This window comes from Drosophila yakuba, chromosome 3R (genome assembly GCF_016746365.2).
Source record: "Drosophila yakuba strain Tai18E2 chromosome 3R, Prin_Dyak_Tai18E2_2.1, whole genome shotgun sequence".
Taxonomy (NCBI): domain Eukaryota; kingdom Metazoa; phylum Arthropoda; class Insecta; order Diptera; family Drosophilidae; genus Drosophila; species Drosophila yakuba.
The window spans coordinates 24,183,010-24,243,957 of record NC_052530.2 but is presented as its reverse complement, the minus strand read 5'-3'; the positions used below and the strand labels follow the sequence as shown (position 1 = coordinate 24,243,957).

Genomic DNA, 60,948 nt, shown 5'->3' with positions numbered 1-60,948 from the left:
CGGTCATGAATTCGCCGGCGTGGCCAATGCCGCTGCATCTGCTGGCGAATGGCTGATGTCCATCCGGCGGTGCGACAAAATGGCCGCTGTGCGCAACGGAAGTGCACTAAACTAAACTAAGCCAAATTAATTGCCAGCTGTGGTTTAATGTGCCAAACAAAACTTTGATTGTGCCCCCAGATACGGACCATCCGAGCCGGATCATTTGCATATTGAACGTACTCCCGCTGCGACGAGAAAATGTCCAGTTCCCCAGTCCAACACATTGCCATCTCCTTACGCCATAAAAACATGAAGGATTCGGGACTTGAAAAGCTATTAATTCCTTTCCAGAGACTTTATTAAAGAACAAGCGGGCACAGCCTGCTTAAAACTGCAATAAAAGCGACCGAAAAACTTAACCCAACAACCGGCAAAACATCTAAAACCCGAATAAAAAGAACAAAACCAGTCGGTGCATAAAAACCAGGACGAGGCGAATGAAGCGACTGCACAGTGCGGGAAAATTAATGGTTCTGACATGGAATTTTAATAAAAATGCTTGCATCCGGATAGCGAGAGGTGAAAAACTGGCCAGATGCAGGCTGCTAATGCTCCGGCCACCGACAAGAAGAGAATTCAACTTAACTGCATTGCACTGCCACGGAAGCAGCTTCTGCTTTTGCTTCTACTTCTGCCTCAGCCTCAGCCTGTGACTCTGCTTTTGCTTCTGCTGGCGCTGTCATAATGCTGCAATTGTTCATTATCCACTAATGAACAAAAAGTGTGTGAAAATCGCACAGACAAAAACCTAAATGAAGAAAATGCCGCACAGCACTCGCTGAGCGATGAAAAAGGAGCAGCGGACGGATGACACACGGGCGGTGGACTAAAATGGAGTGGAGTACAGTAGAGTCAACTGAAGGCAAAGGCAAAGGCAAGGGAAGTCCTGGAACACGTTGCTCTGTCAGCAGGTAAGGAATCACTTCACGGCGAGAAATTGAGCTTTTAATTCCCCGGGATTCAAAATAAATGAAGTGTAATTAGACAATAGTTATATGCTCAATCCAACTGTATAGCTTTATTTGTTTATAGATAAAAGGATATCACATGAAGACCATTCTATAAAAAGTAAGAGTATTGTGATATTAGATATTGATGATACTAGATAGATTTTGAAATATGTATTAAATTACTCTCTTTGGCTATAACAACTATTTTTTAAAGCAAAAATTTACATTTGATTGCAATGACATTGTTCCATGTATAATTGCACATATTTCCAGCTAATTAAATGGATGTGAGAAGGACATTACATAGTACCGCCATGTTTGGCTCAGTGCATGGGAGAATCCAACCGGCAATGGCTTTAATTTGCGCTGCTCCTCGCACGTTTTCTTATTTGCCATCTGTAGTATTGGGGCCAGGACGCGAGGGACTCGGAATGGGGACAGATCTGGGGGCCTGGTTCTCTCTGAGGGTCGGCAGACGTTGCTTTGAGTGCATTACGTGGAATTTTTGAAGCACTTAAGCTGCGCCATAAAATGCTGCTGCCGTTTGCTTTGCAGCAGCATAGCCCGCTTTCACATGTGACAGTTGCAGTTGCTACCTCGGCGAGTCCATGCCTTTGGTCCTTGGATCCTGCACAGTTCTCAGTGCTCAGTGTTTGGTCCTTGGTGTGTCGACCGACGACCAACGACCGTCGACGGCGCTTTTGTCTGCGGCGTTTTTGTTCGTGCGGCATTTTCTAATGACAATTGTTTTGCAATATAAATTGCACAAGTGCGCAATATTTGCCTTTGTTTATGCGAAAACTTCAGCATTGCCTAGACTCATGCGCCTGACACCTGCCACCTGCCCACCGAAACAAAAAAGGACCAAAGAGGATGACTGTGACTGCGACTGCGACTGCAAGGCACCCGGAGATCTAGGCGAAATCCAACCATTTGTCTCGCTTTGCACGTCGCTCGTCGCCCGTCCTCCTTTTGGCCTTTATCTCGGCCAGTTTCTTGCTGCTTCTTGTTTCATTACGCCGACTCTTGGATTCCCGAAAGCCAAAGCCAAAGAAGCAGCAGTAGCAGCAGTTGCATTCAATGGCTTTTGTTGGGGTCGTGATATTTGCTAAATTAAATGACGTGAGTTATGAGATACTATTTCCTGACCGGGTTCTCAGTCCCAATGCGCAGACATGTTGCAGGCAGCACAAAGGAGCATACTATGAACTGAATTTAATTTGCTAAATGTTTTCACCAGAAAATTAAGTTGAAACCTTTTGAGTATATATTAGAAGATATTTAAAATTGGATATATGACATGAATAAGAAGCATATATGAAATGAGTTTAATTTTAATTATGGCTTCATTAGAAAATTAAGTTAAATTCATCTGCAAACTTTTGTATATATTAGTATTAAGTAAGTTTAAGCAAATAGATGATATAGGCTAGGAGAAGAAATATTCTTTTATTTTGCAATTGAGAGTTTCATGTAATTGACTGACGATCGAACTCAAGTTTATGGCTTTCGAGAAATGCAGAAATGCACTAACTTGCGTGCCAGAAATATTTTCCTACTTAGAGTGGCAATAAAGTAAAATTGCAGTCCACTGACATTAAGCTTAGTTGATTTGCTGGCAGGCGGGGCGAAGGACGTACAACGGGTGACGAATTTATCCCTATTTGCATATCATTTCGCAAGTTAACGGTGAGTGCACTCACCACAAACACACATGCACACACACGCACACATACGTACACACATACACGGCGAAAGGACACGGCTCAGTTAGTGGTGCGTGCATGTTTCTGCGGTGTTGGCAGTTGGATGTTGGCAGGCTGTCCGAGGCGGCTTTTAAAATGCGCTCCGAGCACTGCAAATATGTAACATTCTGCTAATGTAAATTTATTGTTAAGCAAAAAGTGGGCGGCCGGAAAGGGGCTGGCCGCGGACCACGTTCGCTGGGCAGGTCAACGCGGTAACCGCAGCGGCACCGCGGCATTGGACCTCAGAATACCACCGCCTGAACCACCCACAGCTACACTTGAATTATTTATCAACCATAATTATACATCTTATCTTATCTTATTTATTTGGCTTATTTATCTTATTTAAAATCATCATTGGCATTGGCATACTTAAGCAACTACTTAAACAGCTATGAACTAAATTAATTAAGGAATTTCAGATTTCTGCTTATACCTCTACGCAATTTCTCTAGGTGTACCTCGGCAGTCACCTGGCAAGTGCAGTGGCGTACAATAAATCTAATTTGCGTCGCATTTAATGACTTTGTCCAGGCCCCGGCTTCAGCTTTGGCCACGGCCTCAGTTGCCAGCATCAGCGTGAAAATGGAGGGCGCCTCGAATGCTGGCCCCTAACGAGGCACTCGGCGGATGCCTGGCTATTTGGCCAGGTGGCCAGGAGATGGAGCTGGAGCTGGAACTGAAGCTGAGGGAGCAGATGGAGGTGGAGCTGAATGTGGAGCAGCGATGACATTTAAGCCGTTGTTGCCCGGGCAATTTGAGCCAGCCATATTTTTTAGGGTGCGGCGCAAAGTGCCTCATAAAGTAATTAAAAGCGTTAATTAGAATTATGTGACAAAGTTAATGCGCAAATTGTAAATTAAACAATGCGCGAAAAACTTGTTGGCTTTGAGAGCTGTCCTTTTTATAACCATTAAGTCATCTAACTATAATGGGATATCTGCTCTACTAACAACCCTATCATCGTCAATCTCAGCGGATTTCGAATTTCAAAGGAAATTCCGCTGACTGTGCGAAAAAGTATATATTTTCAATAAATGTTAGCTCATCTGACAAATGAATGCTAAAGTCGAGAGCCTGACAAAAGTGTCGCCTTAAAAAACTACACACACAAATGACGAGCACATCACATATCAACATTTACATTCGGAAAACAGTAACTGAAGTGGGGAGACTTTTTTTAGACTTCATGAGTCTGTGGAACATTTGTTGCATCGTGATTTGGCTGATTTATACTCTTTGATAGTCTAGAGAAAAGCGGCTTCATTGGCCCAATAAAATGCAAGAAACGGCTTCCGAGTCCTCCAGATAAATGTATGGGAATAAGTTTATGCCTATATCCATAGAATTATAATGGACACAATAAACTGAGAACTACCCACCATTGAAAGTTATATTGGCATTACAAGAATATATAGCAACTTTGATATTTATTATGTTTAGGTCAATGGTTCGTTTTCTCCAAAAAGGCTTCGCATAAACGCCGCACAAAAAAGCAAGGCAGTCCAAGAGCAATTTACATATTTGATGCCTTCCTCCTCGCTGTACTTTAATATTTTGCCAATGCTCTGGCATTTTGATTTACAACGCACCAAGCAAATACCCCCAGACATTTTTAAATATTTCCACTGAAATAAATCCCCTCCTTGGTGGGCCCAGCTAAGCGATCCTAATTTGCTTTGTATTCCGGACTGGAGGCATTTCCCCCAACCTCCTGGCAGACATTCCCACTGTAGAAGGAAGGCATTCATTCATTCGTTTCATTTGATTTCGTTCCGTTTCATTTTGGATACGCATTTCACGAGAAATGATTTATTAAAATTCCACAACGCAGCAGTTGAGAGATGAGTTCCTTTCGCAAAACCTCTCCTCAATGACATTAATAATGGAAATGCCTTTCAGCCGTCTCTGTCCGTCGGCCAGCGACTTCCATAAGTATGCAACAGTTTGGCATCTGGCTTTAAAATATTTACGGTCTCTTCGGCATGCATGCTAAACTTTGCCAGCAATTGACCTCGGTCAAACATAAACAAAAAGAGGCATGCCAAAAAACCAGAAAGGAAAATTCATTCGCTTTGCCAAATTATTCAAGTCAAACAAGACCGACAACTCACCGGTTGAGTTGCATAAAATATGCAACAACCTTTTGCGAAAGCAGCTTGAAAAGCCGAGAAATTTCTTCAGTTCGATTCTTAAGTTAGTCGCCACTAGAGCTAAAAGCATTTAAGTTCACATAAAATTATGTTGTTTCGGTTTGCTGAAGGGAATGAGACCAGCTTGATTTACGCCTCCCCAGAAACCAGACTGAATCCTTAATGAGAAGCCAACTAAACTGGTCAATGCCCAGTGCGCACATTGTACACAGGGAAAAAATAAGTATATATTCAGAAAATATATATCGGAACAGCAAATCAACAATATTCCCCATATACGTATATAAATTTAACAATTTAAATCAGAATGTTAAGACATGATACAATGATGACAGGCAATCAATCTCCTTAGTGTTTTACAGTGTGCGTCTGATGTCACTTTTGTGGCTGTACCTTTGTTGTTTTCCATTTGGTAACTGCCACACGAACCCAAAAAGTACTGAGACAGGTGGGAATGGGATATTACTGCGAAGGACTTTATTTGGTTTTGCGGCACTTGCCTTTAATTTCTTTGGGAAAGTTTGTTTGATTGTATTAATTGTTTTGTTATTCTTGGCAGCCAGTTAACCGAAAATTGTAAATTAATTGCTTGGAAACCGAAGCCGCACACACAGAAAAGACAAAAGTGTCATGTGGGATGTAATTATTATCTTTTCATTTGCATAAAACTGATTACGAGTTGGCCCGGCTTAAAAGTTTTTGCATAGCCTTTGTCGACCCAACTAACTGCCAGATGGATAATTGCCATTATCTGATTTCGTTTTATGGGCCAGCTATCGAACGAATGAAATTTATTGCTGTAATTTACATAGTTTTTATTTAATTTTCAGTTTTATTTAAACCAATTGCAAAGTACGATAACGAACAGTCGATTAAAGAAGAGTTTTTGCTTCGAACAACAAGAAAATAATGCTATTTACCTAGGGGACATCAGAAATTCATGCCACAAATTGCTGGGATAATTATATCAATAAATTTGATCAAATATAATGCAAGCCAAGGCATCCCGGCTTTGTTCGTTTTCAATTTTCATTTTGCAATTTTCATGGGGCATTTACAAATTTTTCATTTGCATACACTAAATGCGCCTAAAATAAACTTCATTTAATTTGAATTATTTCCAAATTGTAAAATGGACCATTAAACGTATGAGAAAGTGGATAATTAAACACAATGATGTTCACCTATGAGTATCTAAACAGTTTTCTAAGCTATTACTACTTGTTTGCTATTTTTAACTTTAAAGTGGTGAAAACTCACTTGAGCCTTTCGAAGCACTATCCAAAATAAACCTATAAATGACAAAAAAAAAATGTCATAATACCAATCAAAAATTGAATCGCATTTTTGGCTTACCAGCGCAACTCGCACTCGTAAAATATAGAAATATAATGCCGAATGATGCCAGCTGACGCTACAGTTTTGGTATTTCGTGTGTGGCGCTTGTACTTTATTACACTATGTAGTAGGAAAACGCCACTAATAACACCAATGCAGCAGCACAGACAAAAACAATAAATAAATAAAAAGATGGCATGGCTTTGTCATTGCCGTTGCCGTTGCCACAGTTTCAGTTTCGGCTTTTTCTGCTCCTATTTCTGATGCTGATGCTTGCAAAACCGCAATGGTCCCTCTCAAAAACACAAACACACTCATCTACACACACACACACACACACACACACATGACACACGTTGAAGTTATAAAACACACAGATACAAAAGGGGGTACATTTTTCGCCTTTATTTGTTTTCACAACATTTGTACACACGTGTGCCAGAGTGAGAGAACGAGTGTTATATTTTCATTTTTCGTTGCTTTGAATTCGTCGCCCCAGCGAAAATTCCCAGAAATTTGTCTTCACACGCCTGTCAAACCGTTGCACCGCTGTCATCCATTCGCTAGGCTAAGCCTGCTCCAGCACTCACACTGAGAAAAATAATATTCTTCAATCAATATAAGCCATGCACTCGCACAAGCATTTTTAAGTTCTACAAAAAAAGTAACAGCAATTTATCTGAGATAGTTGTTCCATAATGATATCTTACATTTTGCACCAGACAATAAAATGTTACAAATAAAAAGAATGGCCTAAGATCATGCTGCCTTATGTGCTAGCTAAGTCTAAGCATCCCTTTGTACGTATTTTCTGTCAGTGCAGCGATCTGAAGTCCACTTAGTTGGCATGCGCGACCACAGACCGAAAAGCTCGTGTACGTGGACACAACAAATTTCTGGTTCTGAATTTTTACAAAGTTTACACTTTTTTGTTGGGGTGCAGAAAGGGTTAAGGGTGCTTAAGTGGTGGGTGGGGGGATGGGGAATGGGGAATGGTTAATGGGGGGTTGCAGACCAAGGGCCATGTTTGTTGTGCCCGCTGGACATTTGGGCTGGCGTCCAGTGGAGCCTTTGTTTGCCGCTACTGCTGCACGATTAAAATGTGCTCGACAAAGGAATTATTTAATACACGTTTCACCTTTTTGCCCAAGATTTTTATTTGCACTGTGTCGCATCTGGGATCCGCATATAGCTTCGTACAAACATGCATACATACATATGTACATACACATATGAACATTTGTATCTGTGAGTTTGCCTCAAGCAAATAGCGTGTTGGTTACACATTTGTGTGCCCGTTTTTGGCTCTGCACAAATATTTGAGAGAGCAGCGAGTCGCGTTTTGCAGCAGCTGAAAATATAACGTATACGCAACATTAGCATGCATACCTGTCCCGCGTCCTGCGCCCTTCGTCCTTCGCCCTGCATTCTATTTGTTGTAGGTGTGTGAAACGCTTAATGCTTGACAGCGTGCATGACTTTGAAATAGACAAACTTTTGGGCCATTACAATAAATGCAAATGCTGAGCAAACAGGCAACACTTACTGCAAGAGTTCGCCGCCCCAACCGACCGACTGGCAAGCCATAAAAATACACACAGCCGCAGACATAAAATTTATTTATTCAGCTTGCCAAAAATCCCTCAGATAATAATTTCATTTACGCATTCCCACGAACCCGAACTCAAACTCGAAGCCCAAACCAAAACCAAAACCAAGATGCCATAAAAATCAACAGAGTTGGCAAGAGCGATAAGTCTGCCATTATTCCATTGCCAGGTGAACAGGCTTCCAAATCTTGGTTAGCAGGTGGAGAGGTGGTGGCTATTAAATTAGGTACACCAAGTAGAAACAAAATCACAACAGGCACACACTCACATCAATTCAGCTTTAACTACATAAAAAGTAATATCATAGCAATGGCGGTGATTCCACGGAAAGAAATCAACTGAGAGGCATAGAAAATTGCTGGATTATAAGGATTATCCAAGGAACTAAAGTCTTGGTGTCAAAATATACAACCTATATATTTAGTATCCCAAAGTAAATTTTGCTTCATTAACATCTAATTAAGTTCTTGTTCCTGTGATAATTTTTTCTCAGTGCCCACACACTCCCAACTTTATTTACTTCATATCATTGCTGCTCCAGCCATTTTCAGATTTTCCACTCACAATTATGCATAATGCCGCGCTTATCGCCCAGCCAATTGCCCGTGGAAGATGCCAGTTTGGAGTGGGCTCTGTTTTGTATGTTCTATATATCCCTATCCATATACAGTATGGTATCATAATCATCTATTAGCAAGGCAAATCAGTGGATGGCCGACTCGATTCGCTCCACTCTGCAGCATCATTTCCGTTACATATAAATACACTTTTCTGGTTCAATTGCGGCTGTTGGCCATGACTTGGCCGGCCGACAGCGGCGTTGGAATCGATATCAGAATCAGGAATAGCTGTGGATATGGCCATAGGGCTGTGGGGATATGGGGATATTGGGCATCGATATCGGCATCTTCCGCACGGCAGTCAACAGTCAACGAGCGCAATTTAAACTTGTTACGTGCTTCCAGCATCGTCATGTTCGGCGTAATGAAATGTGGAACACAGATAGACACACTGACTATCCCATTCCATCCTAGCCCATCCTAGTCCACGCCATCCCATCCCAACCTATCCTATCCTATCCTATCCTATCCAGTATCAGCAGCTAGTCAGACACGGCAGCATTTTTCTGCCTGATTTGAGGATGCCGTCGTCTCTGGCCATCCAGGCGTGCCCTTTTATTACTATCCCATATCTGAGCATACAGCCGAGTCATGTCCCTTCGCCAAGTATCTCGATGTGCTTATCTCAAGCTGGAAATTATGAATCCCACCTACTTCAGGCATTTTATTGCCAGGAAATTGGTTTGTCATTCACCGTCATCGGAGATTATTAGCATTGTTTTAGTTACAACTCACGGCGAACATCAAAGTCGTTTATGATTTTTAAATGATTTTTTAACTTAAACGTATAAGGTTTTGTTTCTATTTTCGAACACGGTTTACAACAATTGAAACGCAACAAAAATACTGAATGAAAATCATCGCTGTGCCCCCATTTGATGCCCCACCCATTGTTTAAACATTTCAATATGAATGCCAATAAATAACCAATTGAAGGCAAATAGTGCTGCAAAAACAGCAAACCATATAATGGAATTTTTAAACCGGATTGCAGGCACAATGGACCGACCGCCAACCGCTTCTTATGAGCATTCATTCATCAGTCCAATCAATCTGCTGGCGGATCGCTGGCAGAAGCAACCAATTTGAAATAAACTATGCACAGACACCTTGGAAGCCACGAAGCCATCAACTCGGCATTGGTTTGCCTGACTGGCCTGGTTGGTCTGGTTGGCCTGGTTTGTCCGTAAGTTAGTCTAATAAATTCCATTCACCAGTCGCCTTTCGCTAGGCCCTGATTGCCAGTCAGCCAGTCAGCCGTTCGCAGCCTTTGATGATAAATTAAACCGTGTGTCTACCGCTCGAATTTATGATGCGCCAAAACGCCAAATGGCTGTCAGGAATCTCACTCTCTCTCTATTCCACGGCCGCGAAACCTTTTAAACTTTAAATCCGCATCAATGCATCATCGGTGAAAGCCGTGCCAAAGTAACAAACTTTGCTTTTCTCTGCTATGCTCTGCTCTGCCGCGCTTTTGCTCGCGATTTTTTCTCCCTTTACCCCACTGCCATAAATTGCGAAAGTGGCTTTGCCTCGCCCAGGGAAAACTGCTAGGATCTGGCCTTTCTTCGCTGCAATCCTGTGCGGCTTGTTTATGCGCTTCACACGCCTGTCTTTACCTGGTACTCCGTATCCTGCGATTCCTGCGAGTCCTGCCTTCTGCCTGCTGGCATATTGGTTATTAATGTTTATGGCCGCACGCTGTCGTCGTTTGATCTGTGCCAGTTACTTGGCCAATGAAATTTATAATTTCATTTGGTGGCCATTACAATAATTCATAAAGCCAGACAAGCTGGCCTGGAGTGTTGTCTTCTATTTCTTCTGCACTTGCTTCTTAAAGATACTATTAAATGTCCTAATTAAGGAGCCAGGTGAGTATATAGCACAACTAATGTAAACATTGATCTTGCCAAGTACTTTAGAAGTTTTTTTAAACATTTGTTTCTGTGTAGTGGTATTCGGATTCCAAAGGCTTACGTTCGTTTTAGGCAGATTTCATATTGCTCTATTTGCATGTCGTGCTTTATTGCTTTTATATTGGCTCATATTTCGTGCTTCGTGGAGCTTGGGCATTGGACTGGGCTACCGGAGGAGAAAGGATGACTGAGTCGAATTGAGAAGGACACGGGTTGTAAATTGCGACAGGTTGCCAGCGGGGCTTTAAATTTCAATATGGGCTCTATGTCATCGAATGACCGACACGACCACGCCCTCGCCCTCCTAACGCCCCCAAGTGCGGCTGTGTGGGGCCGAAAATTTATGACGTAATTGAAACCGGAAACTGCAACGTTTTGTGGTGAATTTTAATAAAGTTTCGCCTTTGTCCGTAGTTATTTATTGACAAATAGCAGATAATTTGATTTTGTGCCAATATTAAACGAAAAAAATACAACAATGTGACACACACGAAGGTCCCCAATTGGGGAATGTAGATTTAGGACCTCCTGGCAATTTGTGTGACTCATGTTCAGCTTATTTGCCCCAATTCCATAACGATATTTTTTATTTCAAAGTCAAAGGGCTATGTGTAATTGGATAAAATGTCCATGCCCGTGTACGGAGCCAGAATTTTTTGAATTTGGAAAGAGACTATAGTATGTTATGTGGGGATGTGTGATAAAATAAATTGAGTTTTCAGCGGCAACGTTTTAACACTTTTAGAATCATCTGCGGTCAACGATAAAATGGAAATTTAATCAACATTGATTAAAATGTATCGATTTGCCATCAAATATTTTAATAGCTTGCGTTCATAGCGGTTTAAAGGTAAATAGCTTTCGGCTTTGATTATAATAATACAAGTTCAAAATAGTTATCAGTAGTTCTAATTATTATAAAACACACTAATGCTTCTATTCAACACTAATCTTACTTAAAGTTTAACCAACTAAATTTTCCATCGTAAATCATATAAAAGAAAGGCATCTACCGCCTAAGGAAACAAATATGATGAGGGGATGAACTGATAACTCATAAGCTTCAGTAACAGTCCAAATCCAAGCAACCATTCCCATGGGAATGCAAAAAACTGTCAGCACTCAGAGATGAGTATGATGGTGATTTTATAGCCCAACATTGTCCACAACACCTCACACACAAGCTTATCCACAACTGTGATGCCAGGGCGTAGCAATAAAAGGAAAAAAGGACCTGACCAGATGGGAATATCCTGGACGGACCACAGTTCAATACAGGATCGGGATTAGCCATTCCCACCGCTGGTAAGAGCTCATAGAAGCCTATTAAGTACCATCAAAAGTCTCTCTACTTTAGCGGCCAACAGCAACAGTAAGAAATTCACATTACACAGATTTCCTCTGATGAACTATATTTAAATGTATTTAAATTCAATTATCAAAATCTGGATTTGGGGCCATGAGTATATGCACATCAAGTGCGATCGGTACTATCCAATCGGCGTAGGCCATTACATCGGTATAGACGTCCTTCCTCGATTCGGAATTATGATGGCTCAGAATGCCAGATTGATAAAATATTTTTGATTTGCTGTTTTGTTTGGTGAATGGATACCCGATTGCGAAGGCCTCGGGTTCCAAATTGACCTCGGGTTCAGGATCTTGATCTATCCCCATCTTGGACAAAAACCAGTTTCCGACTTTTTTCATCCACCCCACTTTAGGTTTTTTGGGCACTTCACGCTTTTTAATTTCAATCACAAAGGTGGGAGCTTTTGGTACTTTCTCCACGTTCACATCAATGCATATCGGCATTATATTCAATTTGTACACAACACTTGTTTTCAATCGGAGCAAAGCTATATTATGCTGATAGCTCTCTGAGGAATATAGCCTATGTATAATCGCCCTCGCAACACCGATTTCTTCATAATGAAATTTACTTGTTTTGTTAAGAGCTCCGTCGATCTCTCCCAAGCGTACGATGCTGTTAGGAAAACATGATGAATAAAATATCTTTTATGTTTTATTATTACATACAGTTCAGATGCGCCGCCAATGCAACTCGCAGCGGTCAATACAAAGCCTTAAAAATCAGCAACATTGTTAAAAAATTGTATTAGATTTTATTGGATTTATTAGGTTAGAACATACGTTCGTTGATAAGCGTTCCAGCGCATGTGATATTCGAACTCAGATCAGTTCGAATTTTGACCAGCCATGGAGTGGGATCAAATACAGAACAATTCCCGCAATTTTGCTCTAAATTTAAACCTGATCCCTGGTAAAACAGCAGCAGAGAAAATATCGCGTAGTGGAGTGCCGCACTCATTGTTTCAAACTAAGAGACGTTTTTAAATAAGTACAATAAAAAGCAATCTTCCATTGAGTTGAAGCTATTCTTATCAGCGAAGAGAATAATTTATTAACTCAGAGATTTAACCTCTAACCAATAGTAAATAAATAAGACTGTGTTTTTATTTAAAGTGAATTTTTACGTTATTTTTCCCACCTTGTCCCGCTAAGTCGCGCAATGTCATATTTTATACAATTAAAAATCGAACACAGTTGTGTTAAATTAAGAAATTTTCACATTCCCATTAAATATTTGTTTGTATCGTTGTATTCGGAGTACTTATATGAATGTCTAACGCGATCCGAGATATCCAGCTAATGTGGGTCATAACATTAATATAAACGTCATTAAAAGTTGTTGTGTCACGATTCGTAAGAATTCCATATCGAACCATGCCCTTTAAAGGACCGTTTGCGATCGTATCAGTCCAAGGACTCCCAATGAGCTTGGACTGTAAATATATTTTCCTTATATCTTCGTCAAAAGAACTACCGGAATACTGAAAGATTTTACACCATATTAGGAGATTTTCATTGAATATTTCAAATGTCGGACCGACTTGAGTTTGGATATCAGAATATTTTATGATACACATGGGTCGTATGTGGATCTTGAATTTGACTTCCGTTTGCAACCGAAACATGCATAAAGTGCTCTCATGATAATCTGGGTTAGGTAGAAGGGCCCTTGAAACTCGGAAATTTTCGACACTCTTATTAGAATAACCACTTCCCAAGCGAACAGTTCTGTGGAACAAAGAAAAGTATATATTTTTTTTCTGGTTATTCTTTAAATTTAACTTACAGTTCTTTTTGCTTTTGAAAGCAGCTCGCAGCTGTTAGAACATAACCTGAGAAACAACATTCTGATTATTTGGTATCTGATAAAGCATATCGTGTGCCATACTAACGATTGTTGATAAGCGTTCCAGCGCAGATTACTGTGGAATTCGATATAATTTCTGCCAGCCAAGGAGCATAGCTGGATCGTCCTCTCCCATCATTCTGGTCTATGGCTACGCAATCGTCCTCCAGAGTCTGCGGAGATCCCAGGTCAAACACAAAAATGGTGCATAGCATTATCCATCGTGCGGCGTACATCTTTCAATGCCAAAATTTACGAAACAACTGAATTCAAAACGGAGGCTGAATTTGGGTTTATTTTATTCCTTTTAAATATACGCTTATCACTAAAGTAGCTGGCGCTTAGTCATTGTGTATTTCCGTGGTCAATTCATTACATGGAGCTTATCAGTTCACTGACGTTTTTTCTTCATGTGAATCATACAAGAATCAAAAACTAAACGCTAAAGTCAGCGGGTCTGCAATGAATTATGACTTTAATTTCAATTTCAGTCTGGGTCCAGCATATGTGTCGTCCCTTCGATATCCTGCCCTGTGTGCCAGTTTCTCTGGCAAACCACCTGCCAGTAAGCATTGGCCATAATTCTAAAGTCAGTGACGGATCATAAATTTGAAACTTTTCTACGAAACGGCAGTGGCAGAAACAACCAAAGGCAACAACAATGGTTCAAGTTGGGCGACCTAAGATGAATCCATGGGAACCATCGACGGTCAATGACGAAAGCATCAAGCTCAAAAACCGATTGCCATCATATTGAAAATATTGAGTTCAACACTCGAGAAGGTCGGCAGCTCAAGCTAAACTCGACTGCCAAATGCTCTGAATTGATTTCGGTGGAAAATGGCATATATAAACATATGTACAATTATCTTCCAAAAAACCAAAACAATAAAAAAAAAAATTAGAGACATTTTAAAGATTAGTTCAAAAAAAATAAATAAGAATACCATTATAATTACTCATGAGTTATATGGATACTCACCGAGTATTTTGGAAGCAAACTGTTCGATGCAAGGCCTTAAAAGTCTGGACTCTAGCTTTTTCGCATTTAAAAAGTTGGTTTCTAGAACGCAGGACCTTCAGTTGAATAGGGTATGGAAAAAGAGCGTTTGTCAGCAAAAGAATAACAACGACAGGCAAAGCAACTGCAAATTACACTTGAATGGAACACAGGGCAATGGGAAAATGGGAAATGTGGGGGTGACGATGGTAAGAGGAAAAGGTAAACGACAAGAATACGATTGGAAAACGATTTTCATTTCTGCAGCTAATATGAGCGACAAATCTAAGTGAAGTGGGTCGCAGGGGGCGTGGCTACAACACACTCACAGCTACCACACAGACACACACACACATGAAAGCTTCATGCAAAGGGACAATTTCGAAATCAATATTTATGACTGCCCCAGCAGATTTATTGCAACTGGGAAAGAGAGTACGAATTTCGCCTCGTTCTAGCTGAATTCTTTTCTCTATTTTCCAATTTTTTTCTTTGCTCATTGCTACTGTTGCTTTTTGCCGAGCTCACAAAATAATAATATGCCGTGTTTGATTTTCGTATGCAAGCGCATATCTATTTATTGTCTCGGTGTATTTGTGCATTGCTTCGTTTATGACACTGCAGTATTTGATGATTTATGCATTTTAAACAAAATGTCAGCAAATGGACGTATATAAAGGAGCTGGCATTTTTTTTACCCCGCATTCGTACATTTTTCGTTCCTTCTCCGGCAAAAACGATCAAAGAAAATTCCAGTTGGCAATGCATTTGGATGCTATACTGCTGCAATTGCAACTGCATTCAATTAACACACATACACGCAGTCCGCCTTTGGCGACCACGCCCCCTACTGCTGTTGCATCAGTGCACGGAAAGAAACTACCGAAGGTTTACTTAAATCCTGCAATAACTCATTTCAAATTTTTAGTATAAATCCCTACTTATTTATCAAGTCTTAAGCTAAGAACTATGTTATACCTCTTCAATATTTTGCCTGCCTTTTAGTGCTCTAAAGTAGTTTTGAAATAAAATTTAAAGTACTTTAATTATATAAACCTACTGTAGTGAAATTTTGATATAAAAGCTACAAGTGCACGCGGAATATATCAACTTTGGGTTCTGTGTATTTGTGTAATTCCATTTGTTGGTCTCGGGTTTTGTTGATGCTGCCAGCCAAGCACAACTTCAATTGAATTATGAATTTCAAATTTCAATTCTACTTCTTTGGCTGCAACGGCAACAATAACAAATGCATAAACAAACAGTAATTGCTACCTAGCCAAAGTGAGTGAAAGGCCTCAAAGCGCATTTGTTTGCACTCCCCACCGTCCGTTTGGTTCGGGTTTTGGTTTGCTTTTCGACCAACAGACGTTGAAATGTAAAACATCCCACCATCCCGCCCTGTTAGCCTAATGTCCATCAAGGTTTTAAGCTGTTTGTCAGCCACAAACACACAGAGATGGGCAGACAAACACACGGACACAGGGATTTGGCTCATAAAAAGGCCTAAACATTGCATCCATTCATTAAAGGGGAAGAGGGATGGGACCAGACTCAATCCGACATCTGTCATCGGCAGACGGGAAGAGACCCATGATCAACATAGTCGATTTCAATTAGGAGCTGAATTCTGATTCTGCCCGGTTATCGAATCATTTCTCTCTGACGTTCCGTTTAGGGTGGACTTGGAAATTTCACTTGGAATATTGATAAGTGCATGCTTAAAATATGCCTAACAGACATGATGCACCATCAAAATCTAAGCTTTATTCTAAAAGTTTGCCATCGATGTACTATTTTTCATAGCCTGCATTTAGACGTCTTTAAACCGGAAATCAACTATATGTAAATATGTATAGAGAATAGGACCACTCTAATAAACACTTCCTTTTGGCCAGATGTGTGCCAAGATTCTGATTACGCTTCTGTTTTTGTTTATTTCGAGCATAATATTTGACGTGATTGCTACTTTCGGATTTCGATATGTGCTGTACAAACAGAAAGACATCGAGAATCATATTAATTTGCTGGCTCCACATACATACATGCTGCAAGAACCTAATGCGGTTGCCTCATGCCAAGGATGAGCAGGGAGAGCTCAGCCTCTTGGCGATGCAACCGCTTGGCCTGTGAACTCTGACCGGGCCTAATGAGGCGCATTTAATGAGCCGCAAACACGATAAACATGCAACCGAAACGGCAACAGCACCAGATTGATGTACGGCATCCTGCTTACAGGTAACAACCTGCACAAGTACACCCACATCACAATTTGTCTCGCGGCGCTTTTATCAACTTTCGCGAACAAGCCGCGCCCACACACACACACATGTGAATCGGGCGGAGGGTGGGGGTAACGAGGTCCTTGCTCAGGATTCGACATTTCATTAACGGGACACAGCCTGGAACAGAAAACGCCGCAGGCCTTTCCTGGTAGTTAGCGCTAACAATGTGGCTTGATGCGGCCAACTTTGAATGTTAGTCGGCGGCGGTGGGGAGGCATGAAACGAGCCCTAAGTGCCCAGAATCCAAGTTTAAAGTGCAGATGAGTGGCGTTTATTATAATTTTCGAATGAATGTTATAAAGTTTCCGGCACAAAATGCAGGTAAATGCGGTTAGGGCTGAATACCACTAAAAGGTTTCATGTGCGGCAAGTATCATGTGTTTAATGGGTTTTCAAAATAAGAATTTAAGAAAATATAAACGAATAATTACATGGCTTCCTCAATTTCCAAAAATACCAAATAGAAAATAAAGTGGGTCTTGCCATTTTTTAAATGTTTCACTCACAGACTCCAGCAGTCCAAAACAAAGTTTAGATTGAAGCCGACACTTTACCTATTTGGAAGCCCTTTTGTGGAGAACTTTTAATTTTTCCACCACAATCAGCTTATGCATTTAACTATGCTCAATTAGGGAACCTAATCAGGACGCCAGAGCCCCGCCGAGAAGGTCAAAGGCAGCTTTTAGTCCGGTCTCGAAAGGCCCCCAAAAAAGTCAGGAGTGAAAAGCGCAGCGGCGATGAAGTATGAAGTATGGCAGGAATAATTGTTTTGTAGCCGACACAGCCAAATATTTATGCCTAATTGGGTGCCAATTAGGCACTGCTGGCCACCACTTTGTGTAGATCCCTGCATACCCTTCGTTCCCATTACACCCAATGCCGTTTTGTTTAAACTTTTTATTTTGAGCAAAAGTTTGGCGTCGGCCACGGCAAAGACAAACGAGGGACGGAAAGCGAAAACTTAATTAAACTGTCAATTGGTTTCTAATGAATGAATGCAAAGATGAATGAGTAATGAAGCTAATTATGCCCGGCAAATACGTCAAAGTAGCCATAACCGATACACACACACGTACATTGAATTATAACCAAAAAGAGAGGGGTGAAAATTTAGCAATTTTATGTGCTGGAATTTTAATTAATTCGTGCTTAAATTGCCGGCACATGGCAGGTTGCTAATTGACGGCACGGGTATACCATCTTAACTCTTTTTACAGATCAAAGTACTGGACGGCCGGACTAATTGATAGCACGGGTCTTTAATAACTAGGGCGCTCTTTGATATCAGTTTCCAGTCACAAACTCTTTTATATGCTTGAAACAATATACATCCCATTTTACAAGTATTAAAAGAACTTATTCCATGTGCTTTGCTATGAAATTGCAATAGTTTCTACCAAATATTTTGGTGGCAACAATTGACATTTGACATCTTAATCGCAGCATGTGTAGAATTAAAAAACTTTTTTCATTTCGAGAGGCAATTCCGAGTGACGTGACTTGGCGCCAGAATGCAAATGTGCAGCAGGCGAAGGAGCAGTATTCTCGGCGACGTCGGCTGGAAATTCAATGAAAAGCCAGTGGCGGCGAAGGGAAATGCTGCTGCTGGCGGAAAAGCGAGCAGGTGGTAGCAGCAGGTAAATCAGCTTGCGCCAGCATGCAAATTGATTAGCCCAGGCTCGAGCACGAACTGCAATCTGGACACCTGGCAACGGCACAGCACAAACAATGGGCCAAGAGAATCGACAGCAGAGGATTCGGCAGGATGCAGGAGGATGAAAGAGTTGCTGCTGCTGCCCCTTGTTATCCCAATGCAATTTGCAAACAAGTGCAAGGCATTAGGCCTAAGTACAACGGCAACAGCAGCCGCATCGAGAGCAGAAGGATCGGAAGGAGCAACAGCGCCCGAAGGACGAGCCCATTTGACAGGACTTGGAGCAACTTAAGCCCAGTTCGAGGCTTTCCTCCCGGGGAACGCATATCAATGGCCGGACTACAAGTTAAATCTCTGCGAACAGGTTACACGAAAAAAAATAAGAAACTCCTTAGAATTTCAAGATAAGCTACTACAAATGCAGTTACATTTTTAAATGTAAGAGTATGTAAAAACATTAATTTAAAATTAACATTAATAAGCAAAAATCAGAAGCGATTGCCTCTCAGCAAATCATTAGTACTAGTCTGTTTTTTAACGATTTACCATTAGATTTCAGTGCACAATTAAACACTATGAAAAAACCCTCTGAAAAGAGAGGGTATATGTTCCACGCCGATGCTATTATTTAGTGTGTAGGCATTTCAGCAGGGCCAGTGCTTAATTACTTACAAGCCCATAGCCACGCCCATTTCACATCTACATCCACACTGAAGCAGGACACACACACACACAAGCAGGCACACACAAACACACACGCACGACCACCACTCGGGCAAGATTAAAATGCCAGCTTAGTGAAGACTTTTGCATGTGAAATTAGTAGCTTAAACTGTGCAGCAGGCCTTAGTCAGAAGGCTTGTGCTGCTGCTGTTTCCGCTGCAGCTTGTTGTGGCAAGGACTTTACATGCCCCCAGTGTTTGTTGCTGCTGCATGCGTATGATAAAATAATTCACTCGACTGCAACTCATAAATTCTCTAAGGTAGCGCATAAATTCTCAACAAATCTCGACAAAATGCCGCAAAGCAGCCCCCAAAACCTCAGACTTGGCTATGGGATTGGCATTGGGTTTGGGATTGGGATTGGATTCTCACACTTGGTGGCGCCACATACTTAGCTGTTCTGGCTGCTGGTTTTCCTGCCTGCATACATATGTATGTACATGGCCACATATTAGTTTCTGCCAATTAGATGAATGGCGCCAATGGCCTTGTCTTCCAAAACAAATTTCAATCGAAACTTGTTTGATGTTTACATGAACTGAACTAAATAAAGAGCAAGGTATTTTACATGTAAATGCACCAAAAAATAAACAACAGCCAAAGTAAATACATTTTAATTTGTTATACTCACTAAACAAGGTACACAATGTGAATGTGTTTCTAAATTAAATGTAATAAATTAATAAGGCGCAATATTAAAAATTCTATATTATGAAAACAACGTAACCGGTTAAAATAAGTAATAATATTTACTTGTAAATGTAAATAATCATATATGTACTTTCAATCGACTTTTCGCCATAACTTGGCAAAAAATAGCCGCACAGCTAAAATAAAGACTGTTTTGTGCTGCTAATAAACATAGCTAACAATGTCCATCCCTACTTCTTCGGATTTCGAAACAAAAAATTTGACAAATTTTCGCATTTTTAATAAGGGGTACCATCATCAAAATTTGCGAAAAATGGCCAAAAATTAGCATCTCAATGTATGTACATGGATCGATAGGGAATTTTGTTACGAATTCAACAAGGTATGGCATTCCACATTTGGACAACTATTTTTACTACTATCGAAAAAAAACGGATTATTTTTATCAAAAAATCAAAAACAAATTTATTTTGTAAAAAATTGGATATTTTCAATTGGCGTTTTTGCCATAACTTGGCCAAAATTAAACGCACAACTAAAATAAAGTCTGTTTTGTGCTGCTAATTAACAAATCTAACTATGTCTAACCCAACTTTTTTGATTTTCGAAAAAAAAAAATTTGACAAATTTTCGCATTTTTGATAAGGGGTACCATCATCAAAATTTTCGAAAAATGACCAAAAATTAGCATTTTAATGTATGTACATGGATCGATAGGGAATTTTGTTACGAATTCAACGAGGTATAGCATTCCACATTTGGACAACTATTTTTACTGTTATCGAAAAAAAAACGGATAATTTTTATCAAAAAATCGGGAAAAATATTTATAGTTTTTTTCTGCTTTTTTGTTATGAAAAACCCATGTAATTAAATTGAATTGATTACATTTTTTGTTTAATTAAAAAATTAATTTGTTTTATGTTAAAACATAGTACGAACATGGCAATCATAAAATAAACAAAAACATGTTTTTTCCACCTTTCTGTTAGTGCGTCTTCCCGGTTAAAACGACGTAAAATCGTCGTTCCCTTGTAAGTCGCTATAACAGGATTTTACTGTATGTAAGAATTTGATGCACTGGCTCGTAATGTTTCACTTTATAAGAAATGCAATTAGCTGGCAGATAACCAAAAATTAAAATTCCATGGCTTACGATACCTGCCCCATTATTTAAAAACCCCATAAAAACACACAGCAAGCCCGCATTTTACAGCCTAAAAAAATGTCCGCATAACTAACTTTGTTTAACATGATGCAGCACAATGATTTTATGCCCGCGCATAAATTGCACACAAAACTAATGTAAATCGCCGGAGATATCAAAAGCCCACATCCACGAGGGCCCAAAATGGAAAAATCCGCCCACCGATGCACTTACCATATTTTATTGCCCCATGCGGCGTTCATGTCAACATTTTTGATTTTTTCACTTGATAAAATCAATGCATTTTTATGCGGACAATGGCAAAACAACAAAAAAAAACATCAGCTACAATAACGAATAATGGAAAAGCGCTTTCCATGTAATGTGCTCTGCGCGGTAGCAACAAGAGAAAAGCAGATCAGTGGGGCTGGAAATTTCGTGGAAAAGGGGGGGAAAATTGTGGGTGGGCTGTCGCACAGCAACGACGAAAAAATTACCATTTAAAAAAAAATGCCGAAAAATTGTTGCTGTTGCATTTTGTACGCATCATTGGGACCCAATGGAGTGTGCACACACTGATACAAAATGTCGGCGTGTCGTCCTGTCCTCCATGTATGTGTTTGTGTACGAGTGTGTGTGTGTGTGTGAGTGTTTGTGCTCACAGGGCCATAAAACAAAAAGTTTGCAAAAGCTCAATTCGCATCGTCTTCGATTTGTATTTTGTTTGGAAATTGCCAATTGTTCGATTCTTGGAGGAAACGTGCCGCGGCCTCTAAGTAAATCAAAAGGTTTTTCTCCCCACAACAAGGCACACACAAAGTCATACACACACACACACACTCTCACGGTCTAATAAACGGAAACGGAAATGCGCGCATGCAACTTTTGCTGTCTGCCAAAAGCGCGAAAGAAAAACTCGCTGCAACTTTTCTGCACCGCCAAACAAGTCACATAAATTGCGAGCATTCGCAGGCTGGGCATTTAAAACTCTTGCTATTGCAAGTAGACGGGGAAAAATAATCAGTTATTTTTAATATTCTAAAACCATTGAGAAATAAAACCAAATGTTCTTGAATGAATTTAAAGTGCATAAGCGACCTTTAATCTTACTTAATTTCTATTTATATATTTATTAAGATAGTTTTTAGTGCAATATAACTAGTGTATGACGATTTTTTCTCAGTGAACCCTCTTGGAATAGCAAATTCCTTGCGAAAACGAAGGCTGAAAGGGCAGCAGTATTGATTAAGTCGGCAGCGATGGCAATCCCTTAAGATTCTAATTTATATCAGCGGCAAAACTTATTTCCTATTTCCACGCGCGCGCCTCTGAAAATGTCGTACGTGATTCAATTATAAAATGCGGTCTCTCAAATCGTTGCAAAATTTATGTATTTCATTTTATTTTCCCACATCGGACATCCCGAGGCCTGCCATTGCTGACTGCCGCTGTGTTAGTGCGGGTGTAAGGGTGCCCATGTGTGTGTGTGTGCGGCAGGCACATGTGGCCCCATTTTAATGGACCTGCCTCGTAAAATGCCACAAAAAGTGTCACAAATTTATGCGCGCCCATTCATAAATGGCCGCAAAATGTTCAACAAATGTGCCTCGGGCGGCAGGTCTTCAAGAGAGCAAAAGAGGCAGACTTATATGAAGAGAAAGAGATAGATAATGAGATGCTTGAGGTGCTTTCTTACACTTAGAAACAAAGCTTTATATCAGTTCAAAAACAATAGTTCTACTATATATTCTTATAAAAATGTTTTATACCAAATCAGCGATTTTATTAGGGCTTTTTCAGTTTTATTTTGCATAATCTGATTATTTTAGTATATAATTGCAAAAAACTGGATGGTTTTCCCCTGTGCACTCTTGGTCCGACCTCGTCTCAACTGAAGTGCACCTGCCTTCAAATTGGCAAATTAATTATGCAGCATTCGATGGGATCTCGAAGGAAAGCCGCTTGTGGTATTGGCATTGTTTTAGGCCAACTGCATTGGCGGCTAATTGAGCAATTGGGCTCTGCGGTGCCGCAGCTAAGATGCCTATCAATTTGGGCCCTAAATTGCTGATTAACCTCAGAGTCCCGATGATAATGCCTTGCGGTTGATGGCATCACTCTCACGGGAGGTCCTTGACTGATCCGCAGGATATGATGGCGTGTTTTTTTATGGAAATGTTATCCTGCTGCAAGAAGTGACAGGCGGTTCGCATTTCCCTGACATTTGTTTGTACTGCCATCAGTCACGCTGGCACAAAAGTCATAAATCGCGATGCGTGGATTATGCAATTTTCATGTTTGCATTCGCCGGGAGAAAAAGTAGAGAGTCCAAAAGGATGTGGCACGCTCCGCCTCTGACAACAATGCGTTCTACAGTTAGAAGAAGCTCCGCTGCTCCAACAGGAGCAATAAAATTACACAAAAAAAAGTGAGGAATGCTAAATGCATTTCTGGGTAGTGGAAATAAGGATGCGTATGCGCTTTTGACAACAAACGGGAGCTGCCACAATGGCAAGGAATATGGCAACAGGAAGCGCTTCAGCCAAAAAGGAAGCTTAACCAGCAAGGATGCGAAGCAGCAGCGGCTGCGGCAACGGAAGCCATCAAACAATGACGCGAAAATGCAATTCCATGTGCGAATCTGCCACAAGATGTCAGGCGAAACAGACACAAAGCATTATGGTTAATGGTAAAAAATACACAAACGGAGCGGCACGCCAAAAAACCATCTCCTGGTAGTTTACATAAATGTGAAATATTGCAAGGCTAGGAATACTGCTGTTTATAAGAATATACGTCAAACTATTGAAATTAATTTTAAACAATACTCAAAGGAATTTCCACATTCAAAGTATGTATTCTGGAAAGTAAAGTATGTGGTTAGATAAATATAAATAATGCATCTAAGTTGATTCTGTGAGCTTTGTAAGACAAGCTTCGTGCTCCTGCGCTCATCCAGCCAAAATTAATAAGTTACCAAGGTGCAACTGACAAAATCCACAAAAGCCACTTGATAACCCGCCGACTCCTGCTCCATCTGCTACCCAAATGCAGCGTAAAGCCAACAAAAAGTCTTATTAAAAAACCCCAGGCATTTCCCAGAGCAGACAAAAACACCCGCATATACACACATACCTACGAGTATACCTACTCGTTCCAAACTCATCCGTGGAAAATTGCTAATCATAATGAACGCACCGTCAAAAGCTTTTGGCCGTGTGATCTCTCCACCAGGGTTGCGTTCGAGTAAACGAGTATAGGAGTATACAGGAGTATACAGGAGTATAGAAGTATATCTAAAGGGGGTTGGGAAAACCAGCAGCGCATTTTCAACGCAAATCAAGCGCTGAAAAGTGCACAGCCAAAGTTCCAGATGAAAATGGCGAATGGCGGCGGGGTTATTGTGGGCGCTTTTTCCGGGTGGGGGATGGAAAATCAAATTTCAGTGCTCGGTGCAAGCAAAGAGGTTGCCTCGCAGGCGACGACCGGCCAACCAACCAACCAACTGCCATGTGTGAAAATTTTTAATACATCAACTCAAAGGCGGGTCGCAACGCAACGCAACGCAACCCGACAGACAGCCCCATCCTTCTGGGCGCCCACTTATCGTATCGCCGACATCGCCATACCAAAAGTTGGCCCCCAGCAAGCACACCGAAATGAAATGCATAAATAAAGCTCACGCGGAGTCTGGTCAGGACACGGATAGTGTCTCGGTGGTACACTCTCGAAAAAGAGTATGTGTAGGGTCGAACGCACTTAAGATTTTAGCCGAAATATGCACAACTCAAAGTTAAGAAGTTGCTAAAGAGCTCCTGTAAAGTGATAACCTTTTCCAGTGATACTCAGTAAATTTCAAGTTATTATTATTAAATTATTGAATCAATCTTAAATGCGTCTTTTGTCTCATGCAACTCATTAGTAATATTCTGAGTGCACGACGCGCTCTCACCACTTTTTCGGCAGAGTCAAAGGCTGGCGCTGCCACATAATCATGGCCATGAAAGCCGAGGCTTCACTGTGGGAGACGGCAGTAGCCTGGTAGTGTCGGGGATCAGAGGTTACGGGACTCCATGGCTACGGGTTCTCTGTGTGCAATGTGTGCACTGTGTGCCAAATAGACATGCGAAACTCAAAGGCAACAACGAGTGCAGCAACCAAAACAATTTAAATATAAATAATTCGGTTACTCGTGTTCATGCTCATTGTGCGGCCTCTTCCTGTTGCTGCTGTCATTATTGTTGTTGCTGCAACTGCTCCTGCTGCTGCAAGTGCTGCTGCTGATTCTGATTCTGGTGCAGACTCATGCATTATAAAGTGTCTGGGGCAATCATTTGATGCCCGGCCATGTCAGTGAGTTTTTGGCCAACGCCGGACTGTAGGACTGCCGGACTGCCGTACTGCCAGACTGGCAGTGGTCGCAGTCGCGTTTCGGACTACTTGCTTCTGCTTTCCGGCCACACAACTAAATAATTTAGTTGCACAAAGGCTGGGATTGGGGCCAAAAACCAGATGCTACTGACCATCTGCGGCTGACCATTCGACCGACTGACCACCGCCCACCCGTCGACAATTCGGTGCAGGCAGCAGTCAGCAGTCTCATGTAAATGTTAAAAACAAAACGTTAATAAGCACACAGAGACCAGAACTGCACCAAATTCTCAGTAAATGAAACCAGTGAACAAGCAAATAAACGCGGATTTCATTTTTGTTAAACAAATAAGGGAGTTAACTCGGTATGGGAGCAGAATCTCTTCCAACTATTTGGCATTAAAATAACTGCTGCTAAAAATGTTAAATTGCATTATATTTCTATTAAAAATTCCTCAACTAAAACATAAGCTTGCAACAGCTAGATAAAACAACATTTTTTATGGTACAGAATATTTTAAAAAATTTTTATGATTACCTAACTATCAATGAAACTCCTACTCAGTATTCTGAGCTCATTATAAAGGGCTCATTGTAAATAGTAATTGCAATTCAATCGAATCGCTTACGGCAAGTTCCCTTGATGTCTGATGATGTTTAAGAAGGCCTGGAACGTTCCTTTCAATGGCAACCACAATCTCTTGCTTGAGAAAGTATCAAAAGGTTCTTCGATTGACTAATTTGCAGCTCCTTCTCCAGCTTGGGTTGTCCTGTGACAGCTAATTGAAATTTAATTTGATCTCATCGGCGAGAGTAAATGTCATGCCATTTTTGTTTATTATTAATTTGCATTTTGATTGAAATTCTGACACTGTCAATGGACTGACAGCTCCGCTCGACATGTGAAATAAACAAAATTACATTCGCCATCTCCTTGAGATGCCAGAAACCGACAAATGATGGACGCTCCGGGCGATTTGGTTCAGCATTATCAATTGGCAAGCCCTTTTTAAATAAAAATATTTTGCCAAGAGCTGATAGCTGATTGTCGGTTCTTGTCATAGGCATTGTTGCTTTCACCCGAATACCACGAGCAGTAAATTGTTTGCAATAATTGATTAATGAAGGCGTGGTTGTACGCCCCCATTTTCCGCACTTGCCGCACTTTCCCCCCGAACTGCTGTCCGATTTTCCTTATCATTGGCAGAGTCGACTCTTGCCACTGACAAGGGGGAAAACTTTTGCCATTTAGTTTGGTTGGCAGCAGCCTTCGCGTATATAATTAACATGGCAGCCAAGTGGAAACTGCGAGGCGGGAAAACTGGAAAACTTGGCGGCCCCCAAAAAACGCCGCAGGCGCATTGCGTTTTGTGTTGTGCCGCGCTGAGCTAATTTAAATTAATTGAATATGCTTTGATAGCATTTCAATTAACTTTTGTGCCGCACAAGGCACACGGCCTTGTGCCACATTTTTCCCCTATTTCCCATTCCCCCAATTTATTTTCCATTTCTTTTTTTTTTTTGCTGCATGAATTTCAATGCATTTCAAGTGAGCCGCCTGGCCCGTATCTATCCGTGGGTCTACGACTGCCTCTCAACCATTTCAGCCATGCAATATAAATGAGACGCGCTCCGTCATGACATGTCCAAACCATTTGGAAGCCCAACCCTTTTGGCCCCTGGTCATCATCCGTCGCTCCATGTGCGGCATTTTGCATAATAAGTGGTCGCACATGGAGAAAACATCACCTCAAATCAAGGCCTTCAAAGGAATTGGTTTACAAAATTCTACAAAATATTTAAAATGGCTGGCTACAAACGCTAAATTTCCTTTCTTCATCAGTACCTGTTTTAATTTAAGTGTACTATTAGAACATAATTTATTTTCTCTGTGCATGGAACAGCCGCCGTAGACATTCGCTACTCAGCTCATTCCATTTGGCGAGCCAACTAAATCACCAGAAATCAGTTATAAATTCGTTGGCCGTTGGGTCCTGGATCTCGTCCTGAGCACTGCATTCCACTCCTCGTCCTGCCTGACTCGTATGCGGTGTGCTGCAGGACATTAGGTTTACAGATACATATGCATAATTCCCTTAACCAGATCTTCTTGATCTGTGAGTGTGTCCGCCCTTTAATTATTCAAGTAAAACAACATTCTGGCCATGGTCAAATCGCAAGTAGGCAAAGGACTGCAAATACATCAAGTTTTGTGGACGCTGTCGTCGAAAAGGGACTAGAAGTCAAACGATATTTTGCACGTAGAAAGTAATAACAATTTAGCCTTTAAGCAAAATTAAATCATTAAATGTGTATAATGTGTATAATAGTTGCAAAAGTTTTGTATGTTGGATGGGGTCACTTATTTTAAAAAAAATAAGATTCTTTGATGCAAAGCAACTTTAAATTGCCCGCAAGGCAACTGGCTGTTCAGCTCCCAAACTTTAACAACCTAGTAATGCACACATCAAACACCAATTAAGGAACATTACTAATAATAATGCGTCCGCAGGAAATCAACGCACCACTAGTCATCTCCCGTAAGTGCTGATGGATATAGAAAAAGCCAATTTGATTGATAACACCAGAGACCAAGACCAGCAGCAGATTTACCTAGTGGTGGCTGGTGTTTTGTTGCTGTTCCTGGTGGTGATGTTGGCCACTCTGTCAAGTGCCAATTAAACTAAAGCAAGGCAGCAACAGGAGGACGCAGGACATCCAGCGTATGGGGGGGGGATGCCGATAAAAATGCCAGATATTTTTTTCACGACTTGCGGACGAACAAGTTTTTTGCAGCCACTTTTTCCCGAACTAATGACACACGGCCCGGCCGTGACCGCGTTGACGTTGATAGGCCACAACAATTTTCATTGGACAGCCATTTACAATAAACGTCAGCAGAGGCCTAGCTAGGCGAGAAAAAATCGAGAATCTGCCAGTCTGCGGTAGCCGATGCTTAGAATACCCTATCTAACCAATAATAACACAACCGGACAGTTGATTTAACAACGAAGTAATATTTTAGAAAAGTAACTGAACGGTTATGCCATTTAAAATGGTGTTAAATGTATTTTCAACTAGAATATAAGTATTTTATTGTAAGTTATGTTGATGCTCATACTTCCTGAACTTCTTGCTACCATAACTTCATGCTACCCCATGGCAGGGCATAAAAGTCGCCGTAGTTTAGGGCAAAAATCAAACAGCCATTGAGTGGCGGGACAGATCTGTCTGTGCCGTTTGATAAGCGCTAATGAATGGTTTTCTTATACGCTCCATTGGGCCGGAGCCGTAGCCGTAGCCGTAGTCGTAGCCCGTGGCCGTGGTGAAGAAAATCCGGGAAGGGTGGCTGTTAAAAGCCCGATGAAGTGGAGCTGGGATGGTTCGATTGGGGTGGTGGGGGGAAATCGCTGGACACGGCCACTTGTCGCGGTTTTGGGCAATTTAAGCGGCGGTTGCCGTTGTCATTGTCACGACGTCGAATGCGGTTGCCACTGACGCAAATGTTTGGCTTTGAGGCAATTAACGAGGCCAGAAAACGAGAGGTGGAGACAGAAAAAAAGCACAGCAGGGAACAAAAGTGAGGCGGTTCGATGCATTTTCCTTCATTTTTGTTTTGTTTTTTTTTTGTATTTGTGCAGCTCTATTTTCCGGCTTGTAATAAAATGGCAAACGTATGCCGGGGCAATCAATAAACCCCTCTCATTCGCCCGCCCCAAAAAGCATGCTGTGGGTTTTTTAAGAGAGCTCAACGCAAAAAACCACAACGTTGCAAGGACATGCTGCAAAGGGAGCGATGGAGCGGTGGAGAAGGCTTGTTGGGCGACCGACCAACAAGCGACTTAATACTGGCCAACTTGATGAAGATACAAGACAGATGGATAACGGCAGGTGAGCCGGGCATACAAATAAGACAATTTTTCCTTCATTCTCCATTCGCCTTTCTGCGAGAGATTGGGGCCAACTATCCTGGCAGCAGGACTGCAAAAGGACAAAACTTTTAAACAAGATTCGGCACTCGATACAGACACACAAACATGCACTCACTCTCACAATGGCCAAACAGACTCGGGGACTCAGCCTCTTTTATGCTTGGCCATAGTCCAATACAAATCGTTACCAATTTTCAGCCGAATCGGGGGGCGGGCGCAGCCAGCGGGGGGCGTGGTCGGTGGCAGGCCATAAGCAATGGTCAACTATATGGACAAACAGGAGGCGCACACCTTTCATTTATTGTTCGTGTCCGCTCTCCACTCTCTCGCTCTGTTCCTTTCGGAGCTGGTGGCGTATACGTAACGTGAGGCATGTTCATATGGAAGCGCGTACACGCGGAGAAATTCCTTGAAATATATTATAAAATATTTGATCAGCTAATTAACTGATAACTTAACTTACAAAAAAGATACATTTCTATCTATTCTGAATAAAGCACACATCAACCATGAAATAATAATCGATGATAAGATAACAACATAATTTTTCTCAGTGTGTGACTACCAATTGCAGGTGGCTGTGGTGGTGCTGCTGGCGGAGTGGTTCTGTTGGTGGTGCATCGGCTTTATGTTGTGTATATGTCTGGCCGAGGTCTTTACGTTGGCTTGATTGGATTTGCCGATGCAAATGAAGAATCCAATTTTTAAAGTTTGTTTTTCGTTATCGTTACGTTTCTTGTTAGTGGTGGAAAGCCTCCGACTCCGGTGTCTCCTTCTGTGTCTTCTGTGCTTTTCCGCTTTTCCGGTTTCTCATGCAGCTCACGACACACGTGCTTGGACACTCTCCTTCTCTTAACTGCCGGACATTTTTTATGCTCGTCGACCACGTTTGTTTTATACGTTTCGGGATAACAATTTCTTTTTCGTTTTTTTGCTATTTTATGCTCCTTTTCGTCTCGTCTTGTTGGCCACATCAGCGCACAGGACTCTCGGCCTGACACAAACCGTCAGGAGGAACAGCCAACAATAACCAGGGACAATTCAAACAAACCGACAAGGGAGGCACCAAAAATTTGTTTGCTGCACAAGGCAAAAAAAAATAGAAAAAAAAAAAAACAAGAATATATAAACACTGGGGAATAGGGAATGAAAATTTGAAAAAGAAAAGTTTTTGCTTTTTGGTTTGGCACGCCATTTGTTTGTGTCCTGATGCCTTGTGCCTTGCCACAAAATCGAATTTTCACTTTTAAACAATTGACGTTACCACATACGGATACACCTGCATGTGTGCCACTGGCTTCGTTTTTTTGTTTTTTGTGTATTGTGATCAACTTTTTGCGTTCGTTTATTTTACTTTTCTCATTTCATGCCTTTCAATTTGTTGTTTACTCTTTGTTTTTGCCATGGTCAGCTTAATTCAGCTCTGCCAAGTGCCTCTCATCGCTGCCATTGGCTTTTGTGTGCAGTTTATTTGGCAAATAAATTTACCAACTATTTTGCTAAACTGGCGAGGCGGCAGGCGGATATATTCACGGAATGCTGTTTCTGTTTTGGAGGTGGCGTAAAAAACCGAACTCGTTGCTCTGAAAATCGAGAGCGAAAAGCTGTATTTTAATTATCGGCGGTGGACAAATTGTGTTTGCATTAAAAACACAACACGATACGTGTCAAATCGAGTTGGATGCCGTGTTATAAGCACATCCGATCATCTGTAATAATCAATTAAGCCGCAGGCGTTGCCGAAATGCGAATGTTAGTCGAATTTAACGAAAACATGACAGTTGCAATTTGTTTATTCGCAATTATTAGAATTAACAATGCATCGATGATTGATGCGAAATTAGCGCTGTGCAAACATTAACGGCACGCAGTCATGGCAACGCGATATTCGAGTACGAGTACGCTAAACAGCAATTAGGGCGAATGAAATTTGATAGCTCGATAGTTGGCAGTCGAGCTTATTAAATAATTAAGCACCGATTGCCGGCAATTTATCACAAATGAGTTGTACACCAAACTGCGGGGAAAAAAAACGGCCACTCTCCCTTGCAACCAAGCCATCATCCCATCATTCCATCGTATAAATCTCTGGAAATACGATCCCCTGACAGGCAGCTACAATTACATCCGACAATCGCCCGAGTATCGATAAATTAATCAACATCCAGGAGGAGTGTTTTGCTCCAGCTACCAGCTGTATAGCTGCCATTAAATCGCCCGATGCTATTTTAAGAAGCATTGCGAACTTCTTTCCTGACCAGCACGGTCTGCTATTAATGTTTTACTGGCCAATGGCATGGTCAGCGGCACTGAAAATTAGCCCAAAACGCATATGCCATAAATCCCGAACCGGGCTGAGAGCCAGACAACCGCTCAAACTATGAAACGAAACTTTATTGACCCACAAATAACGTGCAGATAATTACAAAAACAAAGGCAACTGCCCCCAGGAAAACAAATGTGTCCGTTGTGGGGGATGGAAAAAATAGAGGAAATGTACAGGAAATACCATGCAAAAGAACTCGACTAAGATATATCCAATACTTCACTTGAAGGAACCTGAGTTTAAGTTAATGTATCTTATTAAGTATTTAACTATTTATTTTAAGGAATATAGGTTTGTATAGTATAAACCCTATTTTTGTGTGCTTAGCTACTAACATCTTTGCAATCAGCATGTGCAAAGGATCTTAAGAGTGACTTGAACGGATAGCCAGAAGGACGAACGCACCCTTGGTAACCCAGAGTACAGGGTGTGGAAAAAAGCAAAATACCATGGCAAAGTGGAAAAACTACTTACAAGTATGTTAACATGCGCAATTGTTGCCGTTGTCCAGCTCCAGACCTCCGGGCAAACTCGAGCCAAAGGAGGAGGAAGAGGAACAGCAGCAGAAGCAGCAACAATGCCACGGAAATCTTTTCTTTTCCGGCCACAGTTTTTTCCCGCACCACCACACAGTGGCCCCACTGTGGGTTTTGCCCAAAGATGCTCAAGTTTATTTGTTGTGGTCATGGCAGAAAGTAATCCAAAAGATAAAATACAATAAAATAAAGGGCCAAGGCGGTGAGTTATGTCCGAACTTGTTGTTGGCCTGCATTGAGCAGTGGGCAGGTCGGATAGACAATACAATACAATACCTTAAAGCAACCCATGTGTTGTCGTCCTGCGAGCGAGTGTGCATAATTTATATGGCGAGCTTCACATGTTTTTGGCTAAATTATTTCCCTGCCCCCCAAAGCACGTGCTGCTCCACAAGCTCCACAAGCCCCACGGCCCCCACGGCCTTCGGGTCAACCGTTTGGGCCATAAATTTAGACGCCTGCCCTGCGACACGCTCTATGACATTATTGAACTTGAAAGGGATGCGGCTGGGCAGCAAAACAATAAGTGGAAAACGGTAAGCGGAAGACTAGGTGCAGGATCAGGGGCCAAGACACACAAAAGCCACTGAATTGACCTTGTAAACTCCAGCTAACTGAAAAATGGTGTGCATGTGTGCTACTTAGGGGTAGACTACAACTTACCGTGGGAACACGACTTTAAAGAAAATATGTCAGTTAATCAGCCTTGGTACATAGATATTACAACATTTTATGCAGATTATTTATTTGGAATATGATTCATGGCAATTTCTCTAGAAGCAACGACACCCCTGGTCATCACAGCATTGTCGTTGTGTGGGTTATCAGAACCTACTAATCAACAAGAACTGAAGCATATCGCTCGAAAATATTATCAAATATAATATGCACGCTTTTGTTAGTGATAAGTGGCATATGTTGTACAACTAAGCAAAGCTTGCCAGTAGTTCAGTAGCTTGCGAAGCGTTTTCGGAGAATAATGAGTTTCGCAGTATGTTTAGCTTTTTTATGGTGGATGCTGGCTAATCGAGGGTCGGCACAGCTTCTCGACGTGAACTGTGCCGCAGTTTCTACTCACTCTGGAGACTTGAGTTTTAATAGTACGTGGATGGCACTAGTTGTATTGCCCAATAAAACCTGCAGTGGCGCCCTGATTCACAAACGTTTGTATACGAATGTTGCTATAACCTAATATTTTAAAACAATGTTGAATTCCATTTTAGAATTTATCATAACATCAGCCAGCTGCATTTTCAAACAGGGAAATGCGTAAGTTCATTTTAATTCTTTAATTTATCATTCATATATTTTCTTTCAATAGCATCGTCCGCTTGGGGCAGTTAAATAGCGATAAAGAGCATGGTATTAGTGACGAGTATCGCATTGAAGAATACCAGGTGCACAGTTCCTACATTCATAGTTTCTACGATGAAAACAATATGGGGCATGACATAGCTTTGCTGGAACTACAGAACGAAGTGCTCTATAAGGCCAACATTCGTTCAATTTGCATTTGGTTAAACGAAACCGAAGTCGACACACAAATGTATACAAGTTTTAATACAGCACGCTGGGTTATAGACGAAGAGAGTACGCAGCCTCGGGTCTTGACAAGCAAAATAAGACATTTTACCCGATCCCGATGCCAAAGCGCCTTCAAAATCCATCTACGGAGCTCGCATATCTGTGCTGGATACGAAAAAAACATAAAATGCCCGGGAATCGGAAGTCCCTTGTATAAATCGATACGCTATAACAAAGAACTTTATACTCTTTTTGGTATTCAGAGTTATGGAGATTTTAGAACGTGTTTATACACCGATGTCACAAGCTACATTGACTGGATATTGGGAATCGTACTTAGCGTTGATGTGATAGTGCCGAAAAATTCCCACGCACAAGATTCTTGAATAAACAAAAAGAGAATTTAATTACGTAACAAATATATTTCTGTTCTCATTTATGGTAGAGTATTTCGCAATCTGTTTGAATGGCGCAAGCAATCCACATTTTGCGAACAGTACAACTTTACTGATAAGCTGTGGACTTCTCTCTGTGAGTTTAAGCAAAAATCACATTTTGCGATAGCTTTTCAGTGTTCGTGAATCAGTTCGTTTAAGAAGATGACTGCGGGATTGTGGTGTTTTCTGTTCACTTTGTTGCTGGCACATCGAGGATCGGCCCATTTCTTGGACGCACGCTGCTCGAGCCGCAACGTGAATAATTCATGGGACACACCTTGGATGGCAGTTATTGCATCGCCCACAAGGAATTGCAGCGGAATGCTTATCTATAATCGTTTGTACAATGCGGGAGATTTGAAGAAATAAACCATAGTAAGGGTATCCTCTGTTTCAGAACATGTCATAACATCTGCTAGTTGCGTTTCGGATCCACGCGATAGGTGAGCCAAGTTAATCCCTTAAATGTAGCCATATTCAATTAAGCTGGAATACTTACTGCAGCACCGTTTGGCTGGGAAATGTTGACAATTTAATGGGACCTCAAAGGAGAGGTGTAAAGTACTCCATTCAAACCGTCTATACTCACAAACTGTACAACAAACAGTACTTCGAGTATGATATAGCAATACTTGTGTTGGATGGTCCTGTGATTTATCAAAAAAGCATACTGCCGATATGCATTTCGTTGGATAAAACAAAAAAGTTCGAAAATTTGAAAGCCATCCGATGGGGCTTATACGCAGAAAGTATTTTCCCAAGAACAAACACTGTTATAATTCTGAAGGTAAGACAGTGTCGCCAGTCATTCGGAATAACTATACAAAAATCGCAGATATGTGCTGGCTTTAAAAACAGTAGAAACTGCAGGGAGCCAGGAAGTCCTTTGGTACAGGAGATGACTGTTTCGAAACAAATTTGGAACACACTTATCGGAATTCAGAGCGGTGGCAGTATGCAGACATGTATATACAATAAAATCTCAAACTACATTGACTGGATTGTGGGAATCGTGCTGAGTGTAGATATTATAGTCCCCACCAATTCTAGCCATTTTGTAAACCTCTAAACAAATTACAATTTTTAATGTATCCTCTATATAGGTACCACCTTAATATAAGTTATATGCCTGATATTATATTGCGTATTCTTAAGCATCACCTTGGCACATTTTATGAGACAAGCGAGCACACACTTTTGGGCCAGCAGCCAATCTCATTGGCTTTAAGGCCAAAACTGCTGCTGCCTTGTTGCTATTTATGTTGTTGCGGTTGCAATTGCTCTGGGACCATTTAGCATTTTTCAAGTAACCACATGGGGCTAAGACCGACAGCGGATAGGGCACGAACCTTAATAGCTACAAAGAGGTGGGTCGGTGCTGAAGTATTACAAAACTCTAAACAGGCGCAAAAGTTTCGCCAAAGAAAATGCTCTTAATTTGATTTCTTCTACGCCCCTGGAGTGCAGTATTGCGGCCAGGCGTCTAAATGTGCGTGTATTTTATAAATATATATATCCCTACATACATATGTATATAGAAAGGTATATAAAGCAGGGCTCTGCCCGTCTTAGGGCAGACAAGGTCTCATAAAAAGGCTTGGGCACAAAAGTTTTTAATAAAGTTTTTACACCCTAGCTACGAGCATAAAGGCGGCCAGTAAACCGGGGCTTGGGTAAAATGGAAATAATTGAGGCAATTTGTTACGAAGGAAATAAAGGTAAGGGCACCGGTCTAGGCAATGCAGGCCCCATCTTTTACCCCATCTCTTCATGCTTTTGCTAGATTTAAGCCTTGAAATAACCAAATAATCGCTCTGATCCTGCCCACAATGATGTCAACTTACTACGTGGAACTTCTTGAGCCAGCAACGCAGGCGAGGCTTGAAGTTGAAGTTTCGAGGTCGCAAAAGTTCGCGCACATAGCAATATGCACCGTTTCCCAATGCAGTTTGAATTTCATTTCAAAACAATTTGTAACAGTCGCTCGCATATCTTTTATATAGACACACTCGCACGCAGGCTCGCGGCAATCGAAGTTTGGTTTGGCAGCTAAGCAAATTTGCTGCAAAGTCTGCCATTGCCACTGCCGAGTCAGCAGTGCAAGGATGCGCCTCCTGAATTCTGCATTCTGCATCCCATTCGAACAGATCCGCTTACGATGCACTGCAGAAAAAATCCAGAGCTTTCGACATGTATTACATCTCATATGTTAACCTGTTATCAATAGTTTAACAAGCTATATGCAGCAAAAATAACAACAAGTGGTTGACCATGAGAACTGCCCTCAGATGTATAGATACACTTTAAAGTAATTTGAGTTATGTTTCTAAATAGGAGGGATTTTCTTCGAGTGTGCGATGCGTGTGCATGTCAATAGTTTTGCGCGTTCGCTGATGCTTCTCGCTGCCTTTTTCTTTTTGATGAATTGACAGGCAATGCTATTTGTCAGCAGTCAATGTGTTTGTTACATTTTATTGCCAGCTGGTTGCTGCTGATGTTGCTGATGTTGTTGCTACTGTTGCTGCTGCTGATGTTGCTGCTACTGTTGCTGCTGCTGCTGCTGTTGCTGCTATTGCTGTTGCTGCTGCATTGTTAATGTCAGGCGTTGGGGCATACGCTAAACATGGGGAGCAAGTTATTTGTCTGCATTTTATATGCAATTTCTCTATGCATCTCGCCGTTCGACAGACGGCCTGACAGGACAAAAGGACGATAAGGATGAAAAGGACGACCAGGAGTGCTGGCAGCGGCAGCAGCAAATTGTGTTGTATTGTACTCGCATGCATCCGACAGTCGACAGCTGAGAGGCGATGGCTATAGCTACAGCAATAGCTTATTCGATTTGCATGGTCGCTGTTTGAAATAGATTACGCATCCGGCGTGCCAATTGCCCCTTGAACTTTTGAGCAGCAGGTCACTGCTCAAAGGGTACATCACCGCCTTTCATTGATTGAATGCAAATCAAAGCTTTATTAATATTTCTCAATTTCTGTAGCCGTGGCAAGTCTGTTGCCCCATGCAACGATTTTAATAAAATTCATTGCGAGCCAGAACATCAGGGTGGATTGGGTGGAATTCAATTAGGTAAGACCCCTGCAGAATCCGTTTCCTTGATAGAAGCCTATCTTAATTTCGTCCAAAGAATTTTCACCCCTTTCGCCGGACACTGATTTCTATTCATCTCAAAGCTTCACGATTTGCATGGAAGTTTACATCATTTGACACGACTCAACTAACGCCAGTCCTTTGTGCCGCCAATTCCCTTTTCACGTAAAAAGTTTCCAATTCTTTATATAAAACTGCGCAGAAGAAAATAATTTTCGTGTATAGGAACTCCTGAAAAGGCGCCATTAACAGGTTAAAGGTCACTGGGCGTAGTCAAGTCAACATGCACACCTAATGCATCTGCTGACGTCAGTATGACCGCCCTCGAAAAAAGCAGAGAAATCAGCGACTGTCTGGTTTCGCATATGGTTTCCGGTTAAAATGCTTCTTTTTTTGACATTACTGTTGCGTTTTATAAATAAGTGCATGTCAACATAAATTAAAATACTCCCAGTTGATTAATAATGCACAAGGAAAATGTCACAAAGAAATATGATTGTACTACGGCTCCCTCAGTGAATTCCCTCTACTCGTTCAGCAGTTCACTCAGAAAGGACCTGAACCAATCAGCATCAAGGCAAATGTAAGTCCCTAAGGAAGGCAAAGCAGAAGCTTTAATACTCTACTTATTAGCAAAAACATTGTGTAACTTATATAAGAAAATAATTTATAATCTGTATATAGCACATTCTTAGAATAAATGTAGTTAAGAATGATGTTTATATTACAAGCAAAGTACTGATTGCATACTGTTAATATATTATAATAATATATATTTAATAATATAATTTTACCCTTAAAGTTACATCCACATCACATTATACAGCCAAGTTCCAACTAATATCCTGGTATAACTCCATTTTGTAAGTGTATGGAAATATTTTATGGCGGCACAAAAATAAAGTCATTAAAATTGTAAATATGTATACAAGTGGAAGCCAAAGAGGAGTTCGCGGGGAGAGGCGGAAAGGAAAAGGGGCAGCCATCCTGTGTGCGTGCAAGAAATGGAAATGCGGTTAATTTCCGTAAAGTATGCAATAATTTCTGGCACTGAGCATAAGCAAGTGCACCCAGTGCAGTGTGTGTGTGTGTGTACGTATGCATATGTATGCGTGCGAGTGCAGCAACACAAAAGGCAAAGAGTAAAATAACTGCCACGCCCACCAACCCGCCCACTGCAAGTAAATCTCTTTGAAGACGGAACTAACGAACAAACGGACATTCATCAATATAAATCAACCGGCGGCCACAGAGCAGGCCCACTTGCAAGGATTTCCAGGGTATGGTCCGTCTGCCTCGAGATAATAGTGTCCTGAAAAATCACATTAAAAAAAAGGTTTTTGGAATATAAAAGTTATAACCGATTTTAAGCAATATTCTCTTAATATAATAAACATTTTTTTATAAAATTGTAGTGCTATAACATTTTGGACGATATCGAAAGTATCGAAAGTATGCAAAAGGATGCGGCCTCAACCAATGGAATAAATAAAAACATTTTTTTTGTGCAAAATAGGCTGCGAACTGGTTGGCAAGCGGGGTCATCGAAGGAATTGAAGGGTGAATGGTGGAGGGGGGCAAGGGGGTAAGGCGGCTGTAAAAATGTTGGGCAAAGAAATATTTTCACAATTTTATTTATTTTTACTTATTCGGCAAATGGCAAGCGCACGGCTTCGGCCAGTCCATGGATTTGGGTGCTCGGTCCTTGGTCCTGAATGTCCTTGCAGCTGCTGCTGCTGCTGTTGCCACAGTAGCATTTTCGTTTCATTATGTTCCGCGTGCCTAAAGGATTGCCATATATATTTGAATTTTATTTTTATTTTCCTTTTTTTTGCCACTGACTGAATCGTTTGCATGTTGCAAGGGAACGACGCTGCAAATGCCTTCCACTTCCCCCTTTGCTTGCACATTGGCATGCTTTACAATACACAGAATCGTTGAGGCCACGCATTTTGACTTCGGTATTTGCGGCTTTTTATGTAATTCATGGTCATTCCCCATATGCATGTGCCGGCAAATTTACTGCCTGGCTAAAAAAAAAAAGTCGACAACTTATGTACATATATGCACGGATTTGGGCAGAGACAAGCCTTCCCGAAAATTACGTAATTTATGAGATTTTTCATGCAGTGGCAACTGAGATGAAAAACTATTTAACCTGCAGCTATACATTTTAATATACTTTAACTATGTTTTTGTATGTCTCCCCAAAACTAGCTATTCATATCAAAGTACTATTATTACACATTTAAAAGCCATAAATTTGACACGAATTTTGAGAGCGTAAAATGAGTTATTATATCAAAGTGCCTTTATTTCGAACATTATTAAATCTATACCACCGAAAAAGGCTACTCCTTCTTTCTCAGTGTGTTTGAATGGCATGGCATTTTATTTGTCATTTCCGGTTTGTGCCGGAAGTTAAAATTATTGAAATCAAACGGAAATGCATCGAAGCAAATGCGTAAAAAACGGGAGCCAAAAAATTTGATTAACCCATTTTAAGTTATGGAAAATATTTGAATTGTTGCACAAACCTTATCAAAAGTGTCATGTTGTGCCATTTATAATTTAATTTTACAACTCCAATGATATGATTATATATTTTAGGATTTTGAAATAATAAATATCTAAAATAAATTAATATCATTCACATCTGTGCTTCAGCAGGTTAAGTCCCGACACCGATTGAACAACGATCCATCTGTCTTGTATATATACGCATACATATATTTTGTGCGTAGCCCATAAATAAATATATAAATTTAAATAAATGCGGCCGCAATACTCGCACTCGCCCTGTTTGTTTGTCAATAAATCAGAATACTTATCAACGTCAAAAGGCCACAAAGAATGCGAGCAAACAAGAAGAACTAGTTGTGGGAGTGTTTCAGGAGGTGCAGCGCTTTATTAGGCGCGATTAAAGTTATTTATGAATGTGAATGGAACAAACTAAACACAAACATAGTAAATGTGGCACATAATATTATTTAAAATATAAAATTTTATTGAGCTAGAAAGCTATAAACCTTTTTAAGCAATTATTCGCAGTGCATGCCTAAAATCTTCGACAACTGAAAGCTGAAACCTGCGGCTCTATCTAGGCTCCAGCAGGCATTGTGGGCGCCAATTTATGGGCAATCTGTGCTTATTTTCCCATTTCCCAGCCCAACATTGTTTCGGGCCTAGTCCCGAACTAAGTCCGCTAATTGCGCCGCCTTAGCCGGGCCATCTCGACAGGGATCCGGGGTAGCCGCCGTCCATAATTATGCGAAATGTGCGCCATTTCTTCGGACTGTTGCCTGTTATTGTTTGCATTATTAGCTGACAATTTCGGTGGCACTGTGATGCCAAGTGGCGGGTCTGTGATTAGGCCGGCTCGTTGGGCTGTGGAAATTGTGGGATTAGCAGGCGCTTTGTCTGTGGCTTGAATCTTGGTCCATCACTTTGGGACCATGGGATCATGTCGCTCGATAAGCGCTCCAGGGCTACTCGAGTCCAAGAAGTTGATGTTTTTCTTGCATAATTACGACCATAAGCCAACGGCTTGTTATTACAGGCCAAAGAAGTTGCCGTATTTCTTGGAAACGCCCGAGTCCAAATCGATTGAATCAATGTTGCTCTTAAAATTTGTTAAATTTAGACATTTATTGTATCTGAACTTCTTGGAAGAAATTTGATTTAATTTCTTAATGTATATAACCGGAATTATTAGACAGCAATTAATGCAGAAAATCAAAAACAATATAAAATATGAATTATACACTTGAAATTCCTAGAAAATAAATTTTGTAGTATTAAACGAAGTTATCTCTAATGAAGAAAATATTACAACGTCTTTTATTGCTTGTTTGAATAGCAGAATGTTTCTTATTCCGAGCACATATTGTATCGTTTGCCCCTCGCTCTTTGCATTGAAAATAGAGCAAATATTTTAGAATTCACCTGAATCGCATGCAAAAGCCTTTGTCAACATCAATGCTCGCTGTGGCCACGGTCTTTGTTGTAGTTTTTTGTGAATGTGCAATTGTTCAGTGTCGTCATGGCTGTGGCATGCACAAAGCGCCGATTGCACCGCCCACCCATGCCCCACCCACCAACTAAAGCTTTCAGGATATCCCATCCAACTACCATCTACCATTTACCATACCGACCAAACGCTTTTTCGGCGCTGACATGTCCAGGCAATGTGCAAAAACAAACCCATATATGTATATTCAATAGGCCGTTCGCTGCCAGAGTGTTTTCCAACGTTTTTCTGTAATTCGTTGTAGGTTTTTTCCAAGTTGGCTTTCGGTCGGGCCAATAAAAAAGGGCCGCCTGCCTACATAAAGGCGCTAGCATATTAAAGGCTTAAACCCACTCAACGGCAGATGCCATATTGTTGAAATATATGCAGATACGTCGCGCATACGTCATGGGGAGATGGAATCCGGTTTGCAAAATGCATTCCATTCGAGAATCGTTCTGCGATTTTTCGTTGCGGGCGGTTAAGCATTCGAATCCAGCAGATTTAAGTGGTGTAAGCATATATTTCAATTCAAAGCTCAAAGGGATTTTCACAGTATCTGCACAAACCAAAAAAAAAAACACTACACTATAGTGTGATCATAGAGCTCGGTTTTCCAAATATCGATCAAAGTGTGCCAGGATTCTTTCGCAATGCTGTCGTCGTGCTGTTAGATCTCATTCAGTTTCTACTTTCGCTCCGAATAACTTCCAAATTGAACAGTAAAAATTTGTAAAAAATAAAAAGTATACTATTTTTCTATAAATTTTATTTTGGAAAACTTGAGTCGAAAACATGTGTTCTCCGTGCGGCCCTTGCAGTCCCTGTGATCCTTGCTGCGGTCCCTTCGAATGCTCACCCAAGTGCTACAATGCCGCGCAACTGGAAGCCTTGCCACAATGTGCTCCCCGTATCCCGCCACCCTTTCCCAAATGCATCACCGTGCAGCAACCACCACGCATGATCTGCAAGAAACGAGTGGTATTCACGGAAAAGATAGTGCCAGAGCCAATGGTGGTGAACCGATGCCGGCAGATCACCATACCGAAGGTCGTGGATGCCACGCGGGTAATCAAGGTGCCCAAACTGATTTGGGTGTCGCAGATGGTGCGAGAACCCAGAGTAATATACTACCCCTCGATGATTCCCGATCCCTATGTGGTGTGCTATCCCAAGCGCGTCTGCGAGCCGCGTGAGGTGTGCCAGTCGATTCTGTGCCAGCCGAAGCCCCAAACCATCGACATTCCTCCTCCGAGGGAGTACTGCTGCTACCCGAATGGACCCATCAACTACAAGCCCAGTGCAGCCTGCCCACCCTGCCCCATTGGACCATGTGCTCCTGGCGGAGCCTGCTGCCCACTGCCCTGCTTTTCCACAAACCAGTATCCCGTTGCCGAGGGCAGGTGCGGACCCTGTGGGCCATGCGGTCCAGGATGTGGACCCTGCGGTCCGCGATGTGGTCCCTGCGGACCCGGCCCGTGCGGACCCTGTGGGCCGAGATGCGGTCCGGGTGGACCGTGCGCCGTGCCCAATTGCGGGCCCTGCGGCCTCACGATGCCGTCGGGTCCGTTTGTCCCGTCTGCATGTGGACCCTGCGCTCCCTGCGGGCCATGCGGACCGCTCGGCAACAGTCCTTGTGGTCCTTGCGGACCCTGCGGACCCTGTTCGCCCCCGTGTCCGTACGAGTCACCCGAGTGCGGCCCGTGCTACCCGTGCGCCCCAACTCCCTGGAACACTCATTGCGGTCCAGTTGGTCCTTGCGGTCCTCAGGTGCCCTGTGGACCCGGCGGCCCCTGTTAACATCATCGTTGTGCTGCCTGGAATGTTGTCGGAAAACGGTGCCCAGTGGACCCAATTGTCTATCACCGAACCAGATTACCATAGTGTTTTCGCCGTCCTGCTACCGATCACTACCAAAAAGTCTATAGTTCTCTATACTTTGTCTACGCATGGACGACCCATTGGCTGTAAATAAAAATTGGATTTATGCGAATGTCACGTTTTTCCATTTCGTTTGACAGGAAATGCAATGATTACTTTCAGCTTCTACATATTTGCTTTATCTATGCTAAATAGTAGGCCTTGCTTTTGCTTGTCATTCTACTTGTGGCCGTTGGTTAGGCTTAGCTTCCATTTCGAAACCGGTTTCGCTTCGATACACTTCTAAATTTTCCTGATCAAATTTTATAAGTTAAAAAAATCCACAAAATTTTGTACTCTTTTACTCTTTTTGGTTAATTCAAGTCGAAAGTTGAACATGTGCTCTCCGTGCGGTCCCTGCAGTCCCTGCGATCCTTGCTGCGGTCCTTTCGAATGCTCACCCAAGTGCTACAATGCCGCGCAACTGGAAGCCTTGCCACAATGTGCTCCCCGTATCCCGCCACCCTTTCCCAAATGCATCACCGTGCAGCAACCACCACGCATGATCTGCAAGAAACGAGTGGTATTCACGGAGAAGATTGTGCCGGAGCCAATGGTGGTGAATCGATGCCGGCAGATCACCATACCGAAGGTCGTCGATGCCACGCGGGTAATCAAGGTGCCCAAACTGATTTGGGTGTCGCAGATGGTGCGAGAGCCGAGGGTCATCTACTATCCATCGATGATTCCCGATCCCTATGTGGTGTGTTATCCTAAGCGCGTCTGCGAACCACGCGAAGTGTGCCAGTCGATTCTGTGCCAGCCGAAGCCCCAAACCATCGACATTCCTCCTCCGAGGGAGTACTGCTGCTACCCGAATGGACCCATCAACTACAAGCCCAGTGCAGCCTGCCCACCCTGCCCCATTGGACCATGTGCTCCTGGCGGAGCCTGCTGCCCACTGCCCTGCTTTTCCACAAACCAATACCCAGTGGCTGAGGGCAGGTGCGGACCATGTGGACCCTGTGGACCCGGATGCGGACCTTGCGGACCCTGCGGACCTTGGGGACCAGGATGCGGTCCTTGCGGACCCTGTGGACCCTACGGACCAGGCAGTGGTCCCTGCGGACCGTGTGGACCCTGTGGACCTGGCTCCTGCGGTTTCGGCCCTTGTGGACCTTGCTGATCTGGAAATAAGCTGGAAAAATGTACTTGACGTCTGCCAAAAACATTTTGTGACAATTCCATGTTATGGAAGTCCACATCCGCACTCAATTATATGCCAGTCCAAATCGACTTTGCAAGTTTCGTAAATTAAAGAAGTGCATTGATACAACATTTAAACTATTTTTTCTTGGGTCATTTTTTGACAATCCTGTGCTTGATTGCATTAATACCCAATGTATTTGCGGTCGAGATTATTGCTTTGGAAAACCTACTGGGATTTTAATTCTGCTTTCTCATTCGACACTCCTACTTGTTAGTTCACCAGGGTGACCCTGAGTCACCTGTCAGATTGAGGACTTACTAGTTGTCATATCCAAATTTCTTTGCTCATAAATCATGTCGAAATATGTGGCTAAAGTGGGCCCAGCGGTTTTCTCCAAGCTGGGGAAATGGGCCTACAACATGTCTGGATTCAACCAATACGGCCTGTATCGCGATGACTGTCTCTACGAGAATGAGGATGTGGCAGAGGCAGTGCGTCGTCTGCCCCGAAAACTGTACGATGAGCGAAACTACCGCATTCTACGGGCACTGCACCTTTCGATGACCAAGACGATCCTGCCCAAGGAGCAGTGGACCAAGTACGAGGAGGACATCAAGTACCTGGAGCCCTATCTCAGCGAGGTGCAGAAGGAGCGCGAGGAGCGTGAGCAGTGGAACAAAACCCATTGATCTGCGAAGTTTTAACGTTAAAATGAATTTCCATAACCAGAAATAAAAGGGAATTTTAATAATCCAACTTTAATTATCTGGTTTGTCATTACAAATTGCTTAAATATCATAACATCTAATATCACTTTATCGCCAGCTTATTTAAAGCGCGCCTCTGAAAATCGTTAGCCGATTTAAAATCCTCTGCGATCCGCAGCAATGTCAACGCAAATAATTTTCGCATTAAGTGCATTCGCATAAATACAATATATGAAATTCATTAACAACGAGTACAATACAAATTAGTGCTGCTGGGTGGGGCTTCAGTCTCCCATCGAACATGTGTATATGCCGCCCCCCGATTTAAAATGAGCGAGGGGGAGGGGTGATGGGCGTGGCACCGTCAGCGGCAAACAAAATGCGTGTGCATGGCCCGCACATCCTGTCAATCCTCGTATACTTATGCGCATCCTGTTTAAAATGCAGCAAACAGCAACAATGCAGTTGTAGTTGCGATTGCCGTTGCCGTTGCCGTTGCAGATGCAGATACTTTCGCAGCCGCATATATCTGCATCTCTGCCGCTGTCTGATTGTTCTGGCGCTGCCGTTCGACCGGAAGAAATTATTGTTATTCGAATTGATCTGCCATAGTTTCGATTTCGATGTTGGCCGCTGCGATAGGCAGCGCTCCTGCCACAGGAGCGATATCGCTGCGTCTGCGGCCAGTAACTGCCACAGTTCTGATAACGTCAACGCAGGAGAATGCAGCAAACGTAATGGGTACCCTGTAATGTGCAGCACTAAAGGTATATGGGTTTTTAAAAGAACCTTAAGAGTTAATTTTCAAATAATAATTGAAATAGTTGCTAAACATATCTCTACCCTTGCCATGTTTGTTCAGAATTGGTTACTTATAACTCCCATTTATGTACTGAGTATTTCTTCGTCTAATTTTCATGGAGCAGCCCTGTTCCGGGGTTTTTTTTTTTAAGCCGCCATCGTTGGCGTTATTTATTTGCGCTCACATATGCATAAATAACGGGCGGTGGACGTCACCACCCACCCACCCGACCACCCAGCCAACACAGGAACGCCCAACTGGCGCTTGTACAATAAATTGCAAAAATATTATTTTATCAACAATAATTAATTAAATGCACTTAATTGCGTGCCGCAGTTGCTGTTGCTGTTGCAGTTGCTGTGTTGTTGCTCGGCTTTCATTTTTATTTATTTTTGTTGCCTCATTTTTGTGCACATTTTCTGCTGTCCCCCGTTCGACCTTGTTTTTATGCAGCTGCTACTGATGTGGCATGGTGGGTGGTGGGTGGTGAGTGTTGGGTGGTGGCTGCGACATGGTCATCTGCATGCATATGCTTGAGCAGCGTTGTAAGTAGCCATGTAAGTGGACAAGTGGCCGGCCAACCGTCCAACCATTCACTGCCTTTCTCCCCGTTTGGCCGAAACTCTTTCTGCGATTTATGCGTATTTTTAAGTGGCATTAAGTGCGCGTTAACATCTTATGAAGCTGGCAGTGGCAACAATAATTTATTGCAGCAGCAGCAGAAACAGCAACATCTGGATGGCCATTAAACGCCCCGAAACAAATGCTAATTGACGAGTGCCAGAAAGTGTGCTTTAAAAAAAAAGAGGCGGTAAGTCGCTGCGAAAAGCTTAATGAGTTGTGCGGCTAATTGGGGAAATGCAATTGCAACGGCAACAGTGGAACAGAGAAGCCGCAGCAGAACTTGCCGATGCAGCTGCAACCTGCAACATCTCGAGCTGTTACATTTGCATTGTTATTGCGGCAAGTTGGTGGGCTTGCTGCTTTTCTGGCTTTCTCTTGTTAATGAAGTTTGTCGGCCGACATGCGGCTGGAAGAAATATTATGCATACGCCATGTTGGCCAAAAGTTTTACAAATCCCGCTCTGTCCCTTTTCTTTCCCTGCCTTCCCATTGCCACTGCCGGCCATGGACACTGCACGTTCCTTGGACACATTTAGTCTCAGTATGTGTATGGTAATTTACAATCCCCTGCGCTTGCAATGTACACATGCCTGCACGTGTATGGGTAAATTGTTAAATTTATACACAAAAGCAACGCTGCGCTGCAACTGCCAAAGTAATTTGCGATAAGTGCGTCAGATTCTTTGGGGAATTTTCGACCAGCACGACCGCAGAAGCAGCATCACCATCACCACCGCTGAATATAACAAAAACAACAACAATAACAATAGGAACTACAACTACAACTACGACAGTAATAATGCAACCACAACAACAAGTGAAGTAAAAAGTGAATATTTATTTGGTTTTGCGAGGGGTCGCCAGCGAAACAGCAATGCGCTGCGATCGTGCACTAAGATTAAAGCCTTCTCGCTTTGGGGAAAATTAAGTTTAGCTGCCCTCTGATTATGGAACATCTTTCGGGGCAAACGGAGTTTACTGCTCTGCAATTACCTTTTTGGAAGGGGAAACGGAAAGATTGTTTATTTGATTACGAGTATACAGTGGGTTTTACAAGCGGATTTAAATTAAATAAGCATATATCCAGTTGCATTGAACATTATCATCATCATTAAACTTCACTTTAGACATTTTAGAAAAGCAGCCAATGAACCGTGAAATTAAAATGGCTTGTAACTTTCCATAGAAATCATAATTGAATGAATTAAATTTAGGTGCATTGTTTATTATCCTTTTTAAATGATTACAGCCATTATAATGCTTACAGTTCGCCAACATATCGTGTTTATTTATGGGACGGCCCAAAGGACATGGGCAATCAGGAAAGTCCTGGCCAAGTGAAGATGGAAGGCAGCTCAAAATCCAGCGTGCATTTCATTTGCGGCTTGTCCTCTTTGCCACAACTCCGCTTGAGTGTGTGTGTGTGTGTGTTGGCCAGAGTATCCGTGAGCAGCTCCCTCGGTAAATAAGTCACTGGTGTATGCGTATGTACTTAAATATATGGGTGTGTGTAAAAAAAGGCAATTTGTATTTCAGCGTGTGCTTTTTTTCAGCGCTGCCCCGCAATGCTGTAATAATAAATTGCATAAAAGTATGCAATGAAAATAAAAATGCCAGTGCGTAATTAATGAGTCAAGGTGGTGTCATATGGTGCTTACCCACACACACAGGCACACCGCCACACACACCACACCACACACACTCACAATGGCGCGAGATGGAGACATGCGACTTTGCTGCGCATTGCGTGTTAAGTCGCGTATTTCATGGCGTTTATTTATTATGCACAAAGTGCCATCAGGAATGGAGCACGAGGATAACTTCCCGCCCATTCGGGGGCCCAACAAAATTATTGACTCAATTTGTAAGCTTGCACAAGGAATCACACACACAGATAGCACACACATACAGTTGGAGTCAAAAAGGTAGTTACACGAATGCCCTTAGAAAAAAACAAATATAAGACTCTATTGGAGAACGAAACAGATCCTCAAAATCAAGGATAAATATGTTAGTGCATGCATAAAAGTATGAAAGAAATAACTCTATATATATTTTTGCATACTTTCATAGAAGTAATTTCCAAGCTATTATGATTTCGCTGGCATCCCAGAATAAAAGTGCCATTGCTATTTATTCTACCCCCACTGTACTCACACTCGCACACTCCAGAGACGTACGTGTGTAAGCTCCGCAGGCGCGTTAATTGCTTATGGGGCTCACATTATTCAGCTGTCATTCGGCAAATGGCAAGCAGAACCCCGCCCATTCTCGCCTATTCTCCTGGTCGAGAAGAAGAAATGGCCAAAGTTGCGGCTTTGGCAAACAATTAGGCAGCTAATTTGCAGCGGCTAAAAGGGCTGGGCGCGACCTAATCCTGCCTCTCTGGCCAGAAAGGAAGGACACGGGAGACAGGACGCTTCAGGGACGCTGTCAGTCAGTCAGGCGGTTTGACTGCAAGCAACAGAGGATGGGTGGTGGAGCGGAGGAGCGGAGGAGACACGGAATTTGGTATGAAATTTGGGCCAGCAGCTAAATCACTGCCAAATCCTTTTGACAAATACGCACACAAGGACGCCCAGACACAACTAAGCTGGGAGATGCTGACTGCTGCCTGCTGAGCTGAAAGGAAACGGAAACACGCTAATATGGCAAGTTATTCAAAAGGCATTCCAGATCGAGATAAATGCACTTGCCGCTCCCCGAAGCTGAGATTATGTGGCACAGTAAAAAATGGGCATCCACATGATAACATTGCAGTGATTGACTTTTAGATCATCAAAGTCATAATGTCATAATTTCATAATGCCTAAGAAAAGGTTTTAATATGTGGTAGATGCTTACTATCAAACGTTCCCGTAACTAGTTACATTCTCAGACCATAGACTCTGTAAAGTCTACACTTTTTCGCTCAGTGTGCAACTGCTACGAGAAGAGCTGGCAGCGCAGCGTTGTCAACTGAGTGCTCGACTGTCAACACACCGAAAACTAAAAAGGTGACAAGGACAAAGCGCACCCTGGGCTGCTGTGGTTAACTGCTAGGATGCGTGGATGCCAGGATACTGGGATGGCTGGATGGTAGGATGGTAGGATACTAAAATGCCAGCACATGGCAGCTGTCATGCGTGCAATGGAATGGCTCCGATTTCTGGAGCCTTGGATCCGCGGCTTACGGCTAAGTGGCAAAAGTTGCAGCGCTGCATGCACAGGGAAAAATGCTATGCCCTTTAAATAAAACATTACTGCGCTTGCATGTATATGTCAGATTATTGTGTTTATCATGTTTTTCATGCGTCAAAGAATATACTACAAGGTAAGTAGCTGATAATCGATTGACTGAGGAAATTATCCAATTTTTCCGAGTGACCTGGGCAAGCGCATCAATCAGCCAACGGCATCCGCATCAGAGGAAGCCGTCTCCTGTCAGCCGTAATTTACGCGCATTCACGCTCACTCCGCTCGCAAATGGCAAACAAAAGACGCGGAAGGGTGACAGGCTCCGCAAATCGTTTTGATTTTGCACACACGTGACTGATTCACCGGCTGCCGGTGAAGGAATCCCCATAAAAGGCGGATGACGCCATAAGACAGGCCCTCCAAGATGCGCTGAAGTTGCGCGAATGTAGTAAATGAAGCCCGTCGACGACGTTTGAATGCGAATAATGAAAACTTGAATTTGGAAATTATTTGAGTCATTGATGGTGGGGAAAACAAAGAAGGAAACCAGCTTGAAATATAGCCTTAGTTAAAGTTCTAAATGTTCGATTGTTATGCAGCATGAAAAGTTAATCCAAAGGGTCATGGAAATCTTATAACCAAACCTAATATAAACGATTTCGCAGCATTACTTAATTATTTGAACAATCGTTTTACCTCGGCTGCAAACATTGTAATGGCCAAAATACAAATCTCGTTTGGCCTGCCATTTGTAATGATAACAATTTAATTCAATAGAAAATAGTTTTGTGAGCTTACGGATACCCATGGAACATGACGTGCTTGGATAGCAAAATCAATTCCCCAGCAAACACACACAAGCACACAGAAGTAAATGTGAGGTATGCGGGTGCCAAACAGGTGATCATTAGATTTGGCAAGTCGCAAACGATTCGCAACGTATTTACAACATTGAATCGACATTATTACGGAATGGCTGGCTGAATTGAATTGAATTATTATAACAGTTTCTGTTGTCAACGCTGCCAAAACGTGTGTATCTGTTTGTGTATTTGTATCTGTCTCTCTGTGTGTGTGTGTGTGTGTCGCGTCAATAATGTGCCTTTGTGTGTTTGTATCTGTATCTGTGGCTGGCAAGTACGTGACAGACGCGGTTTGGCGCGATTAAATTACGTTTATGATTATATTTTGTTACAAACACAATGCCATCGCGCACATATACAACCACACAAACACACACACACACTCATCATAAACAATCGACACGCATACATACTCAATCAAGAGGGCCATGTCACATTGTATTGAAGTGAAAATGGTTAACAATTGCGGCGGCAGCAACAACAAGGCCCCATTGAATCACGCTTGTGATCGATTTTGGATTTTGGATTTTCCTATTAAACACTCACTGCGCCCAACTAAACAAAAGCCTTAATTGAATTTTAATTTAATCAAGAGGTGGTTCCACTGCGAGCTAAAGTCAATCAAAATAATCGAACGTATTTGATTAAACGGCATATTAGTTTTTTGAAGCTTTCAACTCAATCAATACAACAACCATTTTAGTGTAATTTTCAATAGTTTTGTAATTCAAATGTAATGTTTAATCTGCGTTCTTCATTTCCGCTGAAGCACTGTGCACTGTTAATTTTTCACTTCACCCTTCGACATCGACGAGATTAACCGCACTTTATGCAAATGGGATGCTCAAACACTTCTGGCAATCTCAACACTTTCGTGCTCCAAGGATCCACTTGAACTGCACCTCGAAGTCATCCTCTTGATGCCATTGCCTCATCCACTCCTCTTACGGCCTCCTGACATTAAATATCATTCCGTCTGACGCTTATTGCTTATTGCAAACGGGCGAAAGGCAACAAAGGATATCGCAGTGGTGCTTACACATAATATGAAATTAATAACAATCATACGCCACGTTGCCCGCCTGCCAGTTAGCCTCTCCAGCATCCCGGCTGAGTTTGCCATTTGCCACTGACAGGCGCATTTGGGTTCATAAGTTCTGCTCGCGAAGATTTCTAAAACTGTCAGAAATTGCAGTAAAATTACGCAGGACATCGGAGGCTCGGGGAAATGGAAAATGGGAAATGGGAAATGGGAGGCGGTGGAGCGCAGCTGCCAGAACGCTTATTAAAATATAAATATGCTAAAACAAGAAGCGCGTGCGGACGCCAAATGGACGAAGGGCTTTTGCCCAGCGAAAGGCAAAACAAAACAGCACAACGCAACACGGAGAGAGCACCGGGCAAAGTTAAAAAACTAAAGTTTTATACTATAAAATAATTTCAACTACTTGAAATAAGCACGAGAGCGCAGGGGGAAATCTCGAGAATTGGAGAGGGGGGTACGGGAAAAAAAAGAAACAAAAAGCGAAAACAAAAAATTTACTACACAACACAACTAAAGTGGAAATTTCATGCGCGCTGTGGAAACTTTAGCACTTTCGCCCACCGCCTGGAAAACTGCATCTCCATCCCCCGGGAAACTCTGACAGCCAACAACAACAACAACAGTAACTACAGAAACAGCAACAACTACTAACCATGCCAGTCAGCCAAGGCAGAAAGCAAAGTTGTTTCTTCGCAAACAATGCGCAGTTATTCTTTTGGCGAATTTCGGACCAAGGTTATTCCGATATGTATTATGCAGGCGCTGCCCGAGCTAAGGAATCTGCGTTACTGAAAATATTTAAAAACAAATAGTAGAAGCAGCAACAACAACAGCAGCAGCAGCAGCGGCAATCCATGGACTGGGAAAATACATTTTTGATTGACTGCTGGGCGGCACCGTTGGCTCCGTTGGCCATTATTCGATTTTCATTAGTGGATGCACACAAAGAGTACCAACTTCGGAGCGAGCGAATGCATTTGAAGCGCAATTAGGCAAACATTCTGGGCGGTATGTTTTGAGGAGAGGCACTGCAACCACTCCAACAATCAATCAATTAGCCAATTAGTCGGCAAACTCATCACGCTCATCTATTCCCATGCAAAACTAACTAATTTGCGCACACAGCTAATCAAATTTAATTAAGACATCCAGTAAACATCGTGGCGAGCCGAGCAGCAAAGGCTTTACGCATACGCCTCCTTTTACCTGGAAAACAATTGCGGTGATGTAACTAGCAGCTGCTCCTGAAACTAATAGCCTTGAATGTAAGAATAATCGAAATGAAATGTGTAAATTGGAATGCCATTTGGATTTTTTCTAGGCTGATTGTAATTAAGAAATGTATTAGACATGACAACCTGGCGAATACTTAAAACTACCCTAAAACTATGCAACAATGTATTAAGATGTAATTGCTTTAGATAAAATAAGTAATCATCAGCTTAAAAGTACGCAAAGGCAACAATCTCATAATGGCTTCTTATAACCTGGCGTAAGCAGAATGTTTTATCTGCCTGAAAGTATGCAACAAAAAATACGTTTTACGTGCCTCGCGATAACATGGCGTATACATAATGTTTGGTAGTGCTCAGAATTATACGCGAACATTTCATGTGCTCCCATTTATACGATTGTGACCGCAACTGTTCTCCAACAAACTACGGGGCTTGAAGCCCATTGTCTGTTTGATTTACCGGTGAAATATAGTAGTTGTACACGAAAGCAGGCCAAACTAAACTCGTTTCAAGTCCAAACATTTTCGGTTATCAATGCAAATGCGTGGCGTTGTTGCTCAGCGCCAAAAAGTGGGGCCACACCGCAAAAAGGCTTACCTGCAGACAATGCGTGCCACGCCCCCACGGCACTCATCGCCTGTATATATGGCTCCATTCTACATGGCCAACGGCTGTGCTTTTGCTAGGAACTTTTCAGCTTGGTGTTACCTGCCACCACCTGCAGTTGCGTGTGGGTGAATAAATGGTCGATGGATGGGGCCCGGCATTCTACCAAATCGGTCGGACCTCGGGCAATTTTAGAGTTCTTTTATTGCCAACTTGTTAGCTGTTTATTTGGCGCATTATTGACTCAACCGCTACCCGAAAACCCCAAGCAATTCCAGCACTAGTAGGCCTAGTGCTCCCGGATCCGGATACAGCGCCGTGCGTTTAGATAATCAACTAAACACTTCATTATTCCGTCCGGGGGGTGGTGCAAATTGCTTCCACTACTCCGCCCACTATTTTTACGTAGGGGTAAATGTGTGAAAATCCTCTAGTTTATTTCGCGCATTTCCCATGCACGCGTTTTTCGCTGCTTTCCTGCCTTTTTTTTAATTGAATGATAAAACATCGCTGCACGGCCCATTTCGATTCGCAGTGAGAGGCATTAATTTAGATTAGCGAACGAAAAGTGCGAGTTGAATGTTCTCAACGGGCTTTCTGTGTGTAAATAGCTGTTGAAGGTCCATTGAATTAGATTGCATGCATTAGATACTGGCACAACACCATGAAGGTTCGGGGTGAATGGTTTCCTAATTGGTAAGGAATTCATTTTGAGATCAGATTGAAATAATGGTACATATGGTAAGAGCCAATGCGTCTTTTTATATTATTTTACTAGCTGTCACTTCAATTACCAAATATAGTTCCAACTGGGTATATGATAATCTTTCTCTCGCCATTTATGGGCAGCGTTTCATAGTGATAACCTCGATGCACACAAGCACTATATTTTTTCAGCTCGAATGCCCGTTTAATCGGCTCCATATCGACCGTAAAACAGTTGACCTTAAATGTATCGAGTAGGTTCATCATGCCAATCACATCATAAACACTCGCAACCCGCTCATTCCATATACTAACCGATGCGATTGGCAGGGGATATTCCTTTCTATATATCTGAGTGGCTTCAAGGGGCGTACGAAAAATGTGCATGGTTATAATGCCCGTGGGTCCTTCGCCAAGAAATTTTTGCGGTATGTCCCGCACCAGCATGGGCGTGGCATCGGGCAGCACACGATCTGGAGGTCCTATTATAGTTTTCGGTTTAAGTTCGTCTACTTTTAGCAGAGTGCGCTTGTAGCACGGATGATTGGCCACCCTGGCATCCAATGGTTTCATCAGGATTTGAACTCGCTTTTCCATTTCTTCGACTAGAGATTCTTGGACCAAAATTACGCCCACCGCATCCAAGGCAAAGGGATCCTGTAGAGATTCAACAAGATGATGCAGGGCACAATTGAGATCGCCATCCTCGAAAATAACCATCATGCAGGGTGCATTCCACGCGTACTTAACTTCCACTTCTTTGGCCTCCTCGGATTGCTCCTCCTTTTCGAATTCAGAATCCATTTCCGATTCGTCTGCATTATCTTCCTCCTCAGCCTCATTCGATTTTTCATCGGAGTTCATAGCTTCCGTTGGTGTTTTGATTGCATCGTCAATAATATCGGGCAGTGTTATCCTATCGGCTATTACACTTGGCAGGACATGCACCATTTGGCGAGTTATTACCGGATTGATCATTGTGTCAGCCATTATTTAAGTTGTTATATTGATAATTTCGAGGATTGCAGGTATAAACTTTAATTCGGTTGTGAAATATAAACAAAAGAACACTTGAGCGATTCCTGATACACTGACGCACCATTAAAATAATATATTATTGTTAAGTCCACAATTGAAAATGAAATTAATTTATGAAGGAACATAAATTCAAAAAGGAAAAATAAAATTTATTAAAGGGGCGTACCAGAACAATAAACATAAAAATTCAGTTCAAGAGGTGCCATTGAATTTGGCTGCTTGTGCCAGTGCTTGCATTCAAGAAAATAATCTGTGAGCCGTAAATTAACAGCATATTTCACAAGATTTGGCCTGAGTCTCTGGATTTTGCGGAATATGAATTGGCCATTTTTCCACAATAACTGGCCTCTGGCAGTGAATAAGTCCAAAGCCAAGCTGTCTTGTTTGACATGCCTGAGGCAAATAAATATTAATGAAATGCATTTCATCAGCGATACCAAATTACAAAATGTGACTGCACTCGGAGTAGACCTAAGGCCAAGTTAATTCTTGACAGGACTTCACCAAATCTTAAATGCAATTACGCTCTAGCATTTGTCGGATCTGCTTTTTGGTTTTGGGCTGCAGAAGCAGTTAAGCTCAAGTTGATCCATTGTCAACTAATTGACAAATGAATGACTTGATTTGCTTGACAGCATTTGATTCGATGCTGTTGCCAAATTCGCAGCCAGCTCCTGAAACTGAAACTGAGCATGAGAACGAAAACGAGAATGAGTCTGGGCCGCCAGGACATGAGCATTTTACACTCATTAAGTTTAATTACATATTTTGCAGGGCAGGCTTGGGCATTCGAGGCTGAAGTGCCTGCAGTTGGATGAAGATTATCTCAGTTGAATGGAGCTCCTTTGTGTCTGACTAAATTCAAAACCTAATAAACCGTCTACACTTTGGCAGTGCGGCATGACCACTTCGTTGGGCATTACAAATATGTGGCATAGAAAAAATAGTATTAAAATACAGTAGAACTATGTTTTAACATAAAACAAATTATATTTTTAATCAAACAAAAAATGTAATCAACTTAATTCAATAACATGGGTTTTTCATAAGAAAAAAACGGAAAAAATATCAGATTTTTTACAACATTTTTGTTTGGATTTTTTGATAAAAATAATCCGTATTTTTTCGATAGCAGCAAAAATAGTTGTCCAAATGTGGAATGCCATACCTCGTTGAATTCGTAACAAAATTCCCTATCGATCCATGTACATACATTAAAATGCTAATTTTTGGCCATTTTTCGAAAATTTTGATGATGGTACCCCTTATCAAAAATGCGAAAATTTGTCAAATTTTTTTTTTTCGAAAATCAAAAAAGTTGGGTTAGACATAGTTAGATATGTTAATTAGCAGCGAACTTAAATGCTAGCATAGGTTATAGCCATATTTCTTTATTAACAGCATTAAATATTCCACCAACTTTTTCTCAATGCTCTTCCGTTCGCTGAATTCATTGATATCCATAAATTATTGTCGACATTTGTGTAATCATGTTTGACGGCACTAATTAGGTTACAATGATCAATTATCGGCTTTAATATTAGTGAAGCTCCCATCAAGTTAACCCCTTATATGTTCTGCTCGTTAGGCGCTTTAAAACCAGCACGCGTTACAAATCATTAAGGGGGTTATTTTGTTTAACATTTGTCAGACTGCAAGGATTCCACAGAGAGTTCCTTTCAGTTCCCCCATATCAGTACACATTTTTTTTGGTTCGATGTCAAACAGTGGGATCGTAAAAACGATGCTCGTTAGAGGCAAAGTTTTATGCCTTTTATTACACGACCCAAGGAGGCATGTAGCGACCTCAATGTCGCCTTTTCAGGACGGATTCAGAGTTGTCAAGTTGCCAATATTTCCATTATTCCATTTTCCTATTCATTTCAGAAAATGATGCAAATTTTGCAACTGTGTAACCACAAATTGTTTTACTCACAAGTAAGCATAGTTATAAGAGGATACTTGTTGAGCTTCATAGCTGGTATGTATTTCCTAGTTTAAAGTCACACAATTTTCAATATTTTGCAGTTTTTATATTTTCGACAACCCTGAAGAGGACGTGCAGAGTCTCCCGACGCACGTAAAACCAAATCAGACGAATGGACAAAACGTATTTGGGGTGTAGCGAGGCAGCTAGATTTTTATCCAGACCGAGCTGCATGATTGCATTTTATGTTTGTCTTAATTTTTTATGTCTACTCTGCGAGTGCGAGGCCATAAATAAAGCAACAATCAATTTTCATACGCACTCTTGTGCGACATCGCAAGGCAACTGGAGTCGTAAAAACGTTGAGGAAAGGAAACCGAACTCCGAATTGTAATCGTATATTTTAACATAATATTATTGCACACCCAGATGCGAACAAAACTGGCATTTGCAGCCCCGACTCACTTAAACATCATTAAATATGAAAATTCATCTGCAATTTATCAATTATTTATTTATGGCAATGCTCCTTTCGCATTTTACGCATGTGTTAATGAATAATTTTCTCGTTTTTCCCCCCTTGCTTGGGTCCTCCTCTTACCCTTCCCCTCCGCCACACCCCACACCCCACACCCCACACCCCCCGTCACCATTAACCATTGTGCGTGACTGAATGTAAGTATATGTCCTGTCCGATTCTGTTCAATCCATTCGGATTCGCTTTTGCATTTTTATTGCACTTTCCCGGTACGCAAATTGAAAGATGGCAATGCGACTAATCGATACCTCGCATATTAACCATATTAAGATCCAATGTAGAAATTGAACGGTTTTTTATGCCCTTTACAGTAATTCCCAATTACTAAATTTACAAAAATATTTATGCATATGTAAGCTCGTTGTTAAACAATTAAACGTAAGTTTATAGAATAAATGAATGGCTTTCTAAACTCGAAACGGCTATCTGCTACCTGATACCTGCTACTTATCCACCAGCAGAGGGAATACATCTAAGTGCTTAACAAGTACCCTGTAACGAAACAGAATAATACATGCATGCACCATTCAGATGAAAGGAAGAGTTTGAGAGTCCTTTGCCCATTTCTCAAATGTCGCACATTAATGCGCATGAAATTCTCGTTGTTGTGCGTTATTTTTATTGCACAAAAGAGCAGCAAATTGCATGCGGGTTGTTGGGAATGTGTGAAGACAGCAGCTGCCAGCGAGTACAGTGAAACAAAGCCAAACCGAACCGAACCGTGTCGGCCTTTCTCCAACTCTTTAGGTTTAACTGTGATCCGTGGCGGGGTCGTCAATGCGGCATTTTTCAATCAAAATGCACACAATTTGCAATTTAAATGTTGATTTCGTTAATGCGGCGAATAACTCAATGGAATGAACACATATGGGCTGCTTGGGGCTTTGGCACTGGAACTGAAACTGGCAATGGCACTGGCTTTGTTATCGAACTGAAATGAATAGTTTATGCGGCGTCCGCACTTGTGGGTTGAGTTTTGAATGGGTTGAGTTTCGAATGATTTTGAATGGTTTGGTTTGGTGCGGATAAGTGCCGCGAAATTCGCTGCCTGGATGCGTTTTATAGCGAAGATGAATTGTAAATTGCATAGCAAATGAAATCAATTTTAATGGACATTGCTTATGTATTCGACAAATGCTTATTAAGCATTCATTATAAGCGAACCGCACTTTTATGTGTGCTCACGCATCGGAGCCATAAATTGTGAGAAAAGTATGGCCAGTTAAGCGGCTTATCAATGTTTGCAGATGCGTTGGCAATGGTAATTGAGTGCTCTTAAATCCGCTTCAAATCCATGTCGACTTATAATAAATTGCATGAGTTGCCAATTTTTCTCGTTTTAAAACAAATGATCTCTTTTCAGAGACATTACAAATGAAATGAACCTTTCTTAAGATATTCATCTTTGTAGATGCTGTAGTAAGTAGTAGAGTAGTAGCTACTTCTGGCACCCATAGCGACCTTCTGCAATTGAGTGCTCCACCCTTCCGCAATTATTAGTCAGCCAGATCCTCCGCTGCTCCATCAGCCATCACAGACCATTTGACAACTTGCTCAACACTTTCCGTCGCAACTACGCAACTTGACGCGTGGGCAACTGAGTGGGTGAGTGAATGGATGGATAGATGGGTTGAGTGGGTGACGGGCTGAGTGAGTGGTGCCCTGAGTGGTGCAGTTGGCCCGGCCATGGCCATGTCTTCGTCGCCAGCCATCAGCCAGTCAGGCAGCAAATGAGCAAAGGGAAAATTACATTTGGGACGCCGGCGTGTCGCCTCCATTGGCATGCAACCCCAATGCCCCAACTTTTTTTCTTTCGCTTTTCCGCTGCCGCCCACTGCCAGCCATCGAGTGCAAATTAAACCGAGCAGCGCACGAGGTTAATTTCACATGCATTTCACTGGCAATCAGTGCGTGCTCCACTCAACGGGTAATGCTACACGCAGAGAAAACGCAGCCTACTTGGTGCTTAAATTGGATTCTTACCATCGAAGCGAAAAGAAATTCATCTACATCTTACAAAATGGTAAGCAAGCAGAACCAACTAAAAAGTAATGATTACCAACAGAACATACGTATTATAATACTAAGAAACTTTGAAACCTACCAGAGAAGAAGTTATTCAATTTACTACCAAGGGGTAGCAGCCCATTTCTCTGAGTGTACTCCTGGTGTTAGTGGTGCCAGCCCCGGGTGGCGATAGTGGTGCTGCTGGTGGCACTTAGCCCAGGCTACTTACACTGCGCTTTGACTGCCTGATGACTGGGCGAGGAAGTAGTGGGAATGACTAGGTAATACGGGGGGTTCTCCTCTAATCCGAAACTCATTTTCCACCCCACGAAACGAATGGGGATGGGAACTCCATTGGAGGGACAGGAACCGGGGACATGGCCCAAAGTGCAGTCCGCCCGGAGTTTCTTCTTGGCCCGTGGTTGAGATAATTGCGTGTAACAGGTGTGAAAGACGGAATTTACAATGGAGATAGTGCTCGGAAGAGCTTAAGAGGTTTCCAGCAGCTACACAAATTAACTTCAAGTCGTCGCATTTCGTTGGAAGCATACACAGCAAATAAAACAGGGTCAAATTTTAGACTACATGCAATTTATCAAACTTTTTTTAGAGCTTTTAAAGAGAGCTCGTCTTTGTAATAGGAAACAGCATTTCCAATCAAATCAATACCTATTCCATTTAGCTAGGGAGAGAACCATTATTTTTCAGTGAATTGAAAAGGCAGCTATCTCCATCAGCTGAAGTAAGAAGCACCGCAAGTTTTCGAGGACAATCTTAATGGAAATTATTATTCAAGCACATTACGCGGCAAATGCTATCTGAACTCGCCCAGGATTCGTTCATCTACATACAGTATATACAATTCATTTGCAGCAGCAGCACCTCGAGGACCTCAAATTCCGTTTGTGTCATGAGTTTTGCCTTTTAATTAACACCGTCCATGGAGCAACAATGTTCCGGCACCAAGTCGCAACTCAAAAAGTTTCGTAGCTTATGCGTTTTTAGTGTCCTTTTGCCAGCACCGACTGTCCTGGCACTACGTTCTCATTAGGCGTTAGGTGAAACGAAGAAAAATTGCCGTAGACTCTCCCTTTTGGCCCCCTTTTTCATTTCGTATCTTGTGGATACACGCAGTGCGCATGGTCCAATTAAATTATTGCCAGTGCTGTCGGCTAATAGAATAAGAAATCTTCTTTCTGCCAGCGCCACGCAAAAAGCATATGTTAATTTGCTACCCAGAGTGCGAGTGCGAGTGGGGGAGTATGGTGGTTGGGAGGTTGGGGGTTTGATAAGGTCCTGGGGCTCAT

General features: G+C 42.0%; 8 protein-coding genes across 8 annotated transcripts; 5 read left to right on the top strand and 3 right to left on the bottom strand.

The window, feature by feature from the left end:
* Positions 1-11,772: 11,772 nt before the first annotated feature.
* LOC26535239 (transmembrane protease serine 11D) lies at positions 11,773-12,741 on the bottom strand. Its single transcript, XM_015193212.2, has 3 exons — positions 12,532-12,741; positions 12,418-12,463; positions 11,773-12,364 (listed from the first exon to the last, which is right to left on the bottom strand). Exons 1-3 carry the CDS (start codon positions 12,707-12,709, stop codon positions 11,809-11,811), a joined length of 780 nt encoding a protein of 259 aa, XP_015048698.1. The 5' UTR covers positions 12,710-12,741; the 3' UTR covers positions 11,773-11,808.
* A 236-nt stretch (positions 12,742-12,977) lies between these two features.
* LOC26535940 (complement C2) lies at positions 12,978-13,865 on the bottom strand. Its single transcript, XM_039376285.2, has 3 exons — positions 13,644-13,865; positions 13,538-13,583; positions 12,978-13,479 (listed from the first exon to the last, which is right to left on the bottom strand). Exons 1-3 carry the CDS (start codon positions 13,831-13,833, stop codon positions 12,978-12,980), a joined length of 738 nt encoding a protein of 245 aa, XP_039232219.1. The 5' UTR covers positions 13,834-13,865.
* A 19,308-nt stretch (positions 13,866-33,173) lies between these two features.
* Positions 33,174-34,148, top strand: LOC26534968 (serine protease persephone). Its single transcript, XM_015193210.2, has 3 exons — positions 33,174-33,385; positions 33,446-33,491; positions 33,544-34,148. The coding sequence occupies exons 1-3, from the start codon at positions 33,202-33,204 to the stop codon at positions 34,130-34,132; spliced, it is 819 nt and encodes a 272-aa protein (XP_015048696.1). The 5' UTR covers positions 33,174-33,201; the 3' UTR covers positions 34,133-34,148.
* Positions 34,149-34,321: 173 nt separating this feature from the next.
* LOC26535882 (transmembrane protease serine 9) lies at positions 34,322-35,316 on the top strand. Its single transcript, XM_015193209.2, has 3 exons — positions 34,322-34,520; positions 34,581-34,626; positions 34,688-35,316. Exons 1-3 carry the CDS (start codon positions 34,346-34,348, stop codon positions 35,250-35,252), a joined length of 786 nt encoding a protein of 261 aa, XP_015048695.1. The 5' UTR covers positions 34,322-34,345; the 3' UTR covers positions 35,253-35,316.
* A 6,631-nt stretch (positions 35,317-41,947) lies between these two features.
* Positions 41,948-43,290, top strand: LOC6538186 (DBF4-type zinc finger-containing protein 2 homolog). Its single transcript, XM_002098678.2, has one exon. The coding sequence runs from the start codon at positions 42,093-42,095 to the stop codon at positions 43,095-43,097; it is 1,005 nt and encodes a 334-aa protein (XP_002098714.1). The 5' UTR covers positions 41,948-42,092; the 3' UTR covers positions 43,098-43,290.
* Positions 43,291-43,421: 131 nt separating this feature from the next.
* Positions 43,422-44,495, top strand: LOC6538185 (keratin-associated protein 16-1). The gene has a single exon (XM_002098677.4). The coding sequence runs from the start codon at positions 43,555-43,557 to the stop codon at positions 44,341-44,343; it is 789 nt and encodes a 262-aa protein (XP_002098713.1). The 5' UTR covers positions 43,422-43,554; the 3' UTR covers positions 44,344-44,495.
* Positions 44,496-44,640: 145 nt separating this feature from the next.
* Positions 44,641-45,129, top strand: LOC6538184 (cytochrome b-c1 complex subunit 7). Its single transcript, XM_002098676.4, has one exon. The coding sequence runs from the start codon at positions 44,721-44,723 to the stop codon at positions 45,054-45,056; it is 336 nt and encodes a 111-aa protein (XP_002098712.1). The 5' UTR covers positions 44,641-44,720; the 3' UTR covers positions 45,057-45,129.
* An 8,483-nt stretch (positions 45,130-53,612) lies between these two features.
* Positions 53,613-55,215, bottom strand: LOC6538183. Its single transcript, XM_002098675.3, has one exon. It carries the CDS (start codon positions 55,119-55,121, stop codon positions 54,213-54,215), a length of 909 nt encoding a protein of 302 aa, XP_002098711.2. The 5' UTR covers positions 55,122-55,215; the 3' UTR covers positions 53,613-54,212.
* Between the last annotated feature and the right edge of the window lie 5,733 nt (positions 55,216-60,948).

What these genes read in the sequence shown, in the direction of transcription:
- LOC26535239 (XM_015193212.2), bottom strand. Translation starts at nt 12,709, where the DNA reads ATGAGTGCGGCACTCCACTACGCGATATTTTCTCTGCTGCTGTTTTAC. An exon ending in TGGAACGCTTATCAACGAAC is followed by an intron (nt 12,464 to 12,531) that starts GTATGTTCTAAC and finishes CTGATTTTTAAG; the next exon opens with GCTTTGTATTGACCGCTGCG. An exon ending in ATTGGCGGCGCATCTGAACT is followed by an intron (nt 12,365 to 12,417) that starts GTATGTAATAAT and finishes TTTTCCTAACAG; the next exon opens with CATCGTACGCTTGGGAGAGA.
- LOC26535940 (XM_039376285.2), bottom strand. Translation starts at nt 13,833, where the DNA reads ATGTACGCCGCACGATGGATAATGCTATGCACCATTTTTGTGTTTGAC. An exon ending in TGGAACGCTTATCAACAATC is followed by an intron (nt 13,584 to 13,643) that starts GTTAGTATGGCA and finishes GTTGTTTCTCAG; the next exon opens with GTTATGTTCTAACAGCTGCG. An exon ending in TTTCAAAAGCAAAAAGAACT is followed by an intron (nt 13,480 to 13,537) that starts GTAAGTTAAATT and finishes TTTGTTCCACAG; the next exon opens with AACTGTTCGCTTGGGAAGTG.
- LOC26534968 (XM_015193210.2), top strand. Translation starts at nt 33,202, where the DNA reads ATGAGTTTCGCAGTATGTTTAGCTTTTTTATGGTGGATGCTGGCTAAT. An exon ending in TGGCGCCCTGATTCACAAAC is followed by an intron (nt 33,386 to 33,445) that starts GTTTGTATACGA and finishes ATTCCATTTTAG; the next exon opens with AATTTATCATAACATCAGCC. An exon ending in ATTTTCAAACAGGGAAATGC is followed by an intron (nt 33,492 to 33,543) that starts GTAAGTTCATTT and finishes TTCTTTCAATAG; the next exon opens with CATCGTCCGCTTGGGGCAGT.
- LOC26535882 (XM_015193209.2), top strand. Translation starts at nt 34,346, where the DNA reads ATGACTGCGGGATTGTGGTGTTTTCTGTTCACTTTGTTGCTGGCACAT. An exon ending in CGGAATGCTTATCTATAATC is followed by an intron (nt 34,521 to 34,580) that starts GTTTGTACAATG and finishes CCTCTGTTTCAG; the next exon opens with AACATGTCATAACATCTGCT. An exon ending in GTTTCGGATCCACGCGATAG is followed by an intron (nt 34,627 to 34,687) that starts GTGAGCCAAGTT and finishes TACTTACTGCAG; the next exon opens with CACCGTTTGGCTGGGAAATG.
- LOC6538186 (XM_002098678.2), top strand. Translation starts at nt 42,093, where the DNA reads ATGTGTTCTCCGTGCGGCCCTTGCAGTCCCTGTGATCCTTGCTGCGGT.
- LOC6538185 (XM_002098677.4), top strand. Translation starts at nt 43,555, where the DNA reads ATGTGCTCTCCGTGCGGTCCCTGCAGTCCCTGCGATCCTTGCTGCGGT.
- LOC6538184 (XM_002098676.4), top strand. Translation starts at nt 44,721, where the DNA reads ATGTCGAAATATGTGGCTAAAGTGGGCCCAGCGGTTTTCTCCAAGCTG.
- LOC6538183 (XM_002098675.3), bottom strand. Translation starts at nt 55,121, where the DNA reads ATGGCTGACACAATGATCAATCCGGTAATAACTCGCCAAATGGTGCAT.